Source organism: Eumetopias jubatus, unplaced genomic scaffold (genome assembly GCF_037043125.1).
Source record: "Eumetopias jubatus isolate StellerSeaLion01/CBP00866 unplaced genomic scaffold, mEumJub1_p1.0 scaffold_13, whole genome shotgun sequence".
Taxonomy (NCBI): Eukaryota; Metazoa; Chordata; class Mammalia; order Carnivora; family Otariidae; genus Eumetopias; species Eumetopias jubatus.
Genome location: NW_028274819.1, coordinates 32,459,600 through 32,531,688, shown reverse-complemented (window position 1 = coordinate 32,531,688; position 72,089 = coordinate 32,459,600). Strand labels below are relative to the sequence as shown.

The 72,089-nt window shown below is 40.0% G+C and overlaps 1 pseudogene; it reads left to right on the top strand.

Moving 5' to 3' along the window:
• The first annotated feature begins 18,041 nt into the window (after window positions 1-18,041).
• Window positions 18,042-63,731, top strand: LOC114220034 (GPI alpha-1,2-mannosyltransferase 3 pseudogene; annotated as a pseudogene).
• The last annotated feature ends 8,358 nt before the right edge of the window (window positions 63,732-72,089 follow it).

Below are 72,089 nucleotides of genomic sequence, written 5' to 3'. Positions count from 1 at the left end.
AGGAGGCTCTAATTAGTGCTGGTCACTGAGTCCAGAAACTCTTTCCTTGCCATACTTAATTCCTCTTACGCTGTCCAGTCTTCTAGATCTGTTTTTCCTTGTCTGCTTCTTTTCGTTTTTATCTCCTCTGTCTGTCTCTCTTTCTCTCCTTCCTTCTCTCTCTCAGTTTCTTTCTCGTTCTCACTTTTTTCTGTTAATTTCTCTTCTTTCCTTTCTTTGTTTCTTTCTCTCCTTTCTTTATTTCTATCACTTTCTGTTTCTCTTCTTTTTTTCTTCTTCCTTCTTTCCTTTGTTCCTTCCTCCCTTCCTCCTTCGCATTTTTCCACCCTTCCTATCTTCCTTCCTTCCTTTTCATTCATTCATCACACTTCAGCCAATTTCAACAAATCTCACCCCAAGAGCTCCCAGCTGCAGGGAGGAAAACATAGTAAAAGTATGATATAGTGTTACTGGTATTATAAATGATGTATATAGGCAGCACATATATTAGGGTCAGGTGAAATTCTAAGCATGCAAGTGATAGATAAGTCAAAATTAGTATAAACTTGTTAGAAAGCAACTTGAAAATATAGAGCCAAAGCTTTAAAAGTGGACATACACATTGACCCAGTAGTCCCACTTTGGGGAATCTATTCTAAATGATGGGGGGAGAATAAATTCTTGAGTATGGAGAAAGCTTTATGCAAAAGATTTTATCATGTTTATCATAACTTTATGCATTACAAAAACCCCCACAAATTTACCTTTTGAAAAAAACCTTAAATTGTTCTAAAAATCATGGTGCATCTACTCAACCAGGACAATTCTCTCTGATGTAGGAATTGGAGGAGGATTCTAGAAATGCTTCCTGGAAGAGTTGACAGATAAACAAAGTCCTGGGAAAATAAAGAAATGATTACTCCAGAAATAGCATTAGCAAATAATTTTGAGCAACAGCTAAGTGATATGCAATATACTAGCTGTTTGACATAATTGTATTTTATTATCCTTTACTCAACACCTACTGTGTGGCAGTTTGCTAAATTTTCCATTTGTGCTGTGACATATATAATCTTAAGTCTCAAGAATTCTGTAAATGTTAGTATGAGTATCCTTCTTTTAAATGTCATGAAAATGAAGCTCAGAGAAAAAGAAACAACTTGCTCAAGGTCAAACAAATAAGTCATTGTTGCAGGATGCAAGTAAGCATAGGTCTCCTTGTTCAGACTTAGGTGCCTTGACTGACCTGATGCTGCTTTGTAGATTGGCACGTGATAAAGTACGCAAACCTCATAAGCACCCATGCATAGGGAAGTGCAGAAGGTGCTTGTTCCTGGGCCATTGTGTTAGTTTGTTTCCCACTGGGGAAAAGGTTCCACACCATTCTTTATTTTTTTGTTTAAAGATTTTATTTATTTATCTGACAGAGAGAAACACAGCGAGAGAGGGAACACAAGCAGGGGGAGTGGGAGAGGGAGAAGCAGGCTTCCTGCTGAGCAGGGAGCCCGATGCCGGGCTTGATCCGAGGACCCTGGGATCATGACCTGAGCCGAAGGCAGACGCTTAACGACTGAGCCACCCAGGCGCCCCTCCACACCATTCTTATTAAGTGAACAGTGCTCTTCTTTAGGAAGCCTAAATTAAGACAGTAGTTACTCAAGTCATGAAATCATGGCAACGGCCACTCACTGTGGTTAGTGCTGGAAGGCTGGCTGGGGCCACAATGTACTGCCATCTTAGTTGAATCAGATGTGACCACCACAGTTTACACCAGAGATAGGCTCAGCTGTCCAGAGGAGGGTCGTGTCTGAAACACCGTTCCTACCTCGATGCCACTCAGCCTAATCAGATGCCATCACCAATGAGAAATGACTAGCGGGGTAGATCTCATGGCAGTTTCCAAAGTTTGTCTACATACATTTGGAATCTCACAATAATTCTATAAAGTAGAATTTTTTCTACTTTATAGCACCCTCACTTGACAGATGAGGAAACTGATGTCTGGTGAATGCACATGCTGTGACGGTGCTGGAAATTGGTGCATTCATTTGGGAAAGTAATTTTAGCACACATATACGGCAACTTAAAAATATACATATTCTTTTACCCAGTAGTTCCACTTTGGGGAAATTGTCCTAAGGAGAGAATCCAAAAATCTACAAAAAGCTGTGTACCCAAGACATTTATAGCAATATTATTTAAGATAAAAATAACGAAACCGCCAACATGCTCAGGCCTAGGGCAAAGATTAAGGAAATTATGGCAAACCCCCTCACTGCATAGACTGTTATAGAGCAAATAAAATGGTCTTTTGGCAAAAGGCTTTTCATAAAATGGGAACATGATAATGTATAATGTCAAACAAAGAAGATAAATTATGTGTACAACAACAGTACGGTGACAACTATATAAAATTGCTAGAAAGAAATATTCCAAAGCGTTAACAGCAATTACCTCAGGGTCTGGGATAGCAATTTCTCAATAACATACTAGTACGTTTTTAAAAAAGATTTTATTTATATATTTGAGAGAGAGAGAGAACAGAGTGAGCGAGAGAGAGAGAGCACGAGTGGGAGTGAGGGGCAGAAGGAGAGGGAGAAGCCAACTTCCCGCCGAGCAGGGAGCCTGGTGTGGGGCTTGATCCCAGGACTCCAGGATCACGACCTGAGCTGAAGGCAAACCCTTAACTGACTGAGCCACCCAGGGGCCCCCATACTAGTAATTTTTAAAAAGTAACATCAGGAACAGTTATAATATATTAGGGTCTCTTCTAAGCACTTTTGCATGTATTCATTCATTTAATTCTCATCACACTGTACGGACTGAATGGTGGTGTCCCTGCAAGATGGCTCTGTAAAATCCTAGTCCCTAGTGTGGATGGTATTAGGAGGTGAGGACTTTAGCAGGAGATTAGGTGATGAGGGCTCAGCCCTCATGAATGGGAGCAGTGCCTTATCAAGAGACCCCAGAAAGCAATCTTTCCCTCTTTCTGCCATGTGAGGACACAATCAGAAGTCACAGTCTGCAGCCTGGAAGAGGCCCTCACCGGCACCTGACCACACTGGCACCCTGGTCTTAGCCTTCCAGCTCCCAGAACTGATAGAAATACATTTCTGTTGTTTAGAAGGCACCAGTCTGTGGAGTATTTGTTATAGCAGCCTAAATTGACTGAGACGATATCCTTGTAAGACAGGGAGTGTTACAGATAAAGCTACCTCCATTCATCAGTGGCCTCTGAGTCCACGTTCACGCACAATGCTCTGCTGGCCTCACGGCGACAGCTAACAGAGTGCTGACTAGGTTTCTAGTTCTTACCTTGATCATCCCATCCAGCTCTCCCATCAGCCCTGTGAGGAATATATTATAATTATTCCTATTTTACAGATAAAGTAGCTGGCGTCTGAAGAAATTAAGTTACTTGTGCAAGTTCCCACAACCCTGACGCGGGCCTTCCATTTGACCACTGCGGTAAGCTACCTGCTGCTTCTTGGTGGTCATTTCTGTCCTCTCCTAAACTTTCTGCAATGGAGATGCTTTTCACTATTATTGCATTAGGTGTCACCTAACCATGTCCATCCTGCTGCCCATTTTTTAAATAAAAATTTTATTGGAACACATGGATGCCTGTTCATTTATGTAGTATCTATGACTGCTTTTGCTAACTACGGTAGAGTTGAGTAGTTGAGACACAGGACATCTGGCCCACAAACCCCAAAATTTTAATATCTAGTCCCTTAAAGAAAACATTTGCTGACTCCCGATTTAAATCATCACTGAACTTGTAAGGATAACAAGGGAACTAGAATCCTGGTCTTCCAACAATTGATTGCTTGGAGGCAGTAGGTGGGAAGAGAAATGAGGGATTGGGCCTGTAAGTGAATTTGTAGACGGGATACGGTCAGGCTCCAAATAGGCTGTTAGCTCTCTCTCTTCTCAGATCAGACCAGACTAGCAAAATCTAGGACAAATGGTATGACTAGCACATTGTTTTCATCTCTAAACCATTCCATGAAAGCCTGGATAATCATAAAAGTGGCAATGAATGACTCTGGGGTCCTTTGTAAATTGCCAACATTAGAACCACTTTGAAAGATTTGGGTGTGTCCACAGGATAAAAAATTTGAGCACACAAATGAGAATTGAGTGTTTTTAAAGAGCATTCCAGTCATTTCAGAAGATTCCCATCTACACAAAAATGCAGTAAATGGGAAGACACACCCTTTTGAAGAGTCTTCCTGCAAAAGTGGGCCTTCGGGGCATTCCAGATTGGGAGAAGGGTGGAATAATATTCACTACCCCCTGAAACAGAAGTAAATGTCTGAGAGGCCAAAGAACAGACAATATAGCCTCTGGACAGTGAAACTGAGCTCCAAGTAACTGAAAAACTGGAGGCAAGTCAGGTTTTATGCGAGATCAGTCTCTGCCTCCTTGGGCCAGGGATGTTCCCATAAACACAGAAGGAAGTTTAAGGAGATCTAAAGAAGTGAGAAGAGAGAGAGAACATCTTTTGAACACTACTGTATGTTTTACATAGGATATTACATTGTCCTCAGGCTTTATCTTACAACATTTCTTGGTGCTATCCCTAATTTACAGATAAGGAAACTGAGGTTCAGAGAGACCAAAGAATTCGCTCAAGGTTATATATCTAATAATAACAACAACAACAACAACAACAACAACAAAGATTTACTGAGTGCTATATAGTTTAGTGGTTTAGAGGACAGACTCTGGAGCCAAGATTTCCAGAGCTTGTATCTCAACTCTGTCACTTACTTTGAGTAGATCACTCACCTTCTCTATGGCTCATTTTCTTCACCTGTAAAGTGGGAATTACAATTGCCCTCACTTTGAGTAGACATGAGAAGTAAATGAGTTGATTAATTTGTAGTGCTTAGGATACTAGCAACCATAGTGAATACAAGATAAGTGTTTAAGTTAAAACTATGTGCTAGGCAGTGTCCTAAAATACTTCATATACATTATTCATGTAATCCTAACAACAACCCCTAAGATAGGTATTCCTTCATTTTATAAATACAAAACCTGAGGCCCCAAACAAACAAGCAACTTTCTCAAATGATAGAGCCAAGGGTCAAATGCAAATAGCCTAACTCCAGAGCTGACTCTTAACCATGTTACTATGCTGCCTCTACCTCTAGTGGTCTTTTCCCACGCTCATGATCTAGATGTTTTATGACTTGGCAACCTCCTTGGTGCTACAGCTCTCTTTGGGCACATGTTCCATCATGGAAGACCCAAATGGCCCCAAAGCCTCAAAGTCTGGCTCAGCCAGCTCGCCTTCTTTCTCCTGTGTTTGCTCTGTGCCTGGACCTGAATCCAAAAACTCTCTCTATCAACCCTCAGAAGCTGTGTGCTGTTTTTACATTAACAGAGAGAGACTTTGTTCAGGATAGTTTTTAGCTGAGACTTTTTTTTTTTTGAATCCTGGGCATAATTTATTTATATTATAAATAAATATAAAATTTATTTATAGACATAAATTAGAATCTGGAGATAAAAAATTCAGAATCAATAGTGCAGCATTTGTGACAGGAGAGTGCAAAACGAAACCTGGTTATCTGGGATGGGGCCACTGCCAGAGGACCAGAGGTGGCCTTGGGCCTCCTCTTCCTTCCAGCTTCCTCCCCTATGAGCCCATCTGGGGCTCAGCCCTGCTCCCGGGACACCTCCCTCCACAGCAGCCCCTCGCGGCTAGCTGAGCCTTTGCAATGCCTTCAACATGCTCTGGGAGAGGATAGTCCAGGAAGGAAACCTGCCAGAAGATTGCAGTAAAGCAAAGAAGACATGGCAACTGAAATCTAAGGATGAGGTCCAAGACCTGTCGGTTAGTTTGCTCAAGCTGTAATAATAAAGTACCACAGACTGGGTGACTTAAGTAACAGAAATCTATCCCTCACACTTCTGGAGGCTACAAGCCCAAGATCAAGGTATGGGCAGAGTCTTGCTCTCTTCTGAGGTTTCTCTGCTTGCAGCTAGCCACATTTCTCCTGTGTCTCTTCACATGGTCTTTCTCTGTGTGTGTCTGTCCTCACCCTGTCTTCTTATAAGGATACCATTCATACTGGATTAGGGCCCACCCATATGATCTCATTTTACTGTAATTACCTCTTTAAAGAGGACCAATCATCAAATGTAGTCACATTCTGAGAGAGTGGGTCTCAGGACTTGAACAGTTCCTTCTTGGGAGGAACACAGGTTAGTTCATAACAACCAGGCTCGACCACTGTTCAGCTGTATGACTTTGTGAAAGACATTTAACTGCTCCAGTCTTTACTCTAGGTCAATCTGTGAAGAAAAACAAAGAAACAAGATTGTTGTGGAAGGCAAAGGAGACTCCAAAGGACTATACCAACATTTGGACTTGCAAATTTGTCTTGTCTCGAACGACTATAAAACACACAGAGATGACAATAATATACTTGAGATCTCTGATTTTGGACATTGTACTTCAAGAGGAACATTGGCAAATTGGAGTAACCAGTTTGAGAGGGACCAGAATGATGAAGGATCTGGAGGAGAGGACATGGAAAGAACAGCTGAGCAAAGCAAAATATTTAGGTCAAAGAAGAGATGAGAAAAGAAGATGCAGAGAGCCATCTTGAATACTTGAGCATTCCAGTCATTTCAGAAGATTATAATTATGATGAAAAGGGGATGGAATGAGTCTGCTTGGTTTCAAAGAGGGGATCCAATGATAAAAATTTATAGGGAGGAAGATTTGGGCCCAATAACAAGAAGAGTTTCTAATGGAACATCCACAGTTGAGGTACTGAGTTTCCTTTCTTAGTAGGTGTAAGGCCCAGGTGCTTATTTGAGTATCTACTCCGCCAAATATGGTGCTAAGCAATTTCACATAGAGTGGAGTAGGGAGGATCTGTCCTGCATCAGGTGTGATGATGGAATAGCTGGCCTCTGAAGTCTCCCCAGTTTTGAGGTTCTCTCTCCCATAAACAGTATTGCCTATGAGACAGGGAAACTTAGGCAAGCAAATTTTGGTTAATGGAGTCATCTTATAAGGAAACAGAAGTTCTCATGAGACTCACTGCAAAAAGTATAAATTTCTCATAAAGGACTAGGCCTGGAAACTAAAGAGTTTTCATGGTTAGAAGCCATTTCTCTCCCTCATTGTGCATGGCTCTCAAATGGCCCCCTTAGTCTCAGACTCCAGCTCACCTTTCAGGTCCAGCACACTCAGCTAATCAACTAGAACTTCTGACTTTCAACTCCAAAGGAACCCAACTTGTGTAAGATGTGCATCCTTGGTTCAGAGAGCTATGGAAGGGCAGGCTGGGGAAGAGCAGTTGCATTGTTCAGGGAGCTTTCATGACCCATCCTTATGGGAGGGGCGTCAAAGCTTACAGTATATGGGGCTGGGTAGCTGCCCCAAACCATGTTTGCATCAGGATTTCTCAAACACCTAGACAGAGATTTTTGACTTCATCTTCCTTCAGAGATTCTGATTCCATAGTTATTGGTAGGATTTGGGAATCTATATTTTTTAGTTGCTCTTATGGGTGATTATAACACGAACCAATATTCTATGTTGTGATTCTTCGTGCTGCTAATTTACCCATTTTTTTCAATCAAAATGAACCCTTATCTCATAGGAATGTGTTTGTACCCCTCACATGACACCTTTAAAACTACATTTAGTCCAATTTTGTTTTATAACCCCAACTTAGTTATGTGGTCCTGGAGGGCACAGATGATTTCTCTTTCATCTTGCCAGTGGTGTCTGGCACAGCGTTGATTCCCATAGAATCGATATGGTTCTGAGAACCTACAGAAAGCTGAATTAATAGGATATTTTCTACCTCCCCAACCCAGGCAGGGAAACCCACTCAGAAAATGCCTAATTGTTCTGTGATTCGACATAGCTGGTTAGTCAGGCTGGGATGAGGGTGATTAATTACAAGTGGCATGCTGTGCTGCCCCAGAGGCTGGTAGCCTATGTTACACAGTCAATTAGCTACCAGACACAATCATCTAGGTTGTTATTTATTACTGGGTATGTCTGAGCAGTGAATCCTATGAGGCAGAAAACAAGCGAGGGGATCTGTCACTGTGGGCCTCCGGGCAGGAAATATGGAGGGGTGCACCAGGGACCCCTGAACAGGGGCTATTCTCTCCAAGTCAGGCAGCTGGAGAGGTTCCAGGTCCTTCCTTCTACAGCTCTTAATACACAAGATGAGGAGGAGCTAAACGAATTCGGTTCATGCATGGTGTGCAGGGCACCAGGGAGGCCCCAGGGGTAGAGAACAGAGAAAATAATAAGATCCATGTACGGGAAGTCTGCAAGCTGGTGTATAAGAAAGAGGCAGGCACTAGACGAAAAAGAGGTCACAATAAAAGCTTTAAGCAGCTTTACCTGGCCTCAAGAGATGGGTTGTAGATGAGAAATCAAAAGGCAGCTCACAAGTGGTATGGATCATCATCGGTGGGAGGTAAAAGAATATCACTTTTGACCAGGGTGATCTGGAAGAAGGTGAAATACCAGCCAGACCTGGAGGGTAAGGGAAGAGAATTGCAGGGAAGAGGGGAAAAAGAAAGCTTAGGCTTTGTAGATACCTCCTCTCAGACACTTGACGTTGTGAAAGACAGTGCTACATTGTGGAAACACCATCGATATTGGGGCCAGATTCAACCTGACTTTGAAAATCCTGGTTCTGCTACTTACCTTGGGCTAATTTCTTAACCCATCTGTTAAGGGCTGTTTCCTAATCTGCAATAAGGAAAAAAAAAAGATATTTATCTCAATGTGTGGTTACAAAGATGGATTGAGATAATCATGTGTGTGGAACACCTGGCAGGTTCTCAAAAAGTGATAACTAGTTCTCTTATTATTGTTGTTCAAAATAAACCCACAAAGCTGGCTTATCCCTTTCACAGATGAGAAAACCGAGGCTTAGAGAAATGATGTGATTTATCCAAAATGACAAGATGGAAAGCAAGAGAGTCAGAATTTAAACTCATAACTGTGTGACTCTACAGCACATGCCCTTCCCAGTACATCTTAAAGAGAAGGGGGCAACACAAGCTATATTTAAGGGAAAGTGAGTACGACACTTTGTGGGGAAGTGAAGGTTCACAGAAAGAGGTATTGCTTACTCATGTTAACAAATTAGTCCAGGATAAACCTATCATTGGCTTCAACAGCTCTGAGCTTCCTGCTCCCCTCTGCCCCCCTATCCTGCACTCTGGCCTTTCACTTCCTCTGACCACCGCCATGCTGAGTGGCCCTGTCTTTCACTGGCTTCAGTTGCTCCTTACCATCCTTATGCTCATTGTTTATGTTCTGGAGGGTCCAGCACAGCTTGGTGATATCTTGAAGAACTTTTTTCTCTTCTTAATAAACTGAGCAGGACCCCACCCCCCACCCCCAGGTAGAATTTCTTAGGCCTCAGAGACTAAAGAGACAAATGTGAAATGTCATACTTAGATTTTTTAGCCCTTTTCTCCATGGGGCAGTGGTGGGGGGGATTTCCACACCAGAGGAGAAGCAGGGAGAACAGATTTAGGAACCAGTTCCCTAGGGAACTGAGCACCAACAGCTCCCCTTGGGTTCTCAAGCTCCATGACAAAGTCTAGATCCTTAGGCTAGATTCCCGCCATTGTGACAAATTATCTCTCTGGTGTCAATCCACCACCATTTGCAATTTTGTCTCCCAAAGACCAGAAACCTGTGCTTGCTTGGGTTTGGCCTTGGGAATTGGGAGTCAATTATTCTCTAGGAAGTTCTTAACTGACTGAGCCACCCAGGTGCCCCTAAACAAGTTTATTTATTATAGGACTTCTCAGAGCCTTTATCTTGATGGTTCATATGGATCTCTTAGAGCAGGGGTAATTCTATAGATGTCTTATAAATTTAATTTTTTCAGTGGGCATTGCAGTCATATGGTTCAAAATTCAAAATGTATAAGAGGATATACACTTCAAGAACCTTTTCTTCTTCATATCCACTTTATCTCACCAAAAGCAATATTATTATTTTTTGATATATTTTCCTAGGAATATTTCATTCATGTATAGCTAATATATATATTTTCTATCCATTTCTAGACAAAGGGTATCATATTATAAACACTAGTATGTACCTAATTTTTCTCTTACCAAATATTTTTTTCCATGTTAGTACATTAAAAATCACCTTTATTTTTTAACAACACTGTAGTATTCCGTTTCATGGGTGTGCCAGTTCTGTCTTTTGTGAATACATAATTTTTTCTCATTTTACAAACAGTGTTGCAATAAATAATTTCATACTTACATTTTTTACATTTGTGAGACAAATTTCCAGAAGTGGAATTCTCATGTTAGTATATCTGTACTATAAAGAGGTTGTGTGTGCCATATCAAATTTTTGGAGATTTGCCAAAATGATAGCTGAAGAATACTTTTCTTGGTGTAGCAATAATTTGCATTTTTCTTATTATGAAGGATGTTGAACATTCTTTCACATGTTTAAGAGCCATTTGTATTTATTTTTCTGTGCATTCTTTATAATCTTTGCCAGTGGTTTGTTGGTCTTGTTTTTATTGATTTATAAGAACTCTTTAGGTATTACAAAAATTAGCCCTTTGTTTTATTTTTAAATAATCTCTACGCCCCACGTAGGCTCAAACTCACAACCCAGAGATCAAGAGTTGCATGCTGTACCGACTCAGCCAGCCAGACACCCCTAGCCCTTTGTTTAATGAGTTGAAAATATTTTTTTCTAATTTGTTTTTTGCCTTTTATCTTTAAACATGGTGTTTTTTGCCATCTGGAACTTTTTTATGTAAACAAAATTATTCATCCTTTTTAAGAGACTTTGGGGTATTTTAAAAATCATAGTTAGAAAGCTTTTCCTGAAATTGTAAAAGAATTTTTCCAGTTTCTTTTAGTACTTTTATATTTTCATTTTTAATTTTAAATAATTGATTCTTTTAAGATTTACATTGGAGAAGCGTGCTTGGGTTGCTCAGTCAGTTAGGCTTCCAACTCTTGTCGGCTCAGGTCATGATCTCAGGGTTGTGAGATCAAGCCCTGGATTGTGAGATTGAGCCCCGAGTTGTGAGATCGAGCCCCACGTCGGGTTCCGTGCTCAGCGAGGAGTCTGCTTGTCCCTCTTCCTCTCTCCTCCTCTCTCTCAAATGAATAAATAAATAAAATCTAAAAAAGAAATTTATACTGGGGTAAGGTGTAGTTTATACATCTGCTTTTTTCCAGATGGTTAACTTGTTGTACTGACAACAATTATTAAATAATTCATCTTGTCTTCAATATTTTGAAATACCACTTTTTTATTTATTTAAGTTTCCATGAGTATTTAGGTTTATTTCCAAACTTTTTATTGTTATTTGGATCATTTTCTATTCACGCATCAATAGCACATTTTTAATTATTAAGACTTTATAGTATGTTTTAATATCTGATAGAACTTGTTCCCTTGTTACTTTTCTTTTTCAGAATTTTCCTGGCTATACATTTTTTTTAATTTTTCAAAATAAACTTTGGAGTTAGCTTGTCTGTTTTTTTTTTAAATCTCAGTTGGTATATTTATGGAATTGTTTTAATCTTATAGATTACCTACTGAGAATTGACATCTTTTTGAGGTTACAGCTTCCTTTCCAACAATATAGAATTCTTTTTTTCATTTGTTTAAGCCTTTTGAATCCCTCAAAAGAGTTTAAAAATTTTCATTATATAGATCTTTCTATAGATATTTCTTATTAAATTTATTCCTAGGGGTGCCTAGCTGACTCAATCGGTCAAGCATCCAACTCTTGATTTTGGCTGAGGTCATGATCTCAGGGTTGTGGGATCAAGCCCTGGTGGGGCTCTGCACTGGGTGTGGAGCCTGCTTGAGATTCTCTCTCTTCCTCCCTCTGTCTCTCCCTGCTCCTTCTCAAGATAGATAGATAGATAGATAGATAGATAAATAAATATTAAAAATTTATTTCTAGATATTTCATCTTTTGTTGCTGTTATGAATGGGGTATTTTATGCTACACTACGAAGCTTTTTTTTAGAAGGGAATCTTATGAGACTAGTGGTATGTGGGATCATCTTGGGAAATACTACTGGACTTTGTGCATCCTCTTTGCTCTAAATAACTGTGGCTGGATGGAAAATGACATTTCCATAGCGCATCCTGAGACCATGAGAAGAAGGGGCAGAGGAAGACCATTCTTTTGTCTTTGGAAGTGTTTTGGTCCCATTCTGTGCTATATAGAAGCACTCATAGAATATCTGAACTGGAAGACTGTGAAAGATCAAGCAATTAAATCCTCTCATATGGAGTTGAGAAAACAAATGATCAAAGAGAAAAAAATAACTTGCTGAGGTTGGGCAGAGCCTGGGTTCTGGCCCATATCTGTGGATGTCTGGGGCTTCCTGTAGCTGAGCTTCCTTGTCACCAGTAATAGCCAACACCCTCTTATTCTGTCCTGAATTTCTTCATGATTTCCTAAGGGTTTGAGGGAGTGTATACAGCATCGATTTTGCCCTAGTCATGTACCAGATGCTATGTTACCCACTGCATATACACCGATGCTAATGACACTACACATTCCCATCTTTCAACCCTGCGCGATCTTGACTAACCTGTGTTTTTATTCCAGTAGAACCTCTATCTCTTTTCTATACCTAGAGAAATGATTACATCAATTTGTCTTTGTATGTGCAGTCAAAGCTTGGTTACCCAGCGTGTGTGTGTGTGTGTGTGTGTGTACCATGGCTAAGGTGCAGTGGGGACCTGAATGAGCTCTCCCACTGGAAGGGGTTCAGAAGATTAAAAATGGTTCTGATTGTTAATAGGAGCAGGGCCTAGGTGCCGACCTGCTTTGCTTCCTCCTTCACCCCCTTGCCCTTCCCATCTCAGCTAATAGGAGTTTAACTGTGGAATTTCTTTAAGCCTGATTTAGAGTTGTTGATGATTCATCAATTTTTCTCCTTCCCATGTCCTTTTCTGGTTAATCAGCAGTGACTGCAGTTTACCATAGAGGGTTTTTAGTGATGAGAATCATGCCAACAAGCTTTTCCCGTACAACCTGGTAGAAGGAACACTGACGTGGGGAGGAAAAGGCCTGGACGGACATTTTGCTCTCATGGTTACTGGTTGTGTGACCTAAGTCTGGTCACATAAACTCTCAGGACCATTTCCTCCTCCCATCAATGGTAGAGTGAATAAATGCACTGTAGGCAAAACATATGAATTACAGCAATATGCAAAAATCTGGATGAATCTTAGCAATATGCTTTTTGTGTTTGTTTGTTCATTTTGAAGCCAACTCAAACTTATAAAAAGTTACAAGTACAGTCCAAATGCCTTTTTTTCCCCTGCTCCATTTGAGAATAAGTTGCCAATCTGATACTCCATCATTCTTGAATGCTCTGGGTATATTTTCTACATACAAGGGCATGCTTTTACACAACCACAATACAACCATCATAATCAGGAAATTACATTAATGTTTGACCACTATGCAATCCTCAAACCTCATTTAAGTTTTTTCAGGTATTCCAAAATGTCGTTTTAGACCAAAAGAGTCTAGTTCAGAATCACATATTGTATTTAGCTGTCATGTCTTTTCAGTCTCCTTCATCTGGAACTATTCTTCAATTTTTCTTTGACTTTCACGACCTTTACACTTCTGAAGATTATAGCAGAGTCATTTCATAGAATGTCCCTCAATGCAGCAAATTGACATTTGTCTGATATTTTCTCATGATTAGATTCAGGTTATGTATCTTTGGCAGGAATATTCCAGAATCAGTGCTGTGTTCTTTTCATTGCATCCTATCAAGCATATGATTTTGATTTGTCCCACTGCTGATGAAGTTCACTTTGATCCCTTGATTAAGATGGTGTCTGCCAAGCTTCTCCTCTGTGAAGTCACCCTTTTCCCCTTTAGTAATATAATTTTAGGTAAAATAGTAAGTTCAGAAATTATAAACAGTATAATGCCTTTATATAAAGTTAAAAATAACTAACTTTAAAAAAATGCTTATTAGAAATATGTGTAGATGAGATAGAACCACATAAAAAGAAAAGTAAATGAATCATGAGCACAGGAATAAGGTTGGCTATGTTGGATGGAAGCAGGTAGGGAGGTGGGTGGGGGAAGGAAGGCACAGATATGTGTAAGTTATTGTCAAAGCACTGGCATTGGTGTTAGGTGGTGGGTTCAGAGAGGCTTATTATATTGTTGAAACAAACAAGGTAAGAAGTAAAAGAAAGTCATGCTTGGACCGAAGGTGACAGTGAGTGAAGAACCATTGATTATGATTAATTTAATTCTATGTACTTAAGTTCCAATTTTTAAAATTTAAAGAATGTTTGATAGGCATATAGTGGAGAAATACCAGGAAGTAGAAGAGAGAATTCTAAGGTCACTCCAATGACCTTTGCCCCCAGCCCCAACCACAGTGATTATAGTTATATGAAGAGAACTAAATACTCCAAATCCTTCTACTCCCTTGGCCATAGCGGATTGGTTTGAGCCCAAAGAATAGACTCTACAGACATAGGAAAGCCATTAAAGCTTAGAGCATTTTGATAATAAAATCTAAGAAAATTCATCTCCTTCCTGGAGCAATTTTGCATCCCCAGAACATTTGCATTTTCCAGCTTCATTTCCTATTTGCAAGAATACATATGAACTTCCCAGTCTCCTACATCACCCAGGCCCTGGCTCTTGCATGTGTGAGTTTGGCACAGTTGACACAGACAAGTCTTTATTAGAAAGAGTCCTGGGTTCTAATCCCAGTTGCATTTTCCTTTTTTTAAAGTAAGCTCTATGCCCAACATGTAGCTCAAACTCACGACTCTGAGATCAAGAGTCACATGTTCTACTGAATCCCAGTTGCATTTTTAATTTGCTGAGTGACCTGATGCAAATAATTTCCCTTCCATTGGCCTCAACTTATCTAGGTGGGATTACCCACTCTTTTCTTCTCCCCCCCAGAGACTGGTTTGGTAGGTCTGGGTAGAGCCCAGACAGGTGTATTTTGAAAAAGTTACTCAGATAAGAATCAATATACCTGTTGATCATCTCATCCACACTTCTGTGTCCTTACCTTAATGCTTTTGCTTTTCTAAGTGTTCTACTCTGTAGTGGGTGTCCATTGAATTGCAGTTCTTCTCTGGGAAATGACCACACTCCACAGAGGTCAGCAGCCAAATGTCTGCCCTGTGATCCTGCCCTTAACTGTAGTCAATTTGTCTAGGGGTTGTCACCTAACTGAAAATAAACCGTGTTTTTTTTCCCCTGGGAATTTGAAATTGACACAAAGAGATTCCAGTCTCAATCTCGACCACTCTCCTGTGTCTCAAAGGAAATTTCTACATTGTGAGATTTGGTAACACAGAAAGTTTTAGAATGAAGCTGATGGATGGTAAGGAGAGAGAGGGAGGGGCCAGTGAGATGTGAACACAGTTCTCAAATGTTTCCCATTTCGTGGTTCTAATCCCTCTGGATGCCTGTTTTTTTGTTTTTTGTTTTTGTTTTTTTTGTTTTTGTTCATTTGTTTGTTTTTCCTTGACTCTTATATGATGGTTAATTGTGTGTGTCAACTTGACTGGGTTAAGGATGCCCAGATAGCTGGTAAAACTTTATCTCTGGGTGTGTCTGTGAGAGTGTCTCTGAAAGAGATTAGCATTCATTAGATTAAGTAAAGCTGATCCCTCTTCCCTGATGTGTGTGGGCATCATCCAATCCACTGAGGGCCTGAATAGATCAAAAAGCAGAGGAAAGATGAATTTACCCTCTCTGCTTAAGTTGAGACATCTATTTTTCTTCTGCCCTTGGACTTTAGTGCTCTCAGTTCATGGGCTTTTGGACTCAAACTGGGACTTAAACCATTAGCCCCCAGATGCTCAGCCCTTCAGACTTGGACTGAATTACAACATTGGACTTGTTGGTTCTCCAGCTTGCAGTCAGCAGACTGTAGGACTTTTCAGCTTCCATAACCACATGAACCATTTCCTATAATAAATCTCCTCTCTTTCTATATATATATTTATTATATTCTATTGGTTATGTTTCACTGGAGAAGTACACTGACTAATATGCCTTGAGTAGGTGAGATGATGAGATATTAAGGTCTCTTTTATTTTGTTTAAGTTTTCTTTTTTGAGATAATTTGCATAATAATTTGTTCTCTCCTGTCCACCGCTCTGCTTGTTTGCTTTCCTACTGGACTCTAAGAATGTAACTGTGGGTTGATGGACTATAGACTGAATAACTATAGGTAGAAAATAAACTTCTGAACTTGGTGGTGGAGGTAGGGAAGTCAGATAAATGTAAAAGTAAGCTAAAGTCCTTAGCTCATCAGAAGGAGAGATATTTATTAATTCTACATATTAGAAAAATACATTTGAATATATGTGTTAAAAGTTTCAGAGTAACCACTGGAAAGGTAAATATAAATATGTATATCTTTCAAATAAGTAGAGTAAAGCAAAATGGACAGAAAGAACTTTACACCTTTTGACATTATAGATATCCCCATTAGAAAAATGAAAATAGAAACAGGAAGTTTCCCTCAGGAAAAAGAGTAATGATATTAAATCAATAATGAAAATGCTGCTTTTGTCCTATCAAACTGACAAACAAGACAAACACACAAACAAAAATTATAATATCTAATGTTGTCTACGGTGTGGAGAAATGAACTCCATGTGAACTTCTGGTGTGAATATATATTGCTATAATCTTTCCAGAAGGAAATCTGGCAACATATACCAGAGCCCTGATTTATTTATCTTGACTTTTGACCCAGAAATTCCACTTCTCAGAATATATCCTAAGGAAACAATTAAGAAGGTAAATAAAAGTATTTATTCTAGCATGGTTTATAATAGTAAAAATATTAAAATATTAAAATAACCTAAATGCTTAAAATTATAGTATTGTTATACTAAATCATACTTCAGAATACTAGGCAGGGATTATCAATTCTAATGTAGGTTAATATTTATTGGCATGAAATGGAAGCATATTCACAATAGTTTTTCAAGTAAGAAATAGCAGGATACACAATAATATGGATTGAGTTTTCATAAAATTACTATATATCTCTAAATGCATAGGAAAATGTGGGGAAGCACTCACATCATGTATTAACTGATTTGTTTTTCTTTAAGTAATAAGCTCGATTGTTCATTTTCTTTTTCCATGGCTCACTTGGAAATATGAGTATACAAGCTCTGGGGGAACTCTAAATCACTATTTAAAAAGGTATTTTTGGGGCGCCTGGGTGGCTAAGTCATTAAGCGTCTGCCTTCGGCTCAGGTCATGATCCCAGGGTCCTGGGATCGAGTCCTGCATCTGGCTCCCTGCTTGGCGGGAAGCCTGCTTCTCCCTCTCCCACTCCCCCTGCTTGTGTTCCCTCTCTTGCTATCTCTCTCTGTCAAATAAATAAAATCTTTAAAAAAATAAAAATAAAAATGTATTATTATTATAAAATGTGCCACCGTAAAAGACAGTCCCTATTGCTTTGTATCCTTCTATTTCTCACTTGACTCTTCAACTTGGTCTACTCCTGCATTGCTATGTGACCTGGGACAAGTTCCCTAACCTCAGTGCTTCAATTTCCATATCTTTAAAATGGGAATAATCATAATCATACCTTATAAAGTAATGAGCATCGAATGAGTTAGTACTTGTAAATATAATGCCAGATATATGTCACGCTCCCAAATATTGACTGTTGTTATTAATGCAATGTAACCCCATCACCTGGAAACAACAGTAGCCCCAGTGGAGTTTGTGGGAATATGCATTTACCTTCTGGGCACTTAAGACATTCTATATTGAAAATGGTCTGATAGCTGGTTCCCAAACAAATCATTTCTGATTCTGTTCACATTTCATGTCAACCCTCCATTCTCCCATCCTATCCTGCCAGGAACTTTCTCTGTATTTAAGTCCTTAAACTCCATTCCTTTTTTGTGAAGCTACCATTCCATCCCTCTCCTGCACCACCTCCAGGGGACATGTTTGTATTAGTAGTAACGACCTTCTAAAGACAGAATATCTCAACTTAGAGGCACTATGAGGTTTGCAAATTATGCTTTCAGACCCCTTCATTCATACTCTAGAACCCTTCACACTTACCTTGTGATGACTAGGAAGAAAGACGGTTCTGGATTACTTTGCCTGGGACTTGGTCTTCAAGGGGCTGCGAGATGGAGAGCATCCACAACTGGAGTTAAACTTGAATTGGGCAAGTATTTGGCAATTGTAGCCAATGGAGAAGACAGGTCTGAAGGTAGGAAAAAGGTATTAATTTTTGAACTGATCTCTGAGAACAAAAACCACAACTGGTTTTTGATTTTTGGAAATACCCTAACCTCAGTTGTCAATGCTATCACCAGTGGAAAATAAATATGCAAAAACTAAATAGCCATGTGGAATTTGCTATAGAAGTTGGATTGCCTTTATGGCTACATTGGGGGCATTTCCAGAGAATTTCCCATGAACATTAATGAGCTAAATACTGACAACTGGGAAATACTAATTGCTGGAAATCCTAAAAGCTGGCTAATGCAGGTAGAAAACAGGATGAGATCTTTTTGATTTTACATGATGTTGAAAAAAATTCTACTTAGCATTATTATGAAGGGATATTTCTCTGCATTGCCTTAGTCCTCACGATGAGTGTTGGACATCAGTACCTGAAGGCAACTGACTTTCCAAAGGGGCTTTCATTCAACCATTAATTCATTCACCAAACATTTACTGAGGCACTGAAACTAAGGAGATGGGGATTGATGAGACACTCTCTTTTCCCTTGAGGAGCTCACAGTCTAATGTGGGAGACAGGTAAGTAAATGGATCATTACCATTAAAATTATATACCAAAGGTCTGGGAGCATACAGGAAGGGTGACTGCCATAGACCTGAGGGGGATGGGTGAAGGTTTGAAGGAAAGTTTTTTTCAGAGGTGAGAATGTTAACAGCACGTGACTGCAGACTGAGTAACTGAATAAAAACTGGAGAGTTTGGTTGCTAAGAGCAACATGGACAAGGAAAAGCACAGTTTGCACTGATCTGGAAAAAGAGCTTTTGCAGTGCAAGGTATGATTCAGTGCATGGAAGGAGCTGCATTTTGTCACTTCTGTGTCCGGCTCAGTGTTCTATTTGTATTTGATGCATTAAAGTGAAAAAAGGTAGTGATAATGAACATGAAGAAGGGGATTAGCATGGAGATCCTCTGATTGACAGCTCACTTAAGTGTATAACTACAATTAGACCAATGTTTAGAGCCTCTGCACAATTGACATTTTAGACTGGATAATTCTTAGTTGTGGTGAGCTGTCTCTACATTGCAGGATGTTTAGCAAAGGAGTAGTCCCCTAGTTTTAATAACCAAGAATGTCTCCAGATATTGCCAACTGTCCCCTGGGAGGCAAAATCACTCCTAGATAATAATTACTAATTTAGAAGAAAGTAGCCAAAATTTTTCTATTTTGCTAAGCTAAACTTCCATTGCACTAGGAGGGATTTGAAGTGAAGATCAATGGGGCTTTTGTGATAATAGGAAACAATCTACATATCCAATAGAAAATTGGTTAAATGAATCATGATATACCTATATAATGAAATATTATACAGCCATTAAAAATAACAGTATAAAAGTGTATTAACATGGAAATATGCTCTGGATTAATTTTGCTCCAGCATGTGTATGTGTATGTGTGTGTGTATATATTTGGCCTAGGCAAAAAAGCATGGGAGGACACATTCACCAAAATATTAGCAATGAAAATCTTAGGAGGGAAGAATTATAGGCTTTTCTTTTCTTCTTTTGTTTCTGTATTTTCTACAAGAATCTACTTTTTTCCTTTTTTAAGGTAGATTGTGAGGAAAGGGATATGCCACTTCTAGGCCTAACCAGTGGGGATTTGCTTGACATGTTTGTTTGTTTTTCCTCTTGAAGTTATATGCCAAAGAGGTGCAGTTCCTTTAGGGACCTAGTATATGGATTTTTCTGGAAAAATGGAATAAAGCTTTCTCAAAGGCTGAAGGATGCGTAAACTGTGTTGTTCCTGCAAACCGCTCCTTCTAACATGGAAAAGTTCAGATAAGAGATCCACTCAGAAGAAGAGTCTTGAAGAAAGTGTACCCAATATATAGTGGGTATTGGGTACCTCTTCCTGCTGATGACCCAATAAAGAGAAAGGCAGCCCAGGCTTCTCTTTAAGAACATCCACTCTTTGGCCTCAGTTGACTGCAGGCCTTCTCTGTGCAACTGCCACTCATTGGGCTGTGTGCATATCTTTAATTACCCACTGGCTGCAGCAAGCATCTCTTTCCCTTCCCCACAGGCCATAACCCTGAGGAAGCAAAGCCTTCAGGCTTTAGTGAGTCAGCCCCAGTAAGGCCAGGGAAGAACAAAATGAAGGGAGGGCAGCTGCTCTGGGGTTATCTTGGGTGTCTGAAGTCAGTCAAGCTGGGGGCAGCCAGGAGGTGTGTATGTCTTCCGCAGGTCTTTTGTTTGGGGGGTTCAGAGTGAGAACCAGGAGGGGAGGTAGAGGAAATGAAGAACCCTCTCAAAAACAACAGAAGATATTTCTTCTTGTGTATTTATAAAGGCAAGTTTTTAAAAGTGAGATTTGTTTGACGGTGAGTCATCCCCAACATTTGATGGATATGATTCAGATGACCTTCCCTGACAGCATATTCTGAAAATACAGGCGAAAGTTTCCTGATTGTTCAGAAGCCCTCAAAGAGTTCTAAAAGGTAGCATCTTCAGCTTGGTTTTTAATCATCTATATTTCTGGTGGTGGTGTTGATAGTTTGAAAGCAAATAATAACAACCCTTGGCTCTGCTGGGAGGAACGGATGCTTATCTAGCTCTGGCAATAATTAGTTTGCCATCAGATGTAGAGCATAGAAATAAGGCAGAATTCAAGGGTTCTGAGTTCTAAAACTACCTCAATGACCAGCAAAGTGCCTTGACCTTGATCAAGGCACTTTGCCAACCTCAGATGTAACATGAGGGCAGAGTTAGCCTGGAGACTGTTAAGGTTCCTCTCAGCCTTCCTTGGTAGCCCAAAACTCATCAAAGTTAAGTGTCCACCTTCTGTGCAACCTCAGCATCTTATGTTTATCCCTGTAATAACACATCACAGAATATTGTCATTGCTTGACTTGTCTGTAAGTGCTCCTTAGACTACAGAGAGACTCCCTACCTTATTCACCATTGTATTCCCAGAACCTGGAACACTGTATACGGCACATAGTCAACTGATCTTTGTTGAATGAAAATATGATTGATCTTAGAGTTTTTCAATTCCAGCCTCCAGTCTCATTCTTCTTCCTTCTATTATTTCCCCTGCCTTGCCTTCTCATTGGGTCTAGAATGGAAACTTTTACTCAAACTTTGAGTGACCTTCAAGTCACTTTGGGGAACCAGCTACACTGGACACCTTTTGGGTATTTACTCTGTTCTTAATGACCATTGTGGCCATGGGAATGCACCTCTCAGATATTCAACTATGACAGTATGATCCACCAAGGGCCTAAGCCGCTGAGCTCTGAAATCCACTGCCATGTTTGCTCTAAGTCCACCACTTCCAAAGGCTACTTCTAGTCAATGGCTGAGTCCGGCAGTGATATTAAGGCATACTTCTTCCTAATTGGCTGGGATCTCCCCTGATGAGCAACTTTGGCTTAAGGACTCCCAATTGGCCTTGCTAAACTCTCCTTGAAGCTTAAAACATGGATCTAATCCAGTCTAAAACATGTCCTCCCTCCCTCCCTCATTCCTTCCTTCCTTCCTTCACTTGGGGTCATATTTACTTCCAATGGCTCTTGTTTGGCTCCTTTACCATTCTATATCACAAACATTTCCCTTAATACATGTTATCCAATTTAATCTTGTCTTGGCTTTTGCTTCTTGGGGGACCTGGACTAACACAACCACTTTCTCTGAGATTTCCTCTATATCACTGGGTGGGCCCCTAATTATCTTCTTGGTCCTTCATCCCACTTCTAGCAATTTGGACCTGGGGCAGACTAATCACATTTTCTTTCCAAGGGAAACAAATGTTAACCATGGGACAGCCATCTTCTGACTATCATGTACTTGAAGAAGCAGAGAAAGCCAGTCTGGAAAGAAAGAAAATGACACAAATTTCAGAGACCTAAAGATAATACTGCCTGATACTGTCTCTTGTTTCAGACCTAGCTGTAGCTAACTTCTGCAAGATACTTTAGTATCTTTAGAATCAGTACATTCCATTTTCAGCTTAAGCTATTTAAATTGAATTCTGTTGCTTGCAATCAGAAGAACCTAGATTTAGTCACTACTTGTACCCTAATAAAGTTTCCATAATGAAATAGGCCCATTGTAAACATATAATCACATAAGGTCACTGTCATTACCCTGTGCCCTATCGTGAGGGTGAGCATACAAATTATTACCCAACCTGTAACGCTTTTGAGAGTGAAAGGGGGAGCTATTCATAATTGTATTAGAACAACAGGCTTAATCTAGGAGTTTTCTGGACAAACTGGGGCTATTATGGTCACTATACTCCCATAAAGAGAGTCAGTTGATAAAAGAATTAATGAGGTTGGACACAGTTGCAGTGAAACAAATCCCTTATAGGATCATTGAAATCCCAGATGTCTCTGAAAAAGGAATTTTTCAGATTTGTTTTTCATGTTATTACTTTTCAGACAAAGAAACTGAGGTTCAGAAAGAAGTAATTCACTCAAGGCCACTCAGCCAATAAGTAGAAGAGCTAGACTCAAACCCAGGTGTCTCTGTTCCTCTAGTCCAGGGTCTTTCCTCAATGCAAAAGCCCTCAGAAGTATCAGTTCCCTTTCAGTGTGAGCTCTGGCCTCCTCCCCACTGTCTGAAACGCCAAGGTCAATCAGAGCACATATTCTAAATGAGAATATATTCTTAAAACAATCCTGGGGCATATCCTCCTTATGCCAATGTGACATTGTATTTTCCAAAGGTGGTCTTAATAATATCATTCAGTCCCACTGTTCTACAGTGGATTCTTGCCACTTTTTCATCAAAATGTAGTCTATTTTCCCACTATTTTGGATATGGGTGAGCCCTATGACTGCTTTGAGCAAGAGGATGCGGTGGAAGTAATGCTGATGGAGTGTGGCTTCTTTGCAGTTTTTGCTTGGGCTACTTGGAATGCCTACTCTTAGGAAATTCCCTTTTGGAACCCAGCCACCATTCTGTGAGAAGTCCAAGCCATCTGGAGAGGCTGTGGTCAACAGCACAACTGAGATTCCAGCCAACAGCCAGCATCATGTGAGTAAGCCATCTTAGACAACCGGCATTGCTGAGACTTGAGATGTTGCAGCCCAGTCAACATACAATCTCATGAGCAACACAGAGTGAAGATCACTCAGCTGAGCCAAGTCAACCCTTGGAAACATGAAAAGAGCAATAAATTTTTTTTTAAGTCCCTGAGTTTTGGAGTGGCTTTTTTGGGTGGCAATTGCCAGAACACCCAGAATCCTCTTTTCAAGTCCAAAGCAGTCCAAGCTGGGAATGGACCACCTTCTTGGAGTAAAGTGCTCACCTCATAATTATAGCCACTGTGAATAATCTACTATTTGTCAAGAGAACTCTTTATGGGGGAGCTTGAGGTACCATTCATCTGGGTTTTCATTACCTGAGATAGAAACTGTGAGTTCCATTGGGATCTTTTCATGTAAAATCCAAGAATACTTGGCACTCCATCCATGACTTGACCCCAACTTACCTGCCTCATCCCCCAAACTCTCTGCTGTGATCTGGCAATGCCTCATGGCTTTAGTGCTTTACTGACAGCACCATGTTTTATTGTACCATGCTATGCTCATGCCATGGTCTCACCCTGGAATTCCATTCCTATCTCAATTCACCTATTCCCAAGTTACTCATGCTTGATGTAGTTTGAGACTGGACATTCTTCTCCCAATGAGGGTTCCTTAAATTCTCTGCATTTGTTTATCTAAGCAGGTAACACATTTTATTAGAATTATCTGTTAATATGTCCAACTTACCAAGGAGGATGTAAGCCTCTGGGTGATGGGACAGTCTTTATCTGTCTTTCTATCTATCATCTATCTATCTATCTATCTATCTATCTATCTATCTATCCATCTATTCATCTTTTAGTTAGTTAGTTAGTTAGTTAGCTAGTTAATTTGGGTTCTTATTTTTTTTAATCCTCAGTATAATGACACTGATCAAGAAATGTTTGATGAGGTAAAACCAAAGAGTCTGAAAATAAATGGAAGATTTTCAAAGAATCATTTCCCTTTTAACCAGCCCTTTTCACCAACAATTACTCCTTCTACCAGTAACAATTGCAACAGCAAAAGCAAACACTTACAAAGCATTGACATGTGTCGGGAACTCTTCTAAAGTGTCACACATGCATAATGCATATAATCCCCATAGCTTTATGAGGTAGACATTATTATCACCCTCATTTTACAGATGAGAAAAATCAATAATTCATCCAAGAGCCCACAGTTTTTAAGGGACAGAACTGGGATTTCAATCTCCACACTCTGGCTCTAAAGTATGGATTCTTACCCTTTCAAGTCATGGTAACTTGGGACAAGTCACCATGACTTGAAATCCTTGGGAATGCTCAGGGTTAACCAACCCAGCTCTGCTACTGTACTCTGTCTGGGGCAAGTTGCTAGTAAATGCTGCATTCCCATAGGAAGACAAGGTTAATGAAAGAGAAAGAAAGGTGGATAAATAATTTACCACCTGAGCACTGGGAAGAGATTTCTTGGATTAAGAGTCAGGAAACTCAAAAGACACAATTTAGACAATAAAGTAATAAATGACACGATTACTATCCAATTGGCTACAGGCTCATTCCTGCTCTGGAGTCTGCATTTCCCCTGACATGGCACCTGCTTCTGCTCCTCTACCACAATCCCTCTACAAACAGAGGCAGATATCCTCCCACCCACCTTAAATAAATAAAGCCTGAATTCTATATTTTTAAAAGAGTGCATCTCCCAAATTATTAGCATGTGTGTTGAGCTATGGGACTGGAGAAGGACCAAGGGAGAGAGAGATGAAAAGCGGGAGAAGGAACAGAAAGCTTAAGGGGGTCAGCAGAGAGAGAGAGAGAGAGAGAGAGAAAGAGAATTAGAGGTAGAAAGAGACAGAGACATGAGGAGACATCATGCTACTGTTTAATATAAGCTCATGCTGAGCTGGACCCCCCCCGCCCAGCCCCATAGGATTCCTGGGAAATGTGGCTAAGTCAACAATAGATCCATTGGAGAAATGGGTTAACTGACCCACCCAAATTCCAAAACAAAACAAATTCCATTTTCTTCAGTAATGAGTGAGATTATGGGCTCTGGGGCCAGATTGCCCAACTTGGACTTCTGGCTGTACCACTCACTGACTGTCAGAGCTAGGGCAGTTTTCTTTATTTCTTTCTGCTTCAGTTCCCTCATCTATAAGAGCAACACCTACTTCAGGGGTGTTGTGATGAATTTTCATGTAAAACACTTGAAGAGTGACTAGCACATTGGAAGTACTTGATAAATAGTAACTTAAAATAATTAGTCATGGCAAAATATGTGAGAGCTAAAGCTTGTCCCTTCTTTATAGGGGTTGTGGAGCTAAGACTCTGCAGGTTACTTCTCTCTGCAGTCAGAGTTATAGGCCAGAGAGAAGGGTCTTGCCTAATGGGGTGGAAGTTAGGGAGAAAGACTGGGATCACCAGTTGGATTCCCAGTTAAGGCTGTGGAGTTACCACCTGGATCATCTTCCACCCATGTATCTAGTTGTTCATTTATGAAACACAAGTAGTTATTACATTCTTCTTAGTAGGTCCTGTGCTAGGAGCAAAGGGTAGAGAAATGTGTAAGAAGAATCTGCCCTCTTGAAATCATCACATTACAGGGAATGATATGGACATGTAGAATTAACATGAATATAATGGGTCTCCAGGAAGATCTGGGTTCAAATCCAATGACTGATGAGCTAAGTGACTTTAGGTTCATGACTTCTCTGAACCTCAAATTCCTTTTCTCTAAAATGCAAATTATAGTAACAGTAATAATAATAAATATGTAATTCAACAGTTTTGTAAAGCATACATGAAAAATTCACATAAGATGGATGCTTAACACAAAGCTTAGTACGTAATGCACACTCAATAATTACAGCTTTTAAAGAGTGTGATGTAATAGACAAAAGAAGAGTAATAGAAAACACAATAAGCTTTAAAAGAAACAGTGATATGAATAAAGACCTCTGAGGTGCCAAAAAAGGAGTTAGGCATTAATCCATTGTGAATTTGGGGAAAGTGATTTGGGTTAGGGGGGTGGAGCTAGTGGTTAGCAGGGAGTTTACCAGGGGAGAAAGGAGAGGGCATTCCAGGCAGAGGAAACAGAAGAAGCAAAGGCACAGAGGAAAGAAAGGGGGTATAGCAGGTTCAAAGAAGAGAAATTCAGTGAGTCAGGGAAGGGAAATTATGGTCAGAGATGTTGTGAGGAGGTAAATCAGGTCAGCTCACGAAGGAGAAATTTCTTGACCGAACACGGAGTTTAGACTTTATCCTGCAGGCCAACATCTCCCGGGATCTGTTCTGTACAACACTCACATTGGAAGTTGTGAGCAACCACTGCATGAACATGGTCTGCCCTCAATAAAATCAGGAAGTGCTGGGTAGAACTACAGGGAGCTCTTCACTCCCAGAATCTGCAGTGCCTTTAATGTACTAAGAGTCCTCCTACCCCCAAGATGAAGAAGCATCTACAGCATTTCCCAAAAAGTTTGTCCCATACCCTCTGATATTAGTTCTGAGAAATTCCATTAGGCAAATGCTGCCATAGGTATGACAGTAGTAGAGGCTGCATCTGCAGAACTGCCTTTAAGTGGATTAATAAAGAGAGTAGCAGTACAGAGCATAGACTCTACAGCCAAACCACCTGGGTTGGAGTCCCAGCTTTGGCCCTTACTAGCCTTGGACACAGGATTCCATCTCTCTGTGCCTCAGTCTCCTCCTCTATAAAATCAGAGTGAGAATATGCTCATGGGGGGTATTATGAGGATTGAATGAAATAATATTTATAAAGCACTTAGAACAGTGTCTGGCACTTATTAACACTGCCAGAGCATTTTGTTAATTAAATGGAGAGGACAGGATAGAATCCTCAAAGGAGCTTTGTTGAAGCAAGTCAGAAAAGAGAGTGTGTGCAGTACAGAGCTCTCCTGTCCTATGCTGGTTTCTTTTTTTCTTTCAGTTCCCTTGGTTTCCTTTCTCCCTTCTTTGTTTCGTTTGTAGACCAGAGCAGTCAGATCACCTGACAAAGAAGCCAACCAGGACTTTATATAAGCATTCAACTTACATGAATGCAAATAAAACAAAATAAAATATTTTTTAAATCATAGGGCAGTTGAATTAAATCATAGGGCAATTAAAATTGCATACTAATATAAAATATATAAAAATGACATTCAAATAAACATTTGAGTGGTAGGGGCCATTCATCTGCCCACCAACATATTCAAAGAGCTAGGACTGCTATGAGCTTAGAGGGTCTCTGTTCCCATGTGCTGCTTAGACAAGGCAGAAACTTGCCAAGCTGAGGATGATTCCAGGGTTTAAGGGTTGCTATTTTTCTTATGACTTGCCTCCTAAATGCAAGCCAACTCATTCTGGTGCACAACTCAAGAAAGAGACATCTGTTTCTGGAAGAAACACTGTGTTAGTCTAACTGGAGGCACCTTTATAAAGTCTTTGAAAGGTAATTTTGATGATATGTTATTTTTGCCTAATATACTTTAGAACACCCCTGCCATGTAAATTGACACTCTCTTGAAGTGTAAAGCTGAGATTATGACCTGGGTCTTCCTGACTCCAAAGTCCTACCACATAGACCCTTGTAGTCAAGTGCTTGTGTGTCATCCACTTGTTCATTCAACACCTCTTTACTAGATGTCTGCAACATGCCAGGAACTATGCTAGGTGCTTGGGAATAGAGTGTGGAACAACTGAGACAGTTCCTGTTCTCATGGGGCTCCCAGGCTCTAGGGAAGGTACAGAGCAAGAAATGAACTGATGCAGGGCAGTATAGGGAGAGATACCCATTTATTTGCACTTACAGTACTGCCCTAACCCCCTTGGTAAACCAGAACCTAAGTTAGGGTCCTGGGTGTTATGATTAAATCAAATCAAAACCAAGACTAGCTTTTAAAATGGGAGGGGGAGTCTCAGATAGTGTGACTTCATTCAGGTATCCTCTACCCTCGCTGCCCATTTGAATCATCTAGGAATCATCAGGCCTTACCCAAGATAAATGTAGGAAAAATCTCTAAAGACTAAGAGGCTTAGAACTGACCCAAAGATTGAGAAGATGCTCTGCCTCCACATATCTTCCCATACACGGCAGAAAAAAAATACGTCCTAGATCTTAGAGATAGATGTATGTGGAATGGAGCTTAAGCATACCACCTCTGGAGATGGATCATCAGAACTGGAATTCTAGCTCTGTTACTTGCTAACTGTGTGGCCTTGGACATGTCATTTAACCTCAGGGCCTCAGCTTCAAATTAGAAGGATTAAATAAGTTAGTAGATATAAACCTCTTTAAAGAGAAAATAAAATATAGCAAATACTTAATAAATGTTAGCTTTTACTGTTTTTCCCATTATGAGAAAATCCCAGAGACCACTATGAAGCTTGGAGGAGTAACCCTTCTGCTCTTTCCATGAGCTCTTGGTGTGTTCCTTCTCCTGTGGTTCAAGACTTCCCAGGTCATTTGGGCCTCCTATTGTCCCAGTTTCTAAATTATACACTCTGTACTCTAATGCCTCTCTCTCTTTTTAATGGAGATATAATTGACATATAGCATTATGTTAGTTTCAGGTATATGACATAATGATTTGATATTTGTATAGGTTGTAAAATGATCATCACAATATGTCTGGTTAACATCTGCCACCACACATAGCTACAAATTTTTTTTTTCCTCATGATAAGAACTTTTAAGATTTACTCTCTTAGCAACTTTTGAATAATATAGTATTATTAACTATAGTCATTGTGCTGTATTTTACTTCCCCATGACTTATTTACTTTATGGCTGGAAGTTTGTACTTTTTAACCTCCTTAACCCATTTCTCCCCACCCCCCATCCCCCACTTCTGGCAATCACCAGGCTGTTCTCTGTAACTGCAAACTCAGTTTTTTGTTTGTTGTTTTCTTTAGATTTCATATATAAGGAGATCATATGGTATTTGTCTTTCTCTGTGTGACTTATTTCACTTAGCATAATGCCCTCAAGGTCCATCCATGTTGTTGCAAATGTTAAGATTTCTTTCTTTTCCTGATGTTTCTTTTTTCCTTTTATTTTTTTAAAGATTTTATTTATTTATTTGAAAGAGAGAGAGAGCATGACTGGGGGGAAGGGCAGAGGGAGAAGGAGAGAGAGAAAATCTCAAGCAGATTCTGAGCTGAACAGGGAACCTGACTGAGCTCGATCCCAGGACCCTGAGATCATGATCTGAGTCGAAATCAAGAGTCAGATGCTTAACCAACTGAGCCACCCAGGTGCCCCTTTGATGTGTCTTCTAATTGATGCTTTACTTATTGTTTGGCTACGACTATTGTGGCAACTTAAAAATGACTGCAAATTCATCCCTATTCATCCTATTAAGAGGTATAGAGTCTAATTTCTGTTCTCTTGAATCCGTTTTGAGCTTTGTCTTGATTGATCATTAGAATGCAGCAGAAATGATGTTCTAAAATTCTGAAACAAAGTGATAAGAAGCCTTAGAGTTTCTGCTTGGGCATCTTGGAACACTCACTCTGGGAAAGCCAATTGCCATGTAAGAAGTCCAACCATTCTGAGGCTGCCATGCGAGAAAGAGCACATGGAGAGGTCCTGAGACTGTATGAAGATAAAGACATGCTAGGACAGTGCCCATCCACTTCAACCCCCAGTGATTCTCTCAACTGGTGCCCCAGACATCATATGGAGCAAGAGGAGTTCTTCCTGCCAACCCTGGCCTCAACTGCAGATTCATGAGCAAAAAAAATTAATAAGATTTAGGGTGGTTTGATTTGTAGTGATAGATAAGTGGAAAATAAATTTATAAACTTCTGTGCAGGAGCATCTTCTTTGGGAGAGTAGGGCCAGGTATAAAACATGCTATGGATATCATGGTGAAGAAACAATACACATTCTGTAAAGCTGGGGGATAGTGGCTTCAGTAATTCTGCTGTCCACTTACATGTTTGCGGATCTAACTAGAGCTGAACCTCATGATTCCTGCCGTTGCTGTAAAGTTTGCTCTTGTGTTCTCTACAACTGAAAACATAGTCCAGAAGAGGGATGCTGAGGATAACTGGCAGGCAGAACTGATTCACAAAGCTGAGACTAAAAAAGGAAACGATTCATATGTTGAGGATATGAATTTCCATTCAACAAAACTTTGTTGAATATCTAGAATATGTCAGCCTATGTACTAGGTATGCACAGATGAAATCTCCATGGGTGTATGAGTAAGGTGTGGGAGCATTAATTCCCTTCCTTTATGTTAAGAATTATCCTAGAGATTTTGTGCATGGTTCAGTGGGGCACAAGAGAAGATAAATTCAACTCCACCTGAAGAGATCAGGAAAGACTTTATGGAGGAGGTGGTGCTTGAGTGGACTATTGAAGAATAAAGAGGAGTTCACCAGGAAGCCACAGGAGAGGCAGCTGTAACAGAATAGTTAAATGTGTACCATCTAGAAGCAACCTCCATGTATCTCATTCCTGGATCTATCACCATTAGTTTTCTAGACTAGGACAAGTTAACTAACCTCTCTGGGCCTCAGTTTCATTTCCAAAGCCTGGCAAGAATGAGGAATGAGATTTTTTTAAAGCTGGGGCTGTGAGGAGGTAAGAATGCTTTAGTGGGAAATAGGGAGCCATTGAAGGGATGCAATCAGATGAGAATCATGATTAACATTGCATTTTAGAAACATAACTTTTACTGCAGTTTGAAGGAAGTATTGGGATGATAGAAGAAGGTCAATGCTGGAAGCAGATAGACGAATAGGAGAATATTGCAATGGTCCAGGCCAAAGATTATTAGGACTTTAATTAAGGGTATGGTAATGAAGACGGAGAGGAAGGGACACAGCCTTTATAGCAGAATAGATGGATGAGGTATGTCACAAAAGCTTCCAAATAACTGAGTACTCTTGGATTCCTATGCCCATGACAGGGCCCTTTGGCATCTCCCTGTCTTGTCTCTCAGAGCAGCCTAAACAGATTCATTCTATGAACTCAAACTTGTGAGTTCCTACACTGTGGCAGGCCCCATACTAGGCAATAAAAGTAAAGGTTATGGTTGTTCTCTCCCGGGATTATCTCACTGTATATAATCGAAAGACCACAAATAATCTTGACCCACTAACTTGTGGGTTTTTTCAGCGGAGAGCCAGAACCACAGAAAGGTCATTTCTTAAAACCCATAATCAGGTGGATTTCCCCTAGGCTGGTTTTGCCACCAGGTGCAGACCTCATTTCTGAATCCTGCCTGACTCAAGACGGCCTTCGTTGTAGAGACATGAGGGAAGAGGAGGGCAGCCAAAACCATTCTGTCTTCACACCCAAATCCCTGGGGATTAGACTCATCATCATATCATGACTCAGAGGCTTCTGACAGGAAAAGCCAAGACATAAATCCCTTCCATTGTAAAACCGTGCGGGAAGTAAGCCAGCCCGTGTTTGAGAGTCTCATTCGCAAAATCACTCTGATCTCCAGGAGCTTCACTCAGCATCTTGATGCCTGTGGTTCCCCACCTATAAAGTCACGGGGATGGCCTGTTGGCTGCCGCCTTCTTCTTCCCAGGAGAGGAGAAAGATGCCTGTGTGCATGCTTCTACTGTCTCCAGCTCCAAGCTCATTAGCACAGTGTTCTTCTCGGAAATATGATGTCTTCTGATGCAGTAAGCAATCCTTTTTTTCAAAACTTCTATGCTTACAATGATTAAGACAACCACGTAATTAAGCTTTGTATCCTTCATCCACACAGGTCAAAAATAAAAGGGAGAATGAGCAAGGCAGTGCAAGGGGGACAACACAGTAATGATACCGAAATCTCCCTTTGTGAAAAGAAGAGGCTCCTGGAGAGGGAGCCTCTCCTAAGGAAACTGAGGCTCAGGAAGGTGAAATAAACAACTCACGTTTGCATATCTAATGAATAACAGAGCCTGAATTAAGCCCAGGACACATGACTTCAAATATCATATCCTTTCCACTATACCAATGTTTTACAAATGTTTGAAGAGGGATGAGAATCTGGGTTCCCAGAGTAAAAGTCGGATGTGAATCAACTGATGTAATCAGACTGGTATTAGGGGCCAGTAACTGGAAATGGGCTGGAGCCAGGGAGGTATTAAAGGTGCAGGGGGGTTACAGAGAGGCAGGTATCTCCAAAACATGCAGATGAGGTTGGGTGAGCATTCTAGAAAAGAGACTGGATTTAGAAGTGGGTTCGTTCCACCTCAGAGACATCATAGGACAGGGGGATAAAAGTTGTTCTCCAAAAGGCATTTGCCACCTCAGCTGCTTAAGGAGAACCCACAGCGATATCTACATAGAAGTCCTGGTGCAAAATGAAAATGTGGTCAACTTACCCAAGAAGCAGGAAAAAAGTGATGTTAAAGCTACTAGAATATAACACTTTTTCCTGTCTTTGGTTCTCCTGCTTTCTTAATCCGTCATGGTATTTTATTTGCTATTTAATGTTTCATTCACTCAAGCATGGGGATTCTCACCAGCTGAGGGCCAACCTTCACAGGCATTTGAGGTCCCACTCTATAACTTATCAGGTGCTCAAGCAGCACCCAGCTGCAGGGATCCCTCTCCTGCCACCAAAGCACAGGGCCCAGGCTGGGGGTAGGGGAGTCATTCTCCCCTTTCTACAGGCCCACAGTGCACAGTTGATGCCCAGCAGATCACAACCTCTGCATCAGATGTGCTAGGTACTGGGATGGGGACAACCAAGGTAATGCCAACCTTGTCAGGAGTGGCTGTCACTATGCCACCATGTTCACCATAACTGGGATCTTACTATGGTTGTACCTAGGCCCCCTCCAGAGGCAGGGGGCAGAAGATGTCACTGAGCAGGAGTGCAGAAAAGGAGGCCAGGGGAGTAGGCCCACCTGGAGAGGCATGGAGGCAGCCGTGGGCAGGATGAGCTGAGACTCCAACTTCCTGGAGCATGCTCTCTTGCCTTATTGTACTTGACTTAAGAAACACAATGTCAAAAATACAATTGTTAAGAATTTCAAGATGGCAGGTACCTAGGTGGCTCAGTTGGTTGGGTGATTGCCTTCAGCTCAGGTCATGACCCCAGAGTCCTGGGATTGAGTCCTGCATTGGGCTCCCTGCTCAGTGGGGAATCTGTTTCTCCCTCTGCCCCTCTCCCACACTCGTGCATTCTCACTCTCAAAATAGATAAATAAAATCTTAAAAAAAAAAAAAAGAATTTCAAGATGGCAACTGCAAAACATGAAACCCCAAAAACAAGGTTCTTCTGAGGGGATGGTCATTGTTGCATGCCCGTGAAACCAGCCCTGGAAATATGCAAGCTCCAATGGCAATGGTCTCAAACTATAAATAAACCCAGTAATCTGGGGGTGCCTCCTAAGCTCCCCAAACTGTTTGACTTCCTACTGCCAATGTTCAGATGGCTTCCATGGTCTCCTTGGAAGTCATGAAAATGTCCTTCTGTTGTCACTGCTACTGTCTTCACTCTGCAGCCTCCAGTGGTGCTAGCAGAACTATTCTTTGCCCCTGTTGGTGCTGCCTCCCTCACCAAGACAGGTAAAGGCTCTCTCCTTGCAGGTGTTTATATGTCACTGTGTTCTAGAAAGTGTGGCCTAGCTCCTTCCATTTCTCCCATACCCTGTGTTGAAGAATTTGGGGAAAGTCTATTGGAGCTAATGTGACTGTATAACATATCATCCATATTTAACATGAAAGGGGGTTAAATTTAATAACCACACCAGAACACTAGGAGTAAGTGGGACTGTCTCAGGCAAATTAGGACATACAGTCATCCCAGTTGGGACTGAATAGGAAGACATTTGATTGGTCTTATACAGTATCACACACTTAAGAATTCAAATACTGCCACCACCTCAAACCAGTTTCCTAACATGAAATCCAAGCATCTCAATTTTCTCCCTCCTTAGGGCAGCTTTCCAGCACTTCCTAGGGAAAGACCAGCCTTCCCATGCTCTACTACTATTTCCAATCAATGTCGATAATCTTAGTGTCTGTGAACCTAAATGACAGTTACAAAGTTCCCTGTATTCTTTCTCTGCCAGGAAGCCTAGAGGGTCTTTATTCAAGTTGGACTCCTAGTGAGCTGTCTAGGGATTCCCAGATTTGGAGTGGGAGTGGGATATCCTTGCTGTGTCTGTCAATGGACTGATTTTTCTCTACTTTCCAGTTGCTGTTGGGAAGCATCAAACACCCACCCTCACACCTCCATGTTTGCTGATGCTCTTTCAAAGGTGCCAGAGGACTGATGTCACTAGCTGAGAAATCTTAATTGGCCTTAAATAGCATATTTCAGAGTTTAGAAAGGATTTTATTAATGATTTCATTTGAAAGGTAGAGCTCACTATTGCTTAACCTCTGCTGTAAAGGTAACTGCTCAGCCCAAACTATTCTTCTAAGAGGGTGAAATCATTCTTACCCTTTCTGAAGTGACTATCAATAAAGAGAGATTTCCTTTATACTGCTATGCCCCATTTTTTTCTCAGATGCTATCCCTCTTCCCACCATGGGAATGTGGCCGCAGAAAATCAACTCATTGGGTTTCCCATTTGACATCTGAAATGATTTTTATCCTCATGTTATTTCTCTTGAACAAGAACTACGTTTTTGAAGAGTTCTATTTATGCCATGAAATACAATTATAACCTTTTTGGTTCCTTCTGAAACAAAAAACTTCAAGGGAGTATAACTTCAGTAGTGTCAGCCCTGAGTACTTGGGAAATTTATGGTTCACAAAGGTGGGAATCCTCCAGATCTTCCCTTATGATGGGATAATAATGGAAAGTCTAATCTTAAACTCTCAAATTTTCTTTCTTCATTTAGTAATTTTGTTTGAAAGTTTACCATTCAAGCAACTATGTTCTCACCTTTCTCTTCTCCTTTCCCAGCCTCCCTACTTTCTCTTTTTTCTCCTCTTTTTAATTGGAATAGGATCCATAAAGTGAAGGCAAAATTTTTTGATCAATTATTTTTGGAGAGTCCTGTGGCATCCTGATCTAGCTCACCAATAGTATAATAACCATAAATTTATTAAATAAAAATAAATGTTTGGTTGTACAAGTATTATGGGCTGAATTCAAAATTCATATGTTGAAATCTTAACCCCTAGTGCCTTAGAATGTGACTGTATTTGGAGATAGCACCTTTAATTAAGTTAAAATGTGATCCTTTAGGATGTATCCTAATCCAGTACGAATTAGTATCTTTATATAAAGAGGAGATTATGGAAGATAACGTGAAGAGGAGGAGAAGATGACCATCTACAAGCCAAGGAGTGGGGCCTCAAAAGACAGTGACCCTGCCAACACTTCAATCTTAGACTTCTAGCCTCCAGAATCATGGGAAAATAATTATGTTGTTTAAGCCACCATTCTGTGATAGTTTTTCATGTAGCCTTAGCAAATCAATAAAATAAATTTATCTTGTATCAATTTGTCACTTTTTAACTCTTTTTGTTTTTAAAATCAACTTTATTGAAGAATAATCTGTATCTTATTAAATGTGTCTTATTTTAAGTGTGTGGTTCAGTGAATTTTTACAAATGTATACACCCAAGGAAACATACCACAATCAAAATGTAAAATATTTCCTGCAACCCAAAAAGTTCTTTCATGCCCCTCTGCAATCAATCCCTACTCCCCAGATAAAGGCAAAAACTGATCTTTCTGTTATAATAGATTAATTATGCCTGTTCTAGAACTGCATGTGAATAGAATCTGACAATATGAACTCCTTTGCATCTGGTTTCTTTCACTTAACATAATGTTATTTTTTTTTAAATTAATTAATTTATTTATTTGAGAGAGGGAGAGAGAGAGAGAGCAGGTGGGGGTTGGGGGAGGGGCAGAGGGAGAGAGAAACCTGAAGCAGATTCCCGGCTAAGCACAGAGTCCAATGCAGGGCTTGGTCTTAGGACCCTGATATCATGACCTGAGCCAAAATCGAGAGTTGGCTGCTTAACCAACTGAGCCACCCAGGCACCCCACTTAGCATAATGTTTTTGAGATTAATCCATGTTATTGCATATATCAATAGTTTGTTCCTTTTTTTTTTTAGATTTATTTATTTTAGAGAGAGAGGGAGAGAGTGCAAGCATGAGCAGGAGGGGCAGAGAGAGAAGGAGAGAGAATCTCAAGCAGACTCTGTACTGAGTGCAGAGCCCATTGCAGGGCTCTGTCTCACAACCCTGAGATCACGACCTGAGCTGAAACCAAGAGTCAGCTGCTAAATTGACTGCACCACCCAGGTACTCCCCCCACTTTTTTTTTTTAAAGATTTTATTTTTAAATAATCTCTATACCCAATGTGGAGCTCAAATTCACAAACTCACAAAGCTCTACCAACTGAGCCAGCCGGAGGCTCCAAATGGTATGTTCCTTTTTATTGCTGACTTGTATTTCATTGTATGTATAACCACAATTTGCTTATTCATTCACCTATTGATGGAAATTTGGGTTATTTCCAGTTATGAGTTTTTATGAGTAAAGCAGCTATGTACACAACATTTGTGTACAAATCTTTGTGTGGATATCTGTTTTTATTACTCTTGAGTAAATACCTAGGAGTAGAACTGCTGTATTACATGTTAAGTGTATGCTTAATTTGTTGAGAGAAAGAAAGAGAAAGGAAGGAAGGAAGGAAGGAAGGAAAGAAGGAAGGAAGGAAGGAAGGAAGGAAGGAAGGGTCTTTTAAACTTGTTTTTCAAATTGTTTTACTTTTCCACTGATTTCAGTTTCTTAAATCATAGATTTACCATTTTACTTTCCTACCAACAATGAATGAGAGTTCTATTTGTTCTATATCCTTGTCAACCCTTGATACTGTCAGTTTTTAAAAATGTTAGCCATTCTAATGAGAGTGTAGTGGTCTCTTATTGTGGTTTTAAGTTCAATTTTCCCATATTACTAATGATGTTGAGCATCTTTTCATGTGCTTACTGAATACTTGTATATCTTCTTTGGAGAAATGTCTGGTCAAATCGTTTGCCCATTTTAATTGGGTTAACATTGAATTATAAGTATTCTTTTATATATCCTGGATATGTCTCTTGTCTAATATATGTACTGAGATTTTTTTCCCTCCTTCTATGGCTTATCTTTTCATTTTCTTGGTTCTGTCTTTTGGTGAACATATTTAACTTTAATGATGTCCATATTTATCAACTTTTTCCTTTCAATAATTACCAATTTTTGTGCTCAAGGAAATCCCAAAGTTGCAAAAATATTCTCCCATGTTTTCTTCTGAAAGTTTTGTGGTTTAATTTTTATATTTAGGTATGTGATTAACTTTAAGGTGTGTGTGTGTGTGTGTGTGTGTGTGTGTGTGTGTGTGTGTGTGTGTGGTGTGAGGTAAGGGTCAGGGTTCTTGTGGCTGTTCAATTGTTCTAGCACTTTAGTAATAAAGATTATTCTTCCCCCACTGAATTATCTTGGCATCTTTGTCAATAATTTATTGACCATACTTATGGTAGCTTATTTCTGGATACTCCATTGTTCCATTGCTCTCTATGTCTATCCATATATCAATACCACCTCATCTTAATTATGGTAGCTTATAGTAAGATTTCAGGTCCAACTATCTTCTATTTTAAATTTATTTTCGCTATCTTAGGTCCTTTATATTTCCATATAAATTTTAGAATCGGCTTAACAATTTCCCAAAAATCTGCTAGAATTTTGATTGAGATTGTGTTAAATGTATGGGTCAATTTGGGAAGAATGGGCATTTTAATAATAATGAGTTTCTCATGCATGAACATATGTTTTCTCTCCAATTATTGAGGTCTTTGATCTCTCAACAATATATTTGGGTTTTCGCCATAAAGTCTTGTACATATTTTAATTTATCTCTAAGTAGTTAATATGTATTGATGCTCTTATAAATGATATTTTAAAACTTTTATTTCCTAATTATTTGTTGCTAGTACATAGAATTACAATTGAGCTTTATATATTGACATTGTTTCCTGAGGATTTGTTAAAACCCTTGTTAGTTTTAGTAGCTTTATTATGGATTCTTAGAATTTTCTATGCACACAATTACATTGTCTGCAAATATAGTTTTACTACTTCCTTTCCAATATATATGACCTTATTTCTTTTTATTGCCTTACTGCACATGCTAGGTTTCTAGTCCAATGTTGAACAGAAAGAGTGAGAAGAGACATCTTTACTTTGTTTCTATTCTGAGTGTAAAAGCATTCACTGTTTTGACGTTAACTTTGATGTTAGCCTAAGGTTTTCCACAGATGACTTTTATCAAGTTGAAGAAATTCCCATCTATTCCTAGTTTGTTCATGGCTTATCATGAATAAGTGTTGAATTTTGCCAAATACTTAAAAAAAAAACTATTAGGATCATCACATTTTTTCCCTTTTAGTTTGCTGTTGTGGTGAATAAAATTGATTGATTTTCAAATGTTAAACTAAACTTAATTTTTCTAGATAAACCCAGCTCTTATTGGCAGTTTCAGATCAGCCTTAGGCTGCCCCATCAGACAACCAGCAATAGCTGAGTGGAGCCTCTTCCTCAGAAGTCTCAGCACCAGCTCTGTGGGAGTCTTTCCTCTGAGACCCTGAAGTAGACAGGCCCTTCTCTGAGGACCAACTACTCAGGGTCAGTTCTCTGGGCAATTAATTTCTGGTAATCCAGTCTTCTCCTTGTCACCTCCCAGCCCCATGACTCATGGAGCTTTCGTAAAATCATGGTTTCTCAGAGTTGGAAATACCTTAGAGATCACTTAGTATAAACTTCCGGCCAATGTACAAATCCTTGCTACAGTGTCTCTGTTAAATAGTCCTCCATTGTAGGCTTGAAATCACTTAGGACAAGGAACTCAGTATCTCTTACTTCTCAGATACAAAGAAATTAAGAAAATCAAGCAGATTAAGAAGAGATGCTCTTACAGTTGGGGTTTAGCTTTCCTGAGCAGTGCAAGAAGGCCATGATCACAGTTTAATCTGTTTCAACACTGGTGTTTTAGTTTTTTCTTTTAACTGGGTTCTGCAAACTCCCAAGGACATACTCTCAGGATTCCCTGAGTTATTTATGGAAAATTAAAAAAAATCTATTTCTATAGCACTCTAAAAAAAGTTCTATAAGTATATATTCTGACTGATTTCCATGGCCACAGAGTACTCATAACAGGGTATACTACCACACAATTTCAATGTCCATGTTTACTTTGTGTTTATATTTACAGTCTACTTGAGAGACTATTACGGTTAAGAACAAGGACACTGGATCCGGGATGCCTGGGTTGAAATTCCAGATCAGCAACTCATTATATGTATGACTTTGGGCAAATTATGTTATCTTTCTGAGCCTCAGTTTCCTCACATATAAAATGGAGATAAAGTACCTCCCTCACAGAATTGTCGTGAGGATTACATAAATTAATATATTAGAACAATGCCTCGCACACAGCAAGTGTTGTATAAATGTTTGGTAGTATCGTTAGGTAGTACTAGCTTAATTATTGCCAGCTATTAACAGAAGCAGGCAGAATTAACAAGTACCTTAATCGCTATGTTAGATGTGGAGACGAAACATCACAGTACATTGCACAAAGGATTCATAATACTTGTAATAGATAAAGTCGTAAGAGAATTAAGTAATCATGTGACACATAGTACCATAAACATACTCCACAGCACACAGAGAGGCAATTTAGTTTTGGCAAAATACTATCATTTGTCATATTAAAGTTCATTTAAATTTCACTACTTTTATGGTTTGCTTATAGTTAATTGTAAATTAGTTTTCTATTTATATGGGATGAGGACTAGAAGCATATGTAGTTTATATTTAGTTTCATGTCGTATACACTTAAATAACATGCTACTGAAAATAATTTATCAATACCTGAAGTCCATGAGATAATTTTTCCCTTTAAGGTGGGTACATTCATTACTCAAACTTGAGAAGTACTGATATAACCAGGCCAGTTCTTTCCCTAATGAAGCACTGTCCCTAGTGGTAGCTGTAAGCTGGCAAGACTTAAGACAACAAGCTTCTGTTGAAGCTCCTGAATCAGGGGGGGCTCAGTCAACACATTTAGGACCCAAGGTATGAAACTGGGAGAAGGTACATTTAGAAGAGGCTAAGTACCTGTGATGGAAGAAAAATGAAGGCCAGGAATGGATAAGGTGGCCCGGAACTAACAAATGTTTGAGTTCTGTTAAGTGCCAGGTACCACTCTCATAACAATTCTGTGAATTGATGGCCTTATTCTCCACTTTTCAGATGAGGAGAATGAGGTTCAGGGAAGTTAATAACTTGCCTACAGTCACAGAGCTAGAAAGTAGCAGAGCCAGGGCTCCCACCTGGCTGCCTGGCTTCAAAACCGATCATTTTGCACCATAGCTTTGTCCCTGAAATCTACCAGCAAACTCTGAAATGAAGACCCATGACCAGGACTGCTGTCTGAAACTCCAGAATGCAAACATTTTTTGGAATGGCAAAACCAGAAGGGCCTCTTTGAGTATTCCTTGGCTTCTGATCCACAGAGAGAAGGTTAGTTACTGTGATGGTTAAAGTTTGTGTCAATTTGACTGGGCTATGGAATGCCCAGACAGTTGGTAAACATGATTCCTGAGGGTGTCTGTGAGGGTGTTTCCAGAGGAGATTAGCATTTTAATCGGGTAAAGCGGATCCAATCCATTGAGAATGTGAATAGAACAAAAAGGCGGAAGTAGGTTAATCGACTCTTGACTATTTGAGCTGGGACAGCCATCTTCTCCTGCCTCTGGTGATCCTGGTTCTCAGGCCTTTAGATCCAGACAGGAATCTACATCCTCTTGGGCTTCCAGGCTTTCTAACTACACTACTGGCTTTCCTACATCTCTAGTTTGCAAAAGAGACTGTGGGACTTTTTAGCCTCCATAATTGTGTGAGCCAATACCTCATTATAATAAATCTCTTCCTAGAAATATATAAATATATATCTTATTGGTTCTGTTTCTCTGGAGAACCCTGACTAATACAGTTAGCCCCTGACAGAGGCAGCTAAAGAGGGCTGGCTCTCAGCATCCTGGCAGTTCTAGCTATAGCTGATGTTGGGGTAACATTCCTACCAGAAGCTTATTTCTTTTCTTAACCCAACTATGTCAAATAAGAACCACTGGCCACTTATTTTCACAGGTGGGTTCATGACCTCAAGTAGTTATAGATCCAAATATGCCTGGGAAAAATATGCTTTCCCTTCCTCAGTTTACATGTCATTTTCTGCTAAGGAAGTAGAGGTGTCCATGTCTTACTACTGGGAGAATCCTCTTCTCCCAGAATAGCAACGATGCTGAAGAGAAGATACAGAGACCAATGACCTGCTTTCCCTCCACCCGTGGTTTTGCATTTTTCTTGTTTTTCACCACTGGAAAGCTACATGCTAAGCTTCATCCTCAAATATTCACGTGGCAAGTTAGAATTGAAACACCCCCAGGAATTCTGTTTTCAGAAAACCCAGTCCCCAAATACAGAGAAGACCTCTGTGAAAATGCTGTGGCTCCTCTCCTCCTTTGCTGCTTCAGTGTTCCCCAGGGGCTCCCAGACACTGAAGAGCTTTGTTCCCCCAAATCTAGGCTCCTCTGGCTTCCTCTGCTATGCAGGGTAAGGAGCACTTAACATTTCTCCACTGGCTTCACCCTATTGTTAAGGTCAGATGTGGTTTTTGTGGAGTGCAGTTAATATAAATATTTTTAAATTATTGATAGTTTAGAAAGCTTTTTTCAGCTTTACAACTCATTTTAGGTAACATCATGTAAATTCTTAGAATTGTCAAATTTATAAAAATTTTATCAAGCTATTAGATTTGGAAGGAGTTTCCACATACCAGCTTCTGGTTCCATACATTCCAAACCTTATTTGTCCTCCACTCTCCACATACCTCTGGTGCTGTGTGCCACAGAAAACATTCATATCATCATATGACCTCTGGCCTTGCACCTTCAAGTCATGACACCAAGTGAGTTAGTACAGAAGGCAATAGGATTATTTCTGGAAGCTACATCAACACCAGCATGGCTAATCATAGTGCATAGAGAAGTGACCTTAATCCACATGAATATGTACTGCCAACCCCAAATTCATTGCATCTGCAATTCAATTTCCCCTTAGGATGTACAAAATACCTCTGGCCATACTGATGCTACCAGATGTGCAGGTGAGTGCGAGAGAGGGGACATTGAGGGGAAAAGGGCAGTCTTAACTAAGTGCAGTAGAGTATGACATATACTGCAAATATTACAAAACATGTGACCACATCAACACATTACTAGAGTTCCCCCCAGAGACTTGGAAGGGACTGATGCAAATGAGCCCTGAAACTCAAACCTTAGTTGCTTCTCAATCTGTCTCTGCCTTGCATTATGGGTGGATGAACTTCTTACTCTTCACAGTCCATTTTTCTTTAATGTTCATAGTGTCTTTAAAGTTACTTTATTCCTTTACTAGATGGCCTTCCTAGATTGCTAAGATAAATCATTAACCATTTAATTATTATTTAAATAATTAATTCCTACTCCTCTTTACCCTAATGCACATTACAGAGAGTTGTCTGTGGGAGAAACAGTGATTTGATGGGTCTTGTACTTGCGACTTTCAATTTGGGACTTAAACTAAGGTTTGTTTTTTCTGACTATGTCTGGCATCTTAATATTTTTGGTTCATCTTTTCTGGTTAGTCAATAACTTAGACCTCATGTACTTTGTTTTCAGCTACTCAGGAAGATAACTGCCCATCTCTTTGGAGTGCCCCCTTACAGCCCCCCAAAGTAAGTTTCATGTACAACACATCACCTGTATAAGACCCATAATCCCAAGCACAGTCTCCAAATTTGGAAAAAATTTGGTCAGCTGTTGTCACATGATCTATTTACAAATAGACTGAAACATGCTTTTATTTGTATGGTTTCATGCCCTATAACATTCCCTAAAGGATTTGAGCTACCCTTATGATTATACACTTTTTTATGTTTTTCAAAAACAAAAAGAGAAAAACAAAACAAAACAAAACCCCCCAAAACACCAGAAAAACCAAAACAAAACAAAATACTAAAGCAAAACATGAAACTGAGAGGAAAAGAAAATCTGGTACAGAATGGTTGGAGATGAAATTTCAACAAGCACAAGTGCAAGTATGATGACCACATCTGGGTTATTAAATCAACTCTGAGTTTCTTTGTGACAAAAACAAAAAGAGAAACCTGATTAGTTATGAGATGCACACTGTTCAACAAATCAAATCATCACTATTTTTCAGAAGCTCAGCTTTTCCTGGCTCTGAGAGGGGGCTCAGGATATATCTCATTCATTATTCAAACCCCAGAGGGGTACCTGGTACTTAGTAAACACTCATTAAATTTTTTTTTTGGAACAATGAATAAATGGTTGAATGAAATCAATGTTTGCTTTCTCTCGTAAATAAGTTGAAAATTATTTAAAGGCCCATTTTGTGCTTCATTCATTTTTATGTCCCCCAAAATACTTACTATGGTTCATTTATTCACTCAACAAAAATTTATTGAGGGCCTGTTTTATGCCAGGCATTGTTCCAAGCTCTAGGAACATGGTAGTGAACAAAACATTCTAATGAAGAAACAAGCAATAAATGAAGTAATTTTTATATATGTATATATTTTTATTTATATTTATATAGTATATAGATAGTGATCCTTCACTATAGTGAGCGCATGTTTGAATTTTGTATGAATTCCAAAAGGAGCCCCATCCACCAGAAAACCCTAGAGGATCTTCTAACCACAAGGCCTCACAATTGTGATGTAACAACTGGGTCGGTGGAATGGCTTCGCTGGAGGCCTTAGAATGGTTCCTGGATTGTGTGTCCCCCAATAATGGCTCGGATGTCTTTTGAAAATTCTAAATCAGAAGGTTATGGGGTGGGAGACTTGGAGCCCAGAAGCTCTCTTGGGAAACCCTGTCCCTCTCAAATTAAGTAGTGAGAGCCTGAACTGGGGCCATCTTTAGAAACAGGATTTCCTCATGGCCCATTTATAACTCTGAGCCATTCTATTTCCTACTAAGGGAACTCCCAGGATGGGGCCACCCCACCCAGTCAAATGCCCATGGTCAAACACGGTCATTGGCCCCCGAAGAATGTTCCTCTCCTCTCCTCTCCTTTGGCTCTCCTTCTGTATACAAGGACTGTTCCAGCAACCCCCTTATCTGTGGCGCCAAGAAGACTAAAATCCCCTGACAGCAGGGGCTGGTAGGGCATGCACTGGAGGCTGCCTGACGGCCAGGGCCCATTAACCTCCTCTTCCAGCTCATTGTTTTACAAGTGGTCATCGCCACCTCGCCGCCCAGTCAGAAGCCAGTAGCAGCTTTACAGCCTACTTACAGAAAATGGCTCAGCACTTAGGCATTTTCTGGTGCCCCAGGGTTCAAAGTGAAATTAATTTCCATTACCTCCCATAATAAATCACCTCACCCAACACATGTATGAAATTCCATTCAAGAGACTCAAGTCATTCTGGGCCTCCACAGAAATGCATACACACTTCAGCTTGCACTTAGTTAATTTCTCTGCTTGGGATAGAGCTGATGGGGCCCCGGAAAACAATTAGGTTCCAAGAAAGCCAATGGAACGCAAAGCAGCCTTATAACATCCAGACAGGAAGCCAGACCGATGATCCTGGCTATATGTAGAAGAGAAGGGGGGGGTTCTTTTTCTCTTGGGACCCTTTTTGGTGGTCCCTTTGTCTCCCTCCATGGCCTTTCTTATCACAGGCACAGATAAACAGAACCTGATAAAGGAATAGGGACAGAAGTGGCTCCCTCTGTTTGACATCATAATCTGGGTCTGGTTGGAAACATTTTGAGGACTTTTGGGAGGATGTGTGTGGCTAGTCATTCTGATTCTCAATCTTTTTATAAAAGAAACCACTCGGGCGCCTGGGTGGCTCAGTCGTTAAGTGCCTGCCTTCGGCTCAGGTCATGATCCCAGGGTCCTGGGATCGAGCCCCACGTCAGGCTCCCTGCTCGGTGGCAAGTCTGCTTCTCCCTCTCCTACTGCCCCTGCTTGTGTTCCCTCTCTCACTGTGTCTCTCTCTGTCAAATAAATAAAATCTTAAAAAAAAAAAAAGAAAAGAAACCACTAAATGATCATAAGTATGGCATACAACTGGATAACAAAGAAACTAAAGACCAAGGTGTAGCATCATTAAGATCCATGGAGGTTATAAGAATGGTAAGCATGACTCACACATCATGTCTGAGGAATTTGAGCCAGTGAGGTGAAGGGAGAGGGAAAGAGAGAGGCCCAGAATCTTTGAGCTGGAAGGGATTTTACAGAGCACTGAGTTCAATCCTCATAGGTTAGAGATGGGGACAGAGAGAAAGAGACAGAAGATAACAATAGTAACCACTACTGTTTATAATAGTAATCCCCACTGTGCCTACAAAGCACTAATTTCTAGCATTTATACCAATTAAACCTCATAGAAACCCTATGAGCTAGATTTCTTTCTTTTTTTCTTTTTTTGAGAACAGTTTTATATTTATAGAAAAAATTGAGAAGATAGCACAGAGAGTTCCCACATACTCCATACCTTGTGACCCTTATTAACATTTTACATTAGTATGGTACTTTTGTTATAATAAATGGACCAATATTGATACATTGCTATTAATTAAAGTCCATTTTTTATTCAGATTTCAATTTTGAGTAGTTGTGATTAGGTATATTTTAGGATGCCCCATCTATTGAAATTTGTTTAATCTTTATTCTCACAACTATAGACTGGGGTTATAGTTTTTTGGGAGATGAGATAGGTATTTTTATCCTCATTTGGAAATGAGGAAACAAAGACTCAGTGGAATAAGGCGAATGACCCTGAGCCATGTCACCAAGAAGTAATGGAGTCAGGTTTGTAACCCAGGTCTTTCTCATTTTAAAGATCAAGTTCTTGACCATCACACAACTTCCCCATAACCTAATGAGTTGGAAGTCCAACTGAGACTTAAGTCTGAAGCCCAAACTGATGTTCTTTCACAGAGATGGATGGATGGATGGATGGATGAATGGGGTGGGTAGAATGATAGAGTGATAGGGAGGAAGGTAAGTAGATAGATGATAGATAGATAGATAGATAGATAGATAGGATAAATAAATGGATGGATGGATAGATGATTGATAGATGATAGATAGATAGATGATAGAGAGATAGATGGATGATAAATAGAGCTAGATGGATGACTCTTTATAATCGCTTTCTGATGATATAAGTAACACAGTCGCACTAAATACTCAAGTATTATAGATATGCAGTAAGTGTAAGTCCTCTGAAATAATTACTACTGTTAGGTATAGCTCCCTCCAATTTTTTCTATGCTTATGCCATAAATTATGCTAACATAATTTTTTTTGAAATTGGAAACACCTTCCACTCAATTTTTCTATACACCTAAAACTGCTCTAAAAAAATAAAGACTTTAAAAAATGGAAGTATCTTATACATATTGTTCTGTAACTTTTTTCTTAATATATCACAAAACTTTATGAACTATATACATTTTTAGTTTAACATCAACCTTTCTACACACTCTTAATGAATTGATCCCTTATAATAATACATCAAGTCGCTCAATTTAGTGTTGGTGCTCTTTCCATTAACATGGTGGGTCTGAAACTTCAGCAGGCATGAACGTCATTTGGAGAGCTTAGTAAAAATGCATAGTCCTTAAACATTGTTAAAATGTCTATGCTGCCCAGAGCAATCTACACATTCAAAGCAATCCCTATCAAAATACCATCAACATTTTTCAGAGCTGGAACAAACAATCCTAAAATCTGTACGGAACCAGAAAAGACCCCAAATAGCCAGGGCAATGTTGAAAAAGAAAGTCAAAGCTGGGAGCATCACAACACCTGACTTCAAGTTATATTACAAATCTGTGATCATCAAGACAGCATTGTACTGGCACAAAGACACATAGATCAATGGAACAGAATAGAGAGCCCAGAAATGGACCCTCAACTCTATGGTCAACTAATTTTTGACAAAGTAGGAAAGAATATCCAATGGAAAAAATAAAGTCTCTTCAATAAATTGTGCTGAGAAAATTGGACAGCCACATGCAGAAGAATGAGACTAGACCATTTCCTTACACCATATACAAAAATAGACTCAATATGGATAAAAGACCTAAATGTGAGACAGGAATCCATCAAAATCCTAGAGACGAACACAGGCAGCAACCTCTTCAACCTCAGCTGCAGCAACTTTTTGCAAGACACGTCTCTAAAAGCAAGGGAAACAAAAGCAAAAATGAACTATTGGAACTTCATCAAGATAAAAATATTCTGCACAGCAAGGGAAATAGTCAACAAAACTAAAAGGCAACCTACGGAATGGGAGAAGATATTTGCAAATGACATAACAGACAAAGGGCTGGCATCCAAGATCTATAAAGAACTTATCAAACTCAACACCCAAAAAACAAATTATCCAGTCAAGAAATGGGCAGAAGACATGGACACTTCTCCAAAAAAGACATACAAATGGCCAACAGATACATGAAAAAATCCTCCACATCACTTGTCATCAGGAAAATACAAATCAAAACCACAATGAGATACTACCTCACACCAGTTAGAATGGCTAAAATTAGGGGAACCCTCTTATACTGTTGGTGGAATGCAAGCTGGTTGAGCCACTCTGGAAAACAGTGTGGATGTTCCTCAAGGAGTTAAAAATAGAACTGCCCTATGACCCAGCAATTGCACTACTGGGTATTTACCCCAAAGACACAGATGTAGTGAAAAGAAGGGGCACCTGAACCCCAATTTTCATAGCAGCAATGCCCACAATAGCCAAACTGCGGAAGGAGCTGAGATGTTCTTCAACAGATGAATGGATAAAGAAGATTCCATATACAATGGGATATTACTTAGCCATCAGAAAGGATGAATACCTACGATTTACATTGACATGTATGGAACTGGAGGGTAGTATGCTAAGTGAAATAAGTCAAGCAGAGAAAGACAATTATTATATGGCTTCACTCATATGTGGAATATAGGAAATAGCACAGAGGATCATAGGGGAACTGAGGGAAAATTGAATGGGAAGAAATCAGAGAGGGAGCCAAACCATGAGAGACTCTTGACTCTGGAAAACAAACTGAGGGTTGTGGAAAGGGAGGTTGGGGGGAGCGATGGGGTAACTGGGTGACGGGCATGAAGGAGAGCATGTGATGTGATGAGAACTGGGTGTTATATTCAACTGATGAATCATTGAACACTACACCAAAAACTAATGATGTATTATATGTTGGCTAATTGAATTTAAACAAAAAAATGCATATTCTTAGGCACCAAGGCTGAAGATTTTTATTCAAAAAGTCTGGAGGAGAACCCATGAATTTAGATTTTTTTAAAAAATAGACATAATTTCTTCCTCCAGGGGATTATAGATACAAATGATTTTGAGACCATATTTTGCAAAAATATTTAGCCTTCCTCTTTCTATCTTGGCAGTATAGTCTTCCTCAGTATAGAAAGAAGCAATCTAATTTGGTGTCCAAACTTCAGAAACTCCAATTAATTGACTAGAGTGAAATAAATCTGAATATGTGACTTTGAAAAATAAATGCTAGTTGAGCTCTGAATGGACTTGCTTTAATGGCATAATAGATTTTACAGTATATGTTGGGGGTACTTCATGTATACTGTTTTAGTATATATCTTCACATATACTGTCTCCAACAATCTAAGGGGTAAGCAGATCAGATGTCTGTGGCATCTTATGGATGAAACGCTTGAGTCTCAGAGGAGCCTGTGAATGTCACATGGGTAGTGGTCCAGTTTCAAGGACATCAACCTAGGTTGACTTTGAGTTTTGTATCAGCAACCTTTGGGTTAAATGATTTGACTGGCTCAAGTAACAAGCTCACAAGAGGAGAAATAGTCCAGGGTTACCAAATCTCTCACTTTGCAGAAGGCATTTTCCACATGGTGGGAAACCTCTCCATTAGTAGCTCAGATCTTACATTCAGCAGTATTGTGGCTTAGAAGGAGTGAAGTTCTTCCACACAATTTTAGTACAAAAGGAATCCCAGAGGATTCCCTGGATTCTGATTGGCCCACCATGGATGCATACCAACATCCAGACCCACCACTATAGCCAAGGGTATGGGGAGCTACAGTTGGCCAGACCTGGGCCATGTGCCTAACCATGAAGCCCCATTAGAATCACAGGCAGAATAGAAGGAGATGTAGATCCTTAAAGCAAGGAGCTGGGGGCTGGACACAGTTACTAGAAGAAAGGGAGAGGGTGCTGACCAGACAAAAACAGCCCACATCTACCACAGGGCTCTCTCCACATAACACTTCTCATTTGTAGAACTATATTATTTTCAAGACACTTTTACATGTATTCTCTTCATGAAAAAAATCCACTGGTAGGGGTGCCTGGGTGGCTCTTTCAGTTAAGTGTCTTCCTTCAGCTCAGGTTCTGATGTCGGGCTTCTGGGATGGAGCCCTATGTCCCACTCCCTGCTCAGCAGGGAGCCTGCTTCTCCCTCTCCTTCTGTCACTCTCTGCTTATGCTCTCTCGTACTTTCTCTCTCTCCCTCTGTCAAATAAATAAAATCTTTAAAAAAAAAAAATCCATTGGTAATTAGCAAAGCTGTTAGCATCAAAATAAAAATGTCCTTTGGAAAGGTTTTTTTTTTAAAGATTTTATTTATTCATTTGAAAGAGAGAGTGAGTGTAAGAGCACAAGCAGGGGGAGGGGACAGAGGAAGGAGAAGCAGACTCCCAGATGAGCCCAGAGACCAACACGGGGCTCCATCCCAGGACCCGGGGATCATGACCTGAGCTGAAGGCAGATGCTTAACTGACTGAACCACTAAGGCACCCCTAGAAAGTTTGTTTTTTAAAGATTTTACAATTGCATATGTTCCATAGTTGAATGAACACAGCATGCTAATTTTCTTCTTAGCGATACCCACTGCAGAATAGCATATGGAAGGCTCTAAAAAGTCCTGCAGTAAAGAAACCGGTTTAGCTTATTCACCGAACCATTTCCCAAAGTAATTTTACTATGGATTTTTTCCCTTTATATATAACTTTCAATTCACTTAGAACTAGAGTTCTCCAAAACTCACTGAAGGAAACGCTATATCGTTCAATTCACCAGCAAATTCTTCTTTATTAGTCATTAGCAGTAAACTTCAGCCAAGTCAAATAATTATAATTTGAAATAGGCATAGCCTGAAATAGTAGTGCTTTACTGCAAAAAATAAGGTTCACAACTAGCTTTACTACATCAGAGTGCTCCAACTCTGTCAAACAGAATTCTTTCTTTCTATAAACAACATTTTGTAATATTCCCTTTATCATTGTAAAATGAAATTCACAGATGGTGTTGCCTACCTACATATACATTTTTTAAAAGATCAATGATACCTTAACTGGAATATAATAGAAATGAAAGGAAACCATTTTAAAATAAATTAATATCTATGGCAATATGTAACTGTTTAGCTATGACTACACTAGAACACCTACTGAAGAAATTCAGACCCTTGCACTTATGCATAGAATCTCCAGGAGTGTGACAGCAACAAATACAGAATGATAAGGAGGTATTGTATTGCTAACTCAAATACCCTGGGTGGTGTTGCCATCAATAATGTGATTTTTTCAAAGGGTCAACTACTCTTGGTAGAGTTCTACACCAGAGAAAGGACAGTCCTATTTATGTGATGTTGCTTTGCGGAAAAAATCAGTCCATACTTTGTGTTTATATGTAAGATTCAGTTCAATTTTAAGCTCAAATAATTATAAACAGATTGTTTGATTTATCTACATGAAAGCCTACTTGGATATTTGAAAGTCATGCAGGATAGGGAAAATTTCTTCATATGCAGGTTAGCCTACATAAAATGCAAGACATTTAGAATCCATGGCCCCAGCCCACGGAAAGCCACCCCCCAGTAATTTGACAACCAAAATACCCCCACAAATTTTCAAAATGCTCCTTATGTTGCAGAACTATCTCCACTGAGAACCATGGAGATACAAGTTATCTTTTGGGTAGTAGCCAATTTTGTATTATAATCAAAGTATTCAGTTGTCAAAAAGAAAACTGGAAATAGAAAATTCATTGTCCTAACAATGTTTCCAGAAATTTCACAAGAGAAATATATGGGGCGTCCTTAAGCCATCATTTTCTCTATTTGTAAAATATGTTGATGTATAACTAAATCTAGGGCCCAATGGAAAATGTTACCTCTCTGTTTTTCTCTACAAAATCCTGGTCTCAACAATGAGAAAGAAACACTCAAAGAACAGGGCAGGAATCACTAGTTATTGCTAGATTCCCAACCACCAAGCCTGGTGCAAAGTATATTGCATTTATTATCTCTTTGAAAAAAGCAACTTGTAAGGAAGATATAATTTTCCTTTTTGGTGAGATTATGGAGGCTGCTAGATCTGATAGGTCTGACTGATGCCAAACTCTGTACTATTTTCCTTTGTCTTGAAGCACAGCAGGGGGGACAACAGCACAACACCAAGGATATGCCCAAGGTTCAAATCCTAATTCTATCACTGCTATAGGAAATTGAGCAAGTCACTTAGTCTCTTTGTGCTTCAGTTTACTCACCTGTAAAATGAGAATGATAGTAGTATCTATTTTCAGAGGATCATTATGAATATTAAATGGATTAAAACACTTAAAACTGTGTGCAGTATATAGGAAAGTCACATAATTATTAACTATAATAATAATTATCATTTCTTTTTCAGATGCCTTAGCTAGTTTTGCACTTTCTTTCCCTGGGTCTAAGTTTATCTATGAGGTCCACATTTCCTCCTTGTTACAGATAATGTCTGTCACCACACCCCATTACACCAGATACTACCTGTCACCACATCCCTGAGGCATTTCACAGTTCTGATGCAGCCTCTGTCTCTCCCATCCCTGCACCCCACTTCAGTCCTTCCTTTTCAAAAAGGGTGCTGGCTCCAGACACATGAAAAGATGCTCAACATCACTGATAATCAGGGAAATGTAAATCAGAGCTACAATGAGATATTACCTCACACCTGTCAGAATGGCTAAAATCAACAATACAAGAAACAACAGGTGTTGGCGAGGATGTGGAGAAAGGGGAACCCACTTGCACTGTGGTGGGAATGTCAACTGGTGCAGACACTCTGGGAAACAGTATGGAGGTTCCTCAAAAAGTTAAAAATAGAACTACCCTATGATCCAGTGATTACACTACAAGGTATTTACCTAAAGAATACAAAAACACCAATTCAAAGGGATATGTGCACCCTGATGTTTATAGCATCATTATCTACAATAGCCAAATTATGGAAATAGTCCAAGCGTCCATTGACTGACTGATGAATGGATAAAGAAGAAGTGGTATATATATATATATATACACACACACACACACATACATATATATACACAATGGAATATTACTTAGCCATCACAAAGAATGAAATCTTGCCATTTGCAATGCTGTGGATGGAGCTAGAGAGTATTATGCTGAGTGAGACAAGTCAGAGAAAGACAAATACCATATGATTTACTAGTATGTGGAATTTATGAAACAAAACAAATGAGCAAAGGGGGAAAAAAGAGAGAGAGAGAGCAAGGCAAACCAAGAAATAGACTCTTAACTACAGGGAACAAACTGATGATCACCAGAGGGCAGGTGGGTAGGGGGATGGGGGAAATAGGTGATGGGGATTAAGGAATGCACTTGTGATGAGCACTGGGTGTTGTATGGAAGTGTTGAATCACTCTATGTGTACACCTGAAACTAATATTATACTGCATGTTCACTAACTGGAATTTAAATTAAAAGTTCTATAAAAAAGTACAAATTTTTAAAAATTAAAAAAAAATTTTTAAATGGTGCTGGCTCTAGGAGGGTACATGGTATAGAGAAATGAGTTCCCATCTCTTTCTCTAACTCGCTGGGCAACCTTGGGCAATTCACCTCAGTCCCCCAGGCCTCCACTTGTGCATTCTTAAAGCCCAGTGACCACTAAGATCTCTTTAAGCATCATTCTCCTCCTCCCATCCCATTCCTACCTGGATGAGGGAGAATCTGGGAACTAGAGAAACTGACACTTCTCTTGTTAGAAGCCTTTGTGGGGTTCATTCATTCAGTATCTGGTTTTTAAATGGCCTCAGCTACTCCCAGAAGTCAGGGTTTGTCAGTCTATTAATCTGAACCCCAGCCAGGAAAATGACTGCTACAAAGGCAGAGATGCACCTGCTCAAAGTGGAAACCAGGCTCTCAAGTAGCCTGTTGGAAAGTGTGAAGCATTTAATGATTATTATCCTTTTTATTTGCACAGCAGCACTCTGCCTTTTATACACACACATGCACACTCACTCGCTCACACAGCTGTCAATCATCATAGCCCTTCTATGAGGAAAAGATTATCGATCACCATCCAATTTTGCAGTTGAGAAAACTGAGGCACAGGGAGGTTATGTAGCGCACACATGATCCCCAAATCAGGCTCTGTTGGGACCCAGGTCAGCTGACCCCTGGCCAAATGTTCTTCACACCACTGATAACAAGCACTATGTTCAAATATTTCAGACATATTACTCAATCTTCACAACAGCCTTAAGAAATAGGTATTACCACCCCATTTGTAAACAAACTCAGAGCCCCACTAGACTTAAAAATCCCCCAGGCATGGGGCCTTCTCAGTGAACTCCCCTAAAGTTAGCTAGATTGAAAATGTCAGATTTGGGACTAATGCCGGATTCTCTCTGTGTCCAGCACTTACCTCCAGAACCCCTGGCCTGAGACCATGAGGCTCTACCTGTGTGTGCAAAGCAAACAGCCTCCTGGGCAGGAGGCTCTGGGAAGCAGAGGAAGACCTGTGTTTACTGATCACCTTCCCAAGTGCAGGGTCTTTACAACCATTACTGCATCCACTCCACCAGAACTGACCTCCCTAGAGTTCCTGAAGTAATGGATTCATCCAGCTGTCACATTTTAATTTATGTGTTATGAGAACTCTTGTCAAGATCTGGGGTAAGGACAATATATCAGGGATAACTTTTTAGGAAAAAGGAACATTAACATATCATCTGAATTCCAAGATCCAGGCTGGATTAAAAAGAGTTCTTGAGACTGGCAGGAGATGGGCCTCAGTTCAGATTGAATGTCATTAAACCTCTACACGGTGCTGTCCCTGCGCAGGTGCTGCATTAAGCTCTGCCAACACAGAAATGAGGAAAGACCATCCCCGCCCTAATTCTAAGAGGGAAGATGGATGGAAAGAAATATGAAGAAATGGAGGCAGCATGTCTTGTGCGCTCTAGAATCAGACAGCCTGGGTGGAATCTCTGCTCCAGCATTTCCTGTGTGACCTTGGGCACATTTCTGAACCTCTCTGTGCCTTAGTTGTTTCATCTGTAAGAGGGGAGATATGCCGTATTATTTTTGCAAGGATTAAATGACTTAATACACGTGAAGTGTTTAGAACAATCCCTAGCACAGTGACAGAGATAAATCCAAGGCATGGAAGAGGGAACGGTGAATTCTTTCCAGGGCAGTGGGGGTCAGGGATGACTTCCTGGGTTTGGAAGGATGATTAGGATTTTTTCCAGGAGATGGCAGAATGAGGACAGCTAGTACTGGTACTACTACTAAGACAAATAATTACCATCTATCGAGCCCTTACTTCTGCAAGCCCTGTGCTAGTGCGTGGTATGGACGATCTCATTTAATTCTTGCAACAGTAATTCCATGAAACTAGTACTGTTACTACCATTGGAGAGATGAGAAAGTAGAGACCAGGGAGGTTAAGTAACTCACCCAAGGCCACACAGCTGAGCTGGTATGTGACAGACAGACGTAGGACCTGAACATCCAGAGGACGTTTGATGTCAGAACAAGCATTTTACACCATTAAGCTATATTTTAGTGGTTCTCTGTCCCACTCACAATTACTAAAAGCAACTTTCCTCATTTCAGAGTTCGACCCTTTAGAACCTATGATTTAGTCATTTGCAGAGCTTGCCTGTCAGTCTGTCTGCACTCGGCCAGCTTGTCTCCTTGGCTGGTCACTGTGGTATGGAGAGTGCTGGACACCTAGTGATAGGAGAGCCTTCCAGCTTTCCTCCCAGGCCCTGCTGCAGGCACCACCCGCCTTCCACCCTTTCCCTGAGCAACGCTGTAATGCCTGATGAAATAAAACCTGCCCCAACAGGAGTAAACTGTGGGCATCTGCTTCCCTGGCACTTTTAGTCTAATTGCGGCCCAACGAATATAATAGCTTCCCCACTATCTTTTCAGCAACACAAACTCCTGAAGCCATTCAGAAAGGGCTCAACACCAATAACACTCGTCCTACTGTCTGAAGGCTGAAATCCAGTATCAGCCAGACGGTCCTAGTTTACAACTTGGTTTTCACCTCAACAACATCCCTTGGTCTCGAGTTTACTGCCCAGTTGCTAGACATCTGGAGCAGTCTGTAACATCCCCTTAATCTCACTCCTGCTTCTCACATCCCAGGGTTGCTAAACTCAGGATAGGATCATATGGCTACTTTTTTGGCTGGGCAGCAGTTGCAAACTCTAGCTGAAACCCATTTTGTTGAGCTGCTACCTATTGACCTTGAAGAGGCAATTGGCTCAAATTGTTCCAGGTTTGAGTTTGGAGGCCAGATGGAGGGGTTCAGCAAATTAGACCTGCTAATGCCGTTGGCAAATGTGGATCCAACACTGGAACGTGCCTGCATGTAGCACCTTGCCTTTATCCTAGGTCTGGCAAAGACCCAAGGGAAAACCCAGCTCCTGAAAGCTAAATCTCAGGTCCCTCAGTGTTTTGGTTATCTATTGCAAGGAAACAAAACAGACCACTCCAAAACTTAGTGGCTTGAAACAACAGATATTTTGTTATTTCTCACATTCTTGTGGGTCCACTGGACTCAACAAAGCAGTTCATCTGCTGTCTCGGTTGGGGTCTCTCATGTGGCTGCAGTCAAATAGTCCTGGGCTGAAGTCATCTGGAATATCCAAGGTAACTGCTCTCATGTCTGGCACCTTGGCAGGGCGCGCTGGAAGACTGGGCTCAGCTGGGACCCTGGGGCAGGTAAAGCCCATCTCTCTGTACAGTCTCGGGGCCTTCCTTTCTACATGGAGTCTTCATGAAATCTAAGTAGCTGGACTTACTATGTCATGGCCCAGGAGTTCCAAAAGTAGAAGCTGTCAGTCCTTATAGGCTCAGAACTGGCACAATGTCACTTCTGCTACATTCTACTGGTGAAAGTCATAGGGCCAGCCCATATTCAGGGAGGGAATTTACAAGAGTGAGAATATTGCATGATTGACTCAGTGGAAGCCATCTTTGTAGAGTAGCTACTACCCTCTCCAGAGTCTATGCATCCACCAATATAAATAAGTGCAGAACCACAGTCCCTTATGTAAGTATACGTTCATCTTTTTACATAGCAGCCATTTGTTTTGTGTTTACCATAAGTTAGTCACTATGCTAAATGTGTTATGTCACAGTCTCTTTCAGGCTCACAAAAACTGAGAGCTGGTCATTAGTACCACTATGCTACAAATGAACAAACTAAGACCAGAGAGATTGAGTAAACTTCTCTAAGGTATCCAGCTAGTAAGTGGTAGAGCTAGGGTTAAATCTAAGATCTGTATGCCTGCAAAAATCTGTTTGTTTTTCATATACATAGACACAAGTCACAGTGTTGTCCTCTCTTATCATTCTGGTACAGTAAAAAGCCACACTTGGCCAAGATGAGGCTGTTGGTGTTTTGCCTGAGAGCCCAAGGATGTGGAGGGTGAATGTGGCTACATGCTCAAAAGATTTCGCTCTAAGCTTGTCAGGCTTTCCACCCTGGGTTCCTGCCAGCCTACGCTTGTATGCTTTCAATGAACTCAGGTCCTGGGCAGAAGACCTTTGGTTCTGGTTAATGTATTCTTGCTGCTGTCCTGAACCTGTGAATTCAGCTCCCTGGCTAGATCCCGACCATTACTGCCTGGCTTTCCCAGTCTTTGACCCCTCTCATGTTTACCTGGGTCCTTAATCCCTACTACTGGCCATTCCAAAGTATAGGATTTTCCTGCCCAGATTTGAGCTACCTGCCTGATTTACCTGATTTGGTGAACTTGATCCATACCCATTGAACCAGATAGCCCTCTGTTTCTGGTCTACTTGGATCTGTTCTTTCCTTCTTTCCTTCCTTCCTTCGTCGCTCAGTCAGTAGTTGTTTATTGAGGGCATTTCATGTCTGAGGTCTCATTCGAGGCGCTGGAGATGTGGCAGGGACGCAATTGACATGTATCCTGTCCTCATGAACCTTTCAGTTCAAGTCTGGGGGACAATGAATAAATAAGCAAAATTATGAATGCTTATGATAAGGGAAAAAACAGGAAGAAAAGGAAGTGCAAGAAGATAATTTAGTATGCATGGAAAGAGGGTGTTCTAAACAGGGCTGTTGAGAAGGCCTTTTCTGAAGAGGGGATCCTGGAGCAGAGCCAGGATCCTTCTGGATAAGAAGGAACCAGCCTGTGGGAGGCTGAAAAAGTGATCACTTTAGGCAGAGGGAACACTAAATACAAAGGAAAAGAGGTTGACATATTAGGAGCCATGCCAGTGGGGTTGTAGAGGAATGAGGAAGGAGAGAATTATCACACTTTGCTGGTTCCAACATGCTGATCTTCCATCCTAAATTTCATTGGGATGAAAGTTGTCTACAACAGAGAACACTCAGGGACAGCTGAGCTCCTCCAGCTGGGGCTGAAGACCCTTCCTATCTGATTTCACTTTCTGTAGTTCCCACTTAGTTGCTCTTATAAAATTGTTTTGATGTTTCCTATTTGTCTGTCTCCTTTATTAAATTGTGAATTTTTCTCCTCTTCCTACAAAATGTTCACCACAGTGTCTGCTCAGTAAATATTTGTTGACAGAAGGAAAAAAGGCATGAAAGAAGGACACATGTTTGGTAATTAATCTGTTCCAATCCTGTCATTTGTCATCTCTGGTTTTATAAATCAAGTTTCATAAAATTAACCATCTCATTTCTGAGTATTCTCAAGGTTGTTAGCAAAACTTTCGGATGAGCTGGCAGCTAGTTTCTCTACTTTGTTTTTACTTTTTCTACTTCTTAGAAAGATGCTGAGATTCTGACATGTGATACAGAATGAGAATAATCATTTATTCTTCCTAAACTCCCCAATTGTGGAGAACTTTCATGCAAAGTCCCAGCTCTGTCCATCACTTCTGGAGCCAGTCTATGGTCCTTTACTATGCTGAAGAGTAGTGGATTTCAATCTTTCCCTCTGGATCTTTCCATCTATATTGAGACTTCCTATCCCTTTCTAAAGGCAGAAGTTTCATGGAGAGGAGAGAAGGAGAATTTGACTAAGGCCAATTTGATTTCGGTTAACTGGAGGAGTGAAGATCTAGTTCAAATCAAGGATCGAAGTGGGGCTTTGTATTCTATACAAATTTTGCAGCAATGCTACTTCTTCATAAAACTATGAAAGTCAACTCAACAAATACTTATTGAGCACATTTTGTCCTGAGTACTGAGCATATAATGGTAAACATGATAGACACAACCCATACCCAAATTAGAAAAGAAGTAGTAACTACAAAGAATGGAAAAATTCCACAGTGCTTTGGAGAGGCATAGGATGAGCACATAGCCATGTGAATCAATCAGGGTAGGCCAGATTATGCTGTGGCAAAAAAAAAAAAAAAAAAAAATCCACACGTTTCAATGGCTTAAGACAATAGGGATTTGTTTCTCATTCATAGTACAAGTCCAAAGCAGGCTGGCAAGGGATCCAAGCTAATGGAGCAACCAGTAATAATAGAGGGAATACAGCTCAGGAGGGTCTTGAACTACCAATGAAATGCTATAGCCCGGAAATGATACATGTCACTTCCTATCAGAACACATTAGCTAAATCCAGTCACAGTTCTACCCAAACAGAAGGGGTCCAGGACCCCTCCTACGTGCACAGGAAATGATGTCTAAGCTGAAGGACGAGTAGGAGTAAGGTAGAAAGGAAAACATGAATTTTCAGGCAGGGTGAAAAGCAGGAAAAATAGCTTGGGGGCAAAGAAGAGAATATTATTTTGGAGGACATAGTGTGGAGAAGGAAGGGTGGGGAAGAAAAAAAGAATCCTTAGTCATTACTGTAGGATTTAAAACATCATAGACATCTTTCATATGAAAGAAACAGCCTTCAATAAATCAGTTGAAAATTCATTCATTCACTCACTTAAATCAGGTATGTACCCTTTCCATATTATTTTATCTCAAGGACTTTTAGTAGTTCTTCCAGTATTCCTTCAATGGTTTTATCATATTCCCTGTGTGGGCAGATGGCTATGAAAATACTCAGCAATTTCTTCAATGCTAACTCCATGACTTTATTACAATACTTTACTCAACAAAGAACTTTAGAAAAAAGTTTTAACCTCCATTAGTCACAAAGAAATTATCAGAATTCAAGAAAATAAGAGAGGAAAGTGATCTCTCTGAGTGAGTGACCACCTTAAATATCTGCAAACCAAGCCCTATGCAGATACAAGTAATAGAACTTATCTTCTGAACAGGGATTTAACCGATCTATGATTTTCTTGTTATCAGTTTATGGGGCCACCAGCTAATTTCCATAGGCTTGCATCAGAAGAATAAGAAGTTCCAGAAAATAATATCTCACTGAAGAATTTCGGTATTATTTATTCAGTCTTTCTTTTATCAAATACTTACTGAGAACATGCTGTATACCAGACCTAGGCACTGAAAATACAGTCGTGAACCAAACAAAGTCCCTGGCCCCACATGGAACTGACAATCTAGTGAGGGAGACAGATAATGAATGAATAAATATGTATTGCATCAGACGGCAGTAAGTGCCAGGGATAAAAATAAAGTAGGGTAAGGAACATAGGGACTCCAAGAATGGTTAGGGAAGGCCTCCAACATGATCTTAAGGGAATGAAGAAGGATATCTGAGAGAACAGCTAAGAGAAGGCAAAGGAAAAGACAAGAGCAAAAAGCTTTGGAACAGAATCATCCTTGGAGTGTTCACAGAACCACGGGAGGGCCAATATGGCTAGAGCAGTGTAAGCCATGAGGAAAGAAGTAAGAGATATTTCTAAGAGATAGGAAAGGAAAACAGATAATGTCTCTTCACTGTAAGGACTTTTGCTATAAGTCAGAGTGAAGTAGAAAGCTGGTGAAGAATTTTGAGCAAAGAGTGGTATGACGTGATTTGGGTTTCAAAAGTATGACTCTCATTGCTGTGTTGAGAACAGAATTGGGGGCCTTCAAGGATGAAAACAAAGATCAACAAAACTAAAAGGCAACCTACAGAATGGAAGAAGATATTTGCAAATAACATACGATGAAGGGCTAGTAACCAAAATATATAAAGAAATCCTACAACTCAATACACAAAACCCAAATTATCCAATTAAAAAATGAGCAGAAGACATGAAGAGACACTTCTTAAAGGAAGACATCCAGACGGCCAATAGACACATGAAAAGATGTTCAACATCACTCATCATCAGGGAAATGCAAATCAAAACTACAATGAGATATCACCTCACACCTGTTAGAATGGCAAAATCAGCAACATGAGAAACAACAGATGCTGGTGAGGATATGGAGAAAGGGGAACCTTCTTACACTGTTGGTGGGAAATCAACCTGATGGAGCCACTGTGGAAGACAGTATGTAGCGCCCCCCCAAAATTAAAATAGAACTACCCTATGATCTAGGAATTGTACTACTGGATATTTATCTCCCCCAAAATACAAAAACACTAATTCAAAGGTATACATGCATCTCTATGTTTATAGCAGCATTATTTACAATAGCCAAATTATGGAAGTAGCCCAAGTGTTCACTGATAGATGAATGGATAAAGAAGATGTGGTGTATATATACAATGGAATATTATTTAGCCATTGAAAAGAATGAAATCGTGCCATTTGGAACAACATGGATAGACCCAGAGAATATAATGCTAAGCAAAATAAGTCCGTCAAAGACAAATACCATATGATCTCACTCATATGTGGAATTTAAGAAACAAAACAAAGGAACAAAGGGGAAAAAAAAAAAAGAGAGAGAGAGGCAAACCAAGAATCAGACTCTTAACTATAGAGAACAAACTGATGGTTACCAGAGGGGAGGTGGGTGGGGGGATGGGTGAAATAGGTGCTGGGGATAAAAGAGTACACTTATCATGATGAAAAAAAAATAAAGTAAAATTATTTTAAAAAAGAGAATGAAAACAAAGAGATTCCTTGGGTCTATTCTAGATGAGAAATAATTGCAATTGGCCTAGGGTAGTAGCAGTGGATGTATGGTCAGATTCTGGTTCTATTCTGAAGGAAAAGCAGAGTATCTGATATGGGATTAGATACGGTGTGTGAGGGAAAGAGTAACGTATGACCCCAAGGTTTTCATCCTGAGCAATTGGAAGGATGGAATTGTCATTTACTGAAATGGGAAAAGCTAAGAGCCCAATTTTTGACATGTGAAATTTAAAATGTCTGTTAGACAATCAAGTCGAAATATTAGGTAGGTAGCTGGATATATGAGTCTAGATGTCTGAGATGTGAACAGTCTGGAAATGTATATGTAGCTAAAGGAAAAGCATTGTGTAACTCTTAGGTGAACTAGTTATACTTTAGATGTTTATACTAGTCTTTACTAGATTAGAGTTTATGAGAAGGAAGCAGAATGTTGTAGGGAAACAAAGTTCTCCAAAGAGTTAAAGGTAGTTCTTATACTATAACACTGGGAACACTGAGATATTGATTCCTTGATGTCAATGAGTGAAGACTGGTATTTGAATAGCTCAAAATTAACTGAAATATATTTTTCTAAACTTGGTCAAGACCAGCACAGCCCAGACCATTCCATTTTATTCCATTCCACAACTTGTCAAGCACTATCAGTATCTCTATAAAGATGAAGTTTATAAATTTTTGCTTCAAGAAACTCAGGATTAGAGGGGATCCACAGCAGACCTTGAAGTAGGTGCAGGATGAAGCAAGAGGGTGACCATAGCCAACTCTTTTTCCGTGGTCTCCAGAGCCACTCCCATGAGAAGATGAAGCTGCAAAAGAGAAAATCAACTTTGTACCTCAGCCCCCGGAAGAGCACTGAGTGCCGCAGAGATTTGGATTCCTAGATTTGCCCAACACTTCTGTCTGCTATAGCAGACATCATACTCTACTCATTAATGAAGCAACTAGAAAATGGCATCAGCAAATGGCAAGATGGGTATTTTTTTGCCAGTTATGCTCTTGGTTCACATGGTATTGCTTGGTATTGCTTGTAAGAACTCTTACAAACACTGTGGAAACTGTTCTCACTATAATTGCTCTTTTTTACTATCCTTTGGAAGGTTCAAAGTCTATGAACAGTGTCAAGTACTTGTCCCTGGTGGCACTTACCTTCATAATTCGTCCCACAGCTATCATTCCATGGATACCTTTGGTCTTCAGACATTTCTGGCAAGAACAGAAAAAGCTTGATTTTATTCTGCATCAGTTTTTACCTATAGGATTTGTCACTTTGAGTTTGTCTCTGATAATTGATCATATTTTTTTTTTTTTTTTTTTGGTCAATGGACCCTGTTTCAGTATGACTTTTTGAAATCTAATGTGCTTCAGAATTTGGGAACATTTCATAGTTCTCATCCATGGCACTGGTACTTCAGTCAAGGATTTCCACCTGTCTTGGGTACTCAACCCTTCTTTATTCATGGCTGCTTTCTGTCCCCAAAGAGGTACCGAATTACTTCTGGTAACTGTGCTGTGGACACTGCTAGTTTATAGCATGTTGAGCCACAAAGAATTCAGGTTTATCTATCCAGTCTTACCGTTTTGTATGGTGTTTTGTGGGTACTTACTAAACCACCTGAAAACGTGGAAGAAACCAGCTCACAGTTTCCTGTTTTTATCGAATATGCTCCTTGCCCTCTATACTGGTTTAGTTCATCAGTGAGGTACTCTTGATGTCATGACTCATATTCAAGAACTCTGTAACAAAAATCCCAATAAATCTTCAGCTTCAGTATTTATAATGACACCTTGACACTCTACTCCTTATTATAGCCATGTCCACTACCCACTTCCAGTGAGATTTCTCCGATGTCCCCCAGAGCTGACTGGAAAAAGTCAGTACCTTGATGAAGCAGATATATTCTATCTGAATCCCTTAAACTGGTTAGATAAAGAGTTTCACAATGATTCAACATTGCCTACTCACTTGATCATCTTCAGCATTTCAGAGGAGGAAAAAAGTGCTTTTCCTAATTTCAAGCAACTATGAGAGAACTGCTGTGTTCTTCCACGCTCACTTGTCAGAAGGTCGAACTGGAAGTCACATATATGTCTATGAATGGAAAATAAAAGGGACACTCAACAGCAGATAAACTGCATTTAAATTTTTCCTAAAGAAATAGACATTGCTGGGTACAAATATTCAGATGCTGCATAAATATGCCCGTAAACACTGGGTAAGATTTGTGGAACTAGCAAAAAGCCACTGAACTTCTTTACCAAATATCACTACTGAGGAAATGTATGAAAAATATCACAAAGTATAAAATATATTAATACAAATGCCAGATTTTAAATAGAGACCTTTAGTTTTCCTCAGAAAAAGAAAAAAGAAAAAAGAAACTCAGGATTAAGTGGCCATTCCTGGTGAAATATCCCACCTAGAGGGTACTTCTTGGTCAGGTCAGTTCCTAAGGAGTTCAAAGGAGTCTTCAAACAAGATTTGTGTCCACAGATGAGTCCAGCAATAAGAAAAGCTGCAATCTCCCCATTGGATAACTGTAACATTTGAAACATCCAGCTATAATGACAACATTTTAAAAAGAAAGTAGCATTTTTTTCATTCCAGAACTGTCCCCATTGAAGTACAAATGAAGTATCCCAATGCACAGGGAAAGTGATTCTCATTGCTAATGAAATAAATAAAAAGTAAAGTAACACAGAAATACTATTTTACACCCATTAAATGAGCATGAAGAAAACATCAGTGATAACATTTACAGATACTAAAATTGTAGGAATATTCCAGGCTTATGGAAACAGTAGAAAAGTGATTTGGTACTATCTTTGGTTAAGTACTATGTCATTACATATTTTGGTAGTTTGGATGATCAGACCCAATTTTTCTCCTTTCTCCTTGGTCCCTCCCTCTAAAGGTGGAGTGCATGTCCCTGACCTTGACTTTAGGGTCAGCTTTGTGAATTGTTTTCACTAACGGGGTATTATTAGCAAGGGTGATAGGAATAGGGGTTTGCAATGAACATGTTTGTGTAGTTGGGTATGACCTATGATGCTTTTTTTTTTTTTTTTTTTTAGCTGATGTTACTTTTTGTTGATTAAGAGAGAGAGGAAAACACCTGCACTACATACTGGTGCATCTGGAAAGCAATTAAAAGAAGGGAATTACAGTCATTTTGCTGTTCAGAAAATGCCCCAGAACGCTTCTCTATTTGTCTACTGGACCAGCATACTGAGGGGACATCCACCTGAGCAAGGCCACACTTCCAAGGCTTAGGAGCTCTGCAAGGGGGAGGGAGGTAGGAGAATGGGGCCAGAGGGGGCGAGCCTGTCACAGGTCCTCTATGCATTCTGGCAACTGGGCTTCACCATGGAGGTCTTGCCCAACCAGGGGACAGTGTATATCTGGAAGGAGCAGAGCGTTTTTCCCATCAGATGTGGCTAGTCATAGAAGAGACAGCTGTCTAAGTTGGGCTGGAACTTGGTACATCTGGTTTGGCCAATCTCCATGTCTAAGAAGTAGTTCATCCTAGTCATCACCTGCTTACACGTGTGCACCACCTGCTGTCTGTGGTATGGGTGAAGTTCAGTGCCTGCTGCATGCCCTCCTTGTTGACTTTGGCATCCCATGGGGTGCCCACCATTGGAGACTTGCTCCCACCAGTCCTGGGGCTCACATCCAGGCCCAGGGCCAAGACGGCCAGCAGGAGCAGTGGAGTGCACAGGGGCCCGGCTATGGTGTGCTCAGAAGTGGATGAAGCTCAGAGGGAAGTGATTTATTGGCAGTGAGCCTGACCAATGAGGCTTTTTACCATCTTCAGAAAAACATGCCTAAGTTAACCTACTGTTGTGGGAAGAGCATGAAAGATGTGTAGAGTCAGCCAAGTTGAACCCAGCTTGGATGTACCCAACAGCAGATCCATGAGATTAAATCATCATTGTGTTAAGTCACTGGGTTTTGGAAAGTTTTTACACAGCATGTTTGCAGCACTAGCCAGCCAGTACACATATCAAGTGTCATTAACAATGTTAATACTCTATTCCTCCATATACACTTTGAGAGTTTGTTCAGACAAATTTGCATGTATATCAGCATAGGCTAGGTTATTCAGCATAACACATGAGACTTAACAACAGTGTATCTCTCACTCACCCAAACCAGATATGGGAAAACATTAATAACATATATTCAGTGGCACACGTTTTGAACTCAAGTAATGTCTACCCATAGCATACAAATAGAGCAGTGCAAGAGAGACAGGACAACTACCTAGATAGCCAGATGAGCAGAATAACATTAGCAATCAGAGGACTATAAAATTTCAAATCTTTCTCATCTGGCATAGCAATTCATCCTCTGTATATTTAGCTTTTGGAAGTAATTTAACAGAATAATTTTGTTTAACTTTAAATTAACATGCTCTTTCTACTTTCACCTTAGTAGCAGAAGAATTAGAAAGAATCTATTTGGGGGTACCTAGCTGGTTCAGTCAGTAGAGTATGTGACTCTTAATCTTGGGGTCATGAGTTTGAGCCCCACATTGGGGGTACAGATTACATAAAAAAAAAATTAAAATTAAAAAAAGAACCTATTTGTCCAACACAGGAGGAATAGGTAAGTAAATTAAGGTACATATAAAATCATAAAAGATATTTATAGCATAAGATTAGGGAGAAAAGAGAAATAAAATTTATAACTATGATTTTTAATTATATAAAATACTCATGTAGATGAACAAATTTTAGAAAGAAACATGACATAAGAAAAAACAGTCTGGGAATTATCAGTGGGTTATTTTTCCTTTAAAGACCTTTTAACCACATTTTATGTTATTGTTAAAATAAAAATAAATGACTCATTAAATATTTTTCTAATGCTGCTTATCTGGGGGGCAACTAGCTAGAAAATACATTTGCTATGGAATGCTAGCCCCTTAGAGAAATGAGATAGTGCCCATTTAAATATCTTAAGGGTATCAGATGCTAAGGTATAGTAACTTGCAATCAATACCTGTAATTTGATGAATTGGTAACCAAATCCAAGCATCTGAATCCAATCTTTTTTTTTTTTTTTTGTATCATAGACTAGCCTAAAAACAAATAGCAAGGTTTTAAACTGTCAATTCAGATGAAACACATAATTTGATCTTCAGTAAACCTTAAAATAGAATCTGCACAAAAGGAAGATAGTTTGAAGGCCCAGAAAGAGGGGTAGTCCAACTGTCGAGCCGGGACACTTCCCTCAGGCTGGAGCCTACAGACACACTGGCATTCTTACATGGTGAACAATGTTCAACTCTCCTCCCCTAGGAGCCATGGCCCTGGAGCCAAGTCCTAAGTCTCTGCCTTCCAGATGGCATACCCACAAGCACATTTCTGATAAGGGTCAGGGCCAAAGTTTTGGAGACAGTTTCAAAAAACTCAGTATCTCTGGATGTTATCTGGACATAGTTCCTTACACTCCCAAAAGGAGTATAAAAAATTCAACATACACTTTTGGGAACTGTAAATAGGGAAATTTCAACTGCTATGGTTCCAAGAGGTCTCTTGATTTTTTACTACATTTTTTTCAAGATAAGTTTTTCATTCATTTACCACAAAGAAATCCATATCAAGGGTCTATTATGAGCTAGAAGCTGAGATATGGTAGGAAACAATAAAGACAAAGGTCCTTGTCCTTGTGAAGCTTATATTCTCCTGGGAAAATATAGATTAGCTCTGTTCTTCCTTCAACTCTTGACTAGGAAAAGATTAAGAGGTAAACATCCAAAGATTGCTGTTGGCTTTAAAAAATAATGATAAAGGACTATATTTACTAACCCAAATGTATGCCCAGACTCTAGCACCTAGAAGACCTTTATTGCTTAGCCTCAAATACCTGAGTATCAGTTAAGTAATACCAACCCACTCTGTCCATGTGAGAGGCCATTCACATAATAAAATTGAAGAACTGATCTTGTTTTGACCGAAAGAAGTTTTGGATCTATTTCCTCTTCCTAACATTTGTGCCAAGGGCTGTTACTAGATGCAAGGTGCTTCACCATCTCTTGTTGGTTTTCCTTAATCCTATCAAACCTTTGTAATAATCCCCTCATTAAACCCTCCTAAATTACTCCATTCGAGTGGCCATCTGTTTTGTATTGGACTCTGATTGCTACAGCTTGGGAACTGGAACCTAAGAACAAGGTGAGCAAAGTTTTTCCCTCTAAAACAAAATTAAGTGGCACGGAGCAACCCTCAATGGAGCCCTTCATATATGCAGTGCAGAAAAATCTCTTTAACACTTCTCCTTTTATCTCTCCCTGAAGATAGAATTTATCTCCCATTCTCTTCCAGAATTTTTGAGGAGACAAAGTTATTTTATTCATTCAGGGTCTTTCAATTTAGTTTGATATTTCTTCATCTGAAAGTTTGGAAAGTTCAAAAAAGCCTTAGACCAAAACAGATGTTAACATTTTAATATCAAACTTTAATATAATCCCTTTTGGTCTACTTAATGATGCCTGATTGCTTTAAGTTTCATAGTAAAATAAAATCATTTTGACTTTATTTTAGAATGAGTGAACATATTGTAGTCACATACTATTATTATTTCAAAAGAGGCTACCAGAAGGAGAGACACAGACGGAAGTTAGTAAGATGGGATCTATTACCACTGGCTTCCCTGGTCAACAATCTTAATAATAAAAATTGGTCTACTCAGGAAGCCTATTAAAGCCTCCTACATTCTTCTTCATTGACCGGAATAATGATGGTTTTAAAGCAGTCCAGTTGGGAAAAGGAAATGTTTGCCCCAGAAATAATATACCAAAATTTCTCTTACAGAGGTATAATTCAAAGGCAGCATTAGTCTTTCCAGTCTAGTTTTATCCAGTCTTCCCTGACTCCACTCCTTCCCACACCATGGCCCTAGTTGAACGGCTTCCTAGTGGGTCTCTCTGCCTCTACTACAGCTCCTCTCTCTTCTGTCCTCCATGCTCCAACCAGAAAATTCTCTCTACAAAGTGAGTCTGATCATGTTTTTTCCCTGTGTCAAACCTTTGGATGGCATCCCATTGTCTACAGAATAAAGCAAACTCCTGAGGAATGCAAACTAGTCTTGGCTACCTTTCTGGTTGTCTCTACTTCCTTCAGTTACCCCAGGATCTATAATTCAGATGCCTACCATTCTATTTTCTGGAAGTAGCTTGCTCTATCTCTCTTCCAGGGTCTTGCCCATGCTGTCCCTCTGCTTAGAATGTTCACTGCCATCACCAACAGTTAAGCCTGCCCAGTGTCATCTCGTGCTCAAGAGACTAGGTTAAATTTCACCTCCTGGCTAAAGCTTTCCCTAACTGCCTCCCCACAACAGTCTCCTACTACTTTTCATTTCCTTCTGAGTTGTTTGGTTTTTTTTTTTTAATCTACTAAATCCCCCCCCCCCTTTTTTTTTTTACTTTGCTCAGCATCATATCCTTTCAGAATAGGGAAAGTTACTAATGAACAATTCTCTTTTATAATGCAATGCCTTTATGAGGCAGTGAATTCTAATTATATATTTAGAAAGGAAATAATGTTTATCAAGCACCCACTGATATTCTAGGTGCATTATTTACATACACAGTTCATTTAATCCTACAAAAGCATTATATAGAGAAACACTATTATCCCATTTTGTCGAGAAAATTGAGCTTCAAAACAGAGAAATACTGCTCAAGACAGTATGACTGGTGGTGGGATATCCAGCATTTGAACCCATGTTTTATCTGACTCAGAATCTGTGCTTTTTCCATTGTATCCCCATTTTCTCATAAAAAGTTGATTCACAGATTTTTAAGGCTCCCTTTTGTTTGCATAACATGTTACAGATTACCAAGTAGATTCACAGCATTATCTGATTTGATCTCCAATAAACCTGTGAGGCAATTAAGGCAGGATGAAGGGCCTCATATTTTTTAAGTTTTTATAGTTTTATTATTTATTTATTTATTTTAGTGAAGGAAGGGTGTGGGCAAAGGGAGAGGGAGAGACAGAATCTTAGGAAACCTAGGGCTCAATCTCACAACACTGAGATCATGACCTGAACCAAAATCAAGAGTTGGAGGCTTAATTGACTGAGCCACCCAGGCACCCCTGAAGAGCCTGACTTTATGGATTGGAGGGTCAGAGAAGGGAATGATTTACCGAAGGTCATCAAGCAAAAACTGGAGACATTAAGACCGTTACTCCTGTTTCTTAAACTAGGGCTCCTTCTGTATAACAGCACCGTCTCCAGCACAAATATTATATTTTCAAGATAAGTTTTTCGTTCATTTACCTTACTGGGAAAGAAGAATTGGATCTTCAAAACAGTTTGTCTGTCTATGGAGGCTCCAAGTGAACTTCCCACACATCTTGCTCTTTTGTCCTAGCTTAGCTCAACCTCTGCTCTGGTTGGTCAGCTCAGCTAAGCTCTAAAACTGAGATTCAAAGATGGTAAGCCAGCAGCCAACTCTGACCTCAGATATGGGATTTCATTTTGGTTTTTGCCCTATGCTGCGTTTTTTAAAAATGTAATTAGTCCCTAATTTTTAAAAATCAGGTGTTTAGCTTCTCTTGGAAAGAAAAAGAGAGAGAGAGAAAGAAAAGCTGATAGTGCTAAAATCAGGGGATCTGACAATGGGATAAGACAAACACCCTCTCTTTCCTTCTTTTTAATACCTGCTGGCCCCATGGGCTCCTGAGTTTCCAGTATAGGTCTCACTACTCAAGATTCCCAGATGACCATTTTACAGTGCAGAGGGCTTGCAGGAACACTTGCTACAAATTTGCTTCCTTTTCTAATTTTCTTCTCAACGTGTAGCTCAAAGCTCTGCCTTCCCGGAATGATTACCTTCTCTTAAGCATTGAAGAACATCCTCTATGAGGACAAACTCTTTGCCCCTTCATGCAGGAACAAAGATACTGGGCATCATCTACTCCTGCTAGCATCCCTTTAGGAAAATTTGCTCCATCTGTGCTGGTGATTACTCTTCCCTAAATACTCCAGAAGAAAAGGGCATTGGTGAGTAAGAAGGGATTCATTGCAAGGGATGAGGAGTAGCTTCTGTCTACTAGGCTTTTGTTCTTTGTCTCACCTTCTCTAGTTTCTGAATGACATTGAAGAACCATAATGTAAATGACAAAAATATTCCTCATTAATTCCAAACTAATGTCAGTTTCCTCATCTGTAATATGAGGGTGGCAGATCTTGTGCTCTCTAAAGGCCCTTCCAGATCTAACATTCTCTGATGCTATGAAGGAACCATCTTTAATATAAATCTAACTTTTGGGTTAACAGTATTTTACTTCCCCGGTTGTAATAAAAACATCCTGATTTACAGGTAGAAACACAGCCGAATGAATTCTCACAGAGTTTTGACTGCCCTCAAAGTCAGGGTACTCCCTGGGTATATATGAGACCCCATGATTAGTAGAGCCCTAGGCTGTGATCCAGGAAGCCTAGTTGTGCTACTTACCTCCTATATGACCCTGGGCAAGCCCCTTTCCTTCTCTGGGCCTTGGTTTCCCCATTGTAAAATGAAAGTGATGGATTAAATTCAACAGATCTGTGATGGTGGATGGAAGAACACACATCTGTGAGCTTAAATAGCAGCGGTAATGGAAAAAAACACTGGATAGGAGGTCAGGAGATCCAGGTGCTATTAATAGTTCTGCTATGCATTAGGTTTGTGACTTTGGGAAGTCACACACATACTCTCTGGGACTTCGTCCCTATTAGCATTTGTCACTTTACACTATTTGTTTGTCTTTAATCTGGCCAGCATCATTCACTTTCATAACCACTTGGACCCTGCAGTCGCTGAGTTTGTTATTCCGCCCTCCACCCAGGAGTTTCGTTTATTTGACTAACATCTATTGAGCATCTCTTGGAGTCCCAGGACTTTTCTGAGACAGAAGTGTGCTGCCCCAGTGAAGAAGACTTTCTGGGGAAGCTTATGGTTCAGTCTTGCACACACGACACCCAGTCTAGTTGCTGGTACAACTGATTTTCTTCATCCTGCATTACCTTCTCCTGCTTCACCCCCATCCTTTCCTCCAGTTCCCAACCAGTGCTCACCAGCACCTGCACATCCTCTCAATGTGATCCCTGCCCTCACCCACACCAGTCTTTCGACCCTACCCAACCTGCACGCAGCCAGGGAAAGTAAGCACGTGAGTAAATATTAAAAACAAATGTGCATAGGTGGATAACCCTCCATCCCAAAGTATAGTGTGAGCAAGGGCTCTGGGCTCAAGAGAATGTGGATTCAAGTGCCTGTGAAGCTACTTACCGGCTGTGGGACTTTGGTCAACTTGCTTAACCTTTTGGAACCTCAGCCTCCCCATCTGTAAAATGAGAATAACAATAGTACCTACCCTTCAAGATAATGCAAGTCAATGTTCAGCACAGTGCTTGGCCTGGCAGATGTTAAACACTCAACACAGAGTTGTTGTTATGGCCAGTATGGGTCCAGACAATGGCATTTGTGGGC